The sequence below is a fragment of the Salvelinus fontinalis genome, chromosome 42, assembly GCF_029448725.1.
Source record: "Salvelinus fontinalis isolate EN_2023a chromosome 42, ASM2944872v1, whole genome shotgun sequence".
Classification (NCBI taxonomy): Eukaryota; Metazoa; Chordata; class Actinopteri; order Salmoniformes; family Salmonidae; genus Salvelinus; species Salvelinus fontinalis.
In genome coordinates this window covers 616,598-688,221 of record NC_074706.1, presented here as the reverse complement: position 1 = coordinate 688,221, position 71,624 = coordinate 616,598, and the positions used below count along the sequence as shown (strand labels likewise).

The 71,624-nt window shown below is 44.5% G+C and overlaps 3 protein-coding genes across 4 annotated transcripts in view; 1 reads left to right on the top strand and 2 right to left on the bottom strand.

Moving 5' to 3' along the window:
* Positions 1–7,752, bottom strand: part of LOC129841115 (von Willebrand factor A domain-containing protein 7-like) — a 23,846-nt gene extending 16,094 nt beyond the window's left edge. Inside the window, exons 1-4 of the mRNA XM_055909223.1 lie at positions 7,645–7,752; positions 5,883–6,092; positions 5,471–5,607; positions 3,895–4,039 (exon numbers count right to left, since the gene is read on the bottom strand). Of these exons, the coding sequence (XP_055765198.1) occupies positions 3,895–4,039; positions 5,471–5,607; positions 5,883–6,068 (468 nt within the window). The 5' untranslated portion in view covers positions 6,069–6,092; positions 7,645–7,752. The remainder of the gene's footprint in view (positions 1–3,894; positions 4,040–5,470; positions 5,608–5,882; positions 6,093–7,644) is intronic.
* Positions 7,753–15,786: 8,034 nt separating this feature from the next.
* On the bottom strand, positions 15,787–49,885 carry LOC129841116 (von Willebrand factor A domain-containing protein 7-like). Of its 2 annotated transcripts, XR_008757278.1 has the most exons (19): positions 49,794–49,885; positions 45,955–46,144; positions 45,502–45,638; positions 42,865–43,009; positions 35,358–35,451; positions 31,649–31,780; positions 31,186–31,372; positions 30,592–30,761; positions 30,332–30,444; positions 29,171–29,287; positions 28,771–28,959; positions 26,326–26,458; positions 25,161–25,313; positions 24,073–24,165; positions 19,252–19,520; positions 18,942–19,075; positions 18,574–18,733; positions 16,196–17,639; positions 15,787–16,133 (listed from the first exon to the last, which is right to left on the bottom strand). XR_008757278.1 is itself a non-coding variant. In XM_055909224.1 (18 exons), the coding sequence occupies exons 2-18, from the start codon at positions 46,138–46,140 to the stop codon at positions 17,238–17,240; spliced, it is 2,814 nt and encodes a 937-aa protein (XP_055765199.1). In that variant the 5' UTR covers positions 46,141–46,144; positions 49,794–49,885; the 3' UTR covers positions 15,787–17,237. The 2 variants fall into 2 exon arrangements, 1 of the variants encoding a protein (XP_055765199.1); XM_055909224.1 differs by having other exon boundaries at positions 15,787–17,639.
* A 324-nt stretch (positions 49,886–50,209) lies between these two features.
* Positions 50,210–65,306, top strand: LOC129841506 (prostaglandin D2 receptor 2-like). Its single transcript, XM_055909799.1, has 5 exons — positions 50,210–50,669; positions 60,379–60,605; positions 61,085–61,197; positions 62,889–63,037; positions 63,826–65,306. The coding sequence occupies exons 2-5, from the start codon at positions 60,427–60,429 to the stop codon at positions 64,732–64,734; spliced, it is 1,350 nt and encodes a 449-aa protein (XP_055765774.1). The 5' UTR covers positions 50,210–50,669; positions 60,379–60,426; the 3' UTR covers positions 64,735–65,306.
* Positions 65,307–71,624: the final 6,318 nt, after the last annotated feature.

The window sequence follows — 71,624 nt, the reverse complement described above, 5'->3', positions numbered from 1 at the left end:
AATGTTGTTAACCTTCATTTAACGAGGCAAATCAGTTAATTACAATGATGGCCTACCGGGGAACATTGTTCAGGGGCAGAACGACAGATTTTTACCTCGTTAGCTCAAGGATTTGATCCAGCAACCTTTCGGTTACTGGCCCAGCATTCTAACCGCGAGGATACGTACCGCCCCATACACAAGTTAGGAGCACAACAAAACATTTAGCAGCACTAGAAAAGAGCGGTACTGTGTACAGTCCTCTACCCAGTGTCTCTCTAGCTACCTGTACTGTGTACAGTCCTCTACCCAGTGTCTCTCTAGCTACCTGTACTGTGTACAGTCCTCTACCCAGTGTCTCTCTAGCTACCTGTAATGTGTACAGTCCTCTACCCAGTGTCTCTCTAGCTACCTGTACTATGTACAGTCCTCTACCCAGTGTCTCTCTAGCTACCTGTACTGTGTACAGTCCTCTACCCAGTGTCTCTCTAGCTACCTGTACTGTGTACAGTCCTCTACCCAGTGTCTCTCTAGCTACCTGTACTGTGTACAGTCCTCTACCCAGTGTCTCTCTAGCTACCTGTACTGTGTACAGTCCTCTACCCAGTGTCTCTCTAGCTACCTGTACTGTGTACAGTCCTCTACCCAGTGTCTCTCTAGCTACCTGTACTGTGTACAGTCCTCTACCCAGTGTCTCTCTAGCTACCTGTACTGTGTACAGTCCTCTACCCAGTGTCTCTCTAGCTACCTGTACTGTGTACAGTCCTCTACCCAGTGTCTCTCTAGCTACCTGTACTGTGTACAGTCCTCTACCCAGTGTCTCTCTAGCTACCTGTACTGTGTACAGTCCTCTCCCCAGTGTCTCTCTAGCTAACTGCAGTATGTACAGTCCTCTCCCCAGTGTCTCTCTAGCTACCTGTACTGTGTACAGTACTCTCCCCAGTGTCTCTCTAGCTACCTGTACTGTGTACAGTCCTCTACCCAGTGTCTCTCTAGCTACCTGCAGTGTGTACAGTCCTCTACCCAGTGTCTCTCTAGCTACCTGCAGTGTGTACAGTCCTCTACCCAGTGTCTCTCTAGCTACCTGCAGTGTGTACAGTCCTCTACCCAGTGTCTCTCTAGCTACCTGCAGTGTGTACAGTCCTCTACCCAGTGTCTCTCTAGCTACCTGCAGTGTGTACAGTCCTCTACCCAGTGTCTCTCTAGCTACCTGCAGTGTGTACAGTCCTCTACCCAGTGTCTCTCTAGCTACCTGTACTGTGTACAGTCCTCTACCCAGTGTCTCTCTAGCTACCTGCAGTGTGTACAGTCCTCTACCCAGTGTCTCTCTAGCTACCTGTACTGTGTACAGTCCTCTTCCCAGTGTCTCTCTAGCTACCTGTACTGTTTACAGTCCTCTCCCCAGTGTCTCTCTAGCTACCAGTACTGTGTACAGTCCTCTACCCAGTGTCTCTCTAGCTACCTGTACTGTGTTCAGTCCTCTACCCAGTGTCTCTCTAGCTACCTGTACTGTGTACAGTCCTCTACCCAGTGTCTCTCTAGCTACCTGCAGTGTGTACAGTCCTCTACCCAGTGTCTCTCTAGCTACCTGTACTGTGTACAGTCCTCTACCCAGTGTCTCTCTAGCTACCTGTACTGTGTACAGTCCTCTACCCAGTGTCTCTCTAGCTACCTGTACTGTGTACAGTCCTCTACCCAGTGTCTCTCTAGCTACCTGTACTGTTTACAGTCCTCTACCCAGTGTCTCTCTAGCTACCTGTACTGTGTACAGTCCTCTACCCAGTGTCTCTCTAGCTCCCTGTACTGTGTACAGTCCTCTCCCCAGTGTCTCTCTAGCTACCTGTACTGTGTACAGTCCTCTACCCAGTGTCTCTCTAGCTACCGGTACTGTGTACAGTCCTCTACCCATTGTCTCTCTAGCTACCTGCAGTGTCTACAGTCCTCTACCCAGTGTCTCTCTAGCTACCTGTACTGTGTACAGTCCTCTACCCAGTGTCTCTCTAGCTACCTGTACTGTGTACAGTCCTCTACCCAGTGTCTCTCTAGCTACCTGCAGTGTGTACAGTCCTCTACCCAGTGTCTCTTTAGCTACCTGCAGTGTGTACAGTCCTCTACCCAGTGTCTCTCTAGCTACCTGTACTGTGTACAGTTCTCTACCCAGTGTCTCTCTAGCTACCTGCAGTGTGTACAGTCCTCTCCCCAGTGTCTCTCTAGCTAACTGCAGTATGTACAGTCCTCTACCCAGTGTCTCTCTAGCTACCTGTACTGTGTACAGTACTCTCCCCAGTGTCTCTCTAGCTACCTGTACTGTGTACAGTCCTCTACCCAGTGTCTCTCTAGATACCTGCAGTGTGTACAGTCCTCTCCCCAGTGTCTCTCTAGCTACCTGCAGTATGTACAGTCCTCTACCCAGTGTCTCTCTAGCTACCAGTACTGTGTACAGGTCTCTACCCAGTGTCTCTCTAGCTACCTGTAGTGTGTACAGTCCTCTACCCAGTGTCTCTCTAGTACCTGTACTGTGTACAGTCCTCTACCCAGTGTCTCTCTAGCTACCTGTACTGTGTACAGGTCTCTACCCAGTGTCTCTCTAGCTACCTGTAGTGTGTACAGTCCTCTACCCAGTGTCTCTCTAGCTTCCTGTACTGTGTACAGTCCTCTTCCCAGTGTCTCTCTAGCTACCTGTACTGTTTACAGTCCTCTCCCCAGTGTCTCTCTAGCTACCTGTACTGTGTACAGTCCTCTACCCAGTGTCTCTCTAGCTACCTGTACTGTGTACAGTACTCTACCCAGTGTCTCTCTAGCTACCTGTACTGTTTACAGTCCTCTCCCCAGTGTCTCTCTAGCTACCTGTACTGTGTACAGTACTCTCCCCAGTGTCTCTCTAGCTACGTGTACTGTGTACAGTCCTCTCCCCAGTGTCTCTCTAGCTACCTGTATAGTGTACAGTACTCTCCCCAGTGTCTCTCTAGCTACCTGTACTGTGTACAGTCCTCTACCCAGTGTCTCTCTTGCTACCTGTACTGTGTACAGTCCTCTACCCAGTGTCTCTCTTGCTACCTGTACTGTGTACAGTCCTCTACCCAGTGTCTCTCTAGCTACCTGTACTGTGTACAGTACTCTCCCCATTGTCTCTCTAACTACCTGTACTGTGTATAGTCCTCTACCCAGTGTCTCTCTAGCTACCTGTACTGTGTACAGTCCTCTACCCAGTGTCTCTCTAGCTACCTGTAGTGTGTACAGTCCTCTACCCAGTGTCTCTCTAGCTACCTGTACTGTGTACAGTCCTCTACCCAGTGTCTCTCTAGCTACCTGTAGTGTGTACAGTCCTCTACCCAGTGTCTCTCTAGCTACCTGTACTGTGTATAGTCCTCTACCCAGTGTCTCTCTAGCTACCTGTAGTGTGTACAGTCCTCTACCCAGTGTCTCTCTAGCTACCAGTACTGTGTACAGTCCTCTTCCCAGTGTCTCTCTAGCTACCAGTACTGTGTACAGTCCTCTCCCCAGTGTCTCTCTAGCTACCCGTACTGTTTACAGTCCTCTCCCCAGTGTCTTTCTAGCTACCTGTACTGTTTACAGTCCTCTCCCCAGTGTCTCTCTAGCTACCTGTACTGTGTACAGTACTCTCCCCAGTGTCTCTCTAGCTACCTGTACTGTGTACAGTCCTCTCCCCAGTGTCTCTCTAGCTACCTGTATAGTGTACAGTACTCTCCCCAGTGTCTCTCTAGCTACCTGTACTGTGTACAGTCCTCTCCCCAGTGTCTCTCTAGCTACATGTAGTGTGTACAGTACTCCCCCCAGTGTCTCTCTAGCTACCTGTACTGTGTACAGTCCTCTACCCAGTGTCTCTCTAGCTACCTGTACTGTTTACATATCCCCTCTTTCACCCCCCCCCCCTCCCCTTCTCTCTCCTCTTACCTGTAGTGTGTGTAGTACTCTCCCCAGTGTCTCTCTGGCAGCCTGGAAGTTCTCACTTTGTACGTTGGCCTTGATGCTGGCCACCCCATCAGTTATAAGGCGCCGGCCCTCAGCAAACGCCTCAGAGTTGAAGTGATGGGCTGGGCTGTTAGAATAAATATTATGATCAATTGGTTTTAAAAAGAAAACGACTGTAGGAGGGATATACCAAATGTTCACTTGGACTGGCACAATAATGACAATGATTCATTGTTTATTTAGTTCATACATTAGATCCACTAGAAGAAGGGTGTATGAGTGATGCACATCCTAAACCTTTCCAATAAGGTTCTTAGGAATAAAGGGTTTGAGAGCAGCATATGACATGTGCTGGATAAGAAAACTAAGTTGTCTTTAAAACTAGTTAAATATTAAATTGAATAAAAATCGTATGTTGCTTTCCTGTATGTTGCTTTCCTCCAAGCACTCCAACCTGTTTACATAATAAGTGAACTTCATCCTCTATCAATGGAGCACCAACCTGTTGACATAATAAGGGAACCTCATCCTCTATCAATGGAGCACCAACCTGTTGACATAATAAGGGAACCTCATTCTCTATCAATGGAGCACCAACCTGTTGACATAATAAGGGAACCTCATCCTCTATCAATGTAGCACCAACCTGTTGACATAATAAGGGAACCTCATCCTCTATCAATGGAGCACCAACCTGTTGACATAATAAGGGAACCTCATCCTCTATCAATGGAGCACCAACCTGTTGACATAATAAGGGAACCTCATTCTCTATCAATGGAGCACCAACCTGTTGACATAATAAGGGAACCTCATCCTCTATCAATGGAGCACCAACCTGTTGACATAATAAGTGAACCTCACTCTCTATCAATGTAGCACCAACCTGTTGACATAATAAGTGAACCTCATTCTCTATCAATGTAGCACCAACCTGTTGACATAATAAGGGAACCTCATCCTCTATCAATGGAGCACCAACCTGTTGACATAATAAGGGAACCTCATCCTCTATCAATGGAGCACCAACCTGTTGATATAATAAGGGAACCTCATCCTCTATCAATGGAGCAACAACCTGTTGACATAATAAGGGAACCTCATTCTCTATCAATGGAGCACCAACCTGTTGACATAATAAGGGAACCTCATCCTCTATCAATGGAGCACCAACCTGTTGACATAATAAGGGAACCTCATCCTCTATCAATGGAGCACCAACCTGTTGACATAATAAGGGAACCTCATTCTCTATCAATGGGGCACCAACCTGTTGACATAATAAGGGAACCTCATTCTCTATCAATGGAGCACCAACCTGTTGACATAATAAGGGAACCTCATTCTCTATCAATGGAGCACCAACCTGTTGACATAATAAGGGAACCTCATTCTCTATCAATGGAGCACCAACCTGTTGACATAGTAAGGGATCCTCATCCTCTATCAATGGAGTACCAACCTGTTGACATAATAAGGGAACCTCATCCTCTATCAATGGAGCACCAACCTGTTGACATAATAAGGGAACCTCATCCTCTATCAATGGAGCACCAACCTGTTGACAAAGTCTCTGTCCACCTGTCCGTTCTGTATGTAGATCTCGTTCAGGGCAGATTTGAACTTAGCTGCTGACACTTCACCTGTTGCTTTGGGTCCCAGGCAGGCCTGGACCAGCTCATCAGCAGAGTTACCCTAAAGGGAAAGGTCAGATGTTAAAGGTTAGACATTCTGACACACTACTCTATTTTCTTTCTCTCGCTCTCTCTCTCTCTCTCACACACACACACACACACACACACACACACACACACACACACACACACACACACACACACACACACACACACACACACACACACACACACACACACACACACACACACACACACACACACACACACACACACACACACACACACACACACACACACATACACACACACACACACACACACACACACACTTACCGTGGGAGTGAAGTCTCTTCCCTCTGTCTCGGCGATGGCTCGGCACACGTCCGTGACCTTCTGTAGCACGGCCGTTCCCGTGATGCTGACGTGGGTGGAGGCTCCGCCCCCAATAGGAGCAAAAGCCCAGGCTCCTCCTGATAGGACCAGGGCCAGGAAGGACACACCCAGCACCGGTGACATCATCAGTCTTTGGGGAGTGGGAGGTGGCTGGTGGATGGAGGGGTGAGTGAGTGAGAGAGAGAGAGAGCAAGAGAGAGAGAGAAAGAGCGTGTGAGAGAGAGAGAGGAAATCCCTGACCCAGCCTCTGTGGTTAAACCTCTTGGCCACAACCCAACATGTCCTATAATGAGGGTGTAGTTAGTATGCAGAAGGATCTTTATGATACATCAGTAAAATGTAATTAGACGTTGTCAAAACTGATTAGAGACTAGTACTTGGCCCCTGTCCTGGCACACACTGCATTCCCTATTACCTAGGAACATAGAGAGGGTTATATTCCTAGCCTGTTATCCCCCCACCATACTGCATTCCCTATTACCTAGGAACATAGAGAGGGTTATATTCCTAGCCTGTTATCCCCCCACCATACTGCATTCCCTATTACCTAGGAACATAGAGAGGGTTATATTCCTAGCCTGTTATCCTCCCACCATACTGCATTCCCTATTACCTAGGAACATAGAGAGGTGTATATTCCTAGCCTGTTATCCTCCCACCATACTGCATTCCCTGTTACCTAGGAACATAGAGATCTGTATATTCCTAGCCTGTTATCCTCCCACCATACTGCATTCCCTATTACCTAGGAACATAGAGATCTGTATATTCCTAGCCTGTTATCCCCCCACCATACTGAATTCCCTGTTACCTAGGAACATAGAGAGGTGTATATTCCTAGCCTGTTCTCCCCCCACCATACTGTATTCCCTGTTACCTAGGAACATAGAGAGGTGTATATTCCTAGCCTGTTATCCCCCCACCATACTGCATTCCCTGTTACCTAGGAACATAGAGAGGTGTATATTCCTAGCCTGTTATCCCCCCACCATACTGCATTCCCTGTTACCTAGGAACATAGAGAGGTGTATATTCCTAGCCTGTTATCCCCCCACCATACTGCATTCCCTGTTGCACAAGGTTCTCCTCAGAGATACAAAGGGCGTCCTGTTGAAGTGTTTGGCAATGGCTCAACTCAACCATGGCCGTTTTAACTCCATATCCTTTAGCTGAATACCTTCAGTTCCTCAAGTGTTAAAAGGAGAACATTGCACTGAAAGGCTGGTGGGAAATGGAACAATACTGGTCCGTACTGCTGCTTTCTGTCCTAGATTAAATGTATGTCATATGTACAATCCTATATATACTATATCTCATGGTCATATAAACTATGTACAATCCTCTCAATCTGTATACATTCTTGGTTTAAATATATATATATATATATTCCAAGGGTGTATATAGATTGAGAGGATTGTACATATAATTACCATTATTTGATTGAATAAATGAATTGAATACAGACAATCTTTCCACTGAACTGATAAATGCTGAGAAAATTTATTTTGTCAAAGCACCAATAACCAAGAATATGGTTAAAACAAACAATTAAAAAACGCAATATATTTTAATATAAGAACTAAAACCATTTACCATTTAAATGACACCAATAATGGTAAACAAAATGAAAATAAAGACCTCTGAATTGTTTGTGATATAATAACACCAGTTATGTAAAGAAACCTTCTCAAAGCTTCCATACCTTCTCGGGTTATTTGAGCGTAGTTGGATCTCTTCCTCTTTCCCTGTCTCTGTTGCAGTAATAACCCACACTGTAGAGGAACACCCTGGAAGATACAGTACACCTGTATATATACTGGACTGTACCGTCAGGCAGGGATGGAGAGAGGAGGGTGAGGTCTGTCTGTTACAGTACACACTAATCATTAACTTCTAGGGTTTTCCATGGCCACAACATATCCAATCTTCTTATCAGATGTCAATCAATCAATGTGGACCATAAGGGGCAGGGCTACCCTGAACCTAACCTGGTAACAACGTGTAAATCATTACCTACGCTACAAGTCAAAGTCTGGACACACCTACTCATTCCAGGGTTTTTCTTTATTTTTAAAATTTTCTACATTGTAGAATAATAGTGAAGACATTAAAACTATGAAATAACACATACAACATAACCAAAAAAGGGATAAACAATTCAAAATATATTTTATATTTGAGATTCTTCAAAGTAGCCACCCTTGGCATTCTCTCAACACACACACATAGGTCATGATTTTCAATCTGTACTGATGCTACTGGCCTGAGTAAAGCCAGTGTGTCTATGTATGTGGATGACTCAACACTATTCATGTCTGCTACCACAGAGACTGAAATGACTGCAACACTTAACAAAGAGCCTCATACAGTTTCAGAATGGGTGGCAAGAAATAAGATAGTTCAAAATATTTCACAAACTAAAATCATTGTATTTGGGACAAATCATTCACTAATCCCTAAACTCATCTAAATCTTGTAATGAATAATGTGGAAACTGAGCAAATTAAGGAGGCTAAACTGCTTGGGGTAACCCTGGATTGTAAACTGTCATGGTCAAAAGATATTGATGTAACGGTAGCTAAGATTGGGAGAGGTCTGTCTACAGTGAAGTGCTGCTCTGCTTTCTTGACATCGCTATCAACAAGTCAAGTCCTACAGGCTCTAGTTTTGTCGTCCCTTGACCCCTGCCCAGTCATACTGTCTAGTGCCACAAAGGGGGACATAGACACATTACAATTGACCCAAACAGAGCAGCATGACCGACACTTAGATGTACACTTAGATGTACACGGAGAGCCAGCATTGATACTATGCATGTCAACCTCTCCTGGCTCAGGGTGGAGTAGAGATGAACTGCATCACCACTTGTCTTTTTGAGAGGTATTGACAGGTTGAAATCACGAGCGGACTATTTAAGCGACGAGCGCTCAGCTCAAACACCCATACAAACCCCGCAAAACATGCCACCAGAGTTCTCCAAGTCCAGAACAGACTATGGGAAACACACAGTACTACATAGAGCCATGACTACATGGAACTATATTCCACATCATGGAACTCAGACAAGCAGTAGAATCAGATTATCTTATGGAACAACGTGGACTGTGAAGAGACACTCACACACAGCATTCGCAAACACATGCTAACACACACACTCTCCACACACACACATTTTAATATTGTTATTTTGCTGTATCATTGGTTTTGTATTGTAGATATGTTGTGGTAGAGTAGTGTGTAATAATGTATTGTAGATATGTTGTGGTAGAGTAGTGTGTAATAATGTGTTGTATTGTAGATACGTTGTGGTAGAGTAGTGTGTAATAATGTGTTATATTATGTATTATATTATTGCATTTAATTGTGATTGGACCCCAGGAAGAGTAGATGGTGCCTTGACAACAGCCAATGGGGATCCATAATAAACACAAATACACACACAAAATACTGTATTCAGTTTTTGTGGGAGGGATTATCCAAGCAGAATCATTAAACACCTTTCTTTACTGTAAATCAGTAATGAGGTTTGAAAGAATTCTGAATGGTTTTATGGTACTAGTTTCACAGGCGCTCTGAAGAGATGACTATTGATTTTAGAGAAGGTGATTATTTTGAAAGGAAAATTATGAAAGATATTTTTGAATTTTTTCCTATCAGCCATGAGGGTGGCCAAAATAATTCTGGATGGTAACATGAATGTTCATGGTTCAGGACAGGCAGTGGAGACTGATGACTAGGGAGAGGATGGCACTAACGTTAGGGTGGATTCTTTATGGTATGATAATATTATTTCACAAGGCATGCGGACAGGTACATTTCTGGGATTGGTATTTGGCGTCGCTATGGTAATCAGCGTTTATTACCGTTCGTCACAGATAACTCACTGGCTGAATCAACGTTGTTTCCACGTCATTTCAATTACATTACATTTAACCAACGTGGAACAGACGGTGAATTGACGTCTGTTCCCAGGGGGTTGTCTGGAATGTTCTGAAGAGTTGTTTTGATAACCAGTGCAAGAAGCACCTGACATCAGACTCATTGACCCATCAGCTAACGTAACAGTTTCCATGGCGATATCCTATGTTCACAGGTTACATGTGTGTATATGCTTGTGTTTTAATATGTGTGTGTGTTTTAATATGAGCTATAGTGTATTTACAAGTTCCCAGTCTCATGCTTTCTGCTTAGCTGGGCAGCTCAGCCCAGTTTTATAACAGCAGTTAAAGGGCGAAGCCCCTAATGACGTCCCTAGGAAACCCTGTCCTGTCAGTGCCCTGATCACAGATTACCAACCCATATTCACCTCTTTGACTCTGACCCCAGTCTGCAGACACACACACACACACACACACACACACACAGTACCTGCTCTACCCCTGGGAGTGGAGGGGGCAGGAGACAGAGGGGAGGGGACAGTGACAGTATCAGAGGGTTCTGCCCAGGCCCCCTTGGTGAGGTGTGTATCTGTTATGTTGTCATGGTAACGTTATATGACTCTAAAGGGTTAATAAGGGATTGTGCTGGACAGGTCACAGAGTCGGGGATAGCAGCTGATAATTGATAACAGTCTGTTCAGTTGATACAGTGAAGATCATGATAATCACCACTAGATGGAGTCAGAGAGGGCGTGTTTCTATTTCATGATAATTGACATTTGTTTGGTAAAAACAGCAGGATAAATACACACGTAGGTAGAGTCCAATCTGTGTTTGTGTTTTGCGTTTGAATGTTTTATTATTTCGATATGAAATATCTATAAAATATGTATAACAAAAATGATAATGCATTAAACCGATAATGTCACGATCGTGTGGCGGATTAACGGACCAAAATGCAGCAGTTGGAAAATAAGCCATCTTCTTTTTATTATGAAGAAGGCCAAAAAACGAAACAAAACACTGACACAAACACTTTAACAAAACAACAAAACGACCGTGAAGCTACAAACGTTGTGCACAAACATACAGGCTACTAACGTTCTTACATAGACAATTACCCACAACCAATGAGAGCCTATGGCTACCCTAAATAAGGCTCCCAATCAGAGACAACCGAAATCAGCTGTCTCTAATTGGGAACTCATTCAGGTAACCATAGACTCTCCTAGACAACTAAACATAATTAGACAATACTAGAAACCTGTACTCCACACAAACCCATATACTATACACAACCCCTTTACCATAAACAACACCCAAAACCAACAAAACAAAAACATTCCCCATGTCACACCCTGACCTAACTAAAATAATAAAGAAAACCAATAATACTAAGGCCAGGGCGTGACATAACCCCCCCCTTGAGGCGCGAACTCCGGGCGCACCATACACAGTCTAGGAGAGGGTCTGGGTGGGCTTCCATCCACGGTGGCGGCTCCGGCTCTGGTCGCGGTCCCCACGTCACCACAGTACCTAAACACCTCCTAGGCTTCCTCCAAACGACCCCCCTCCACCTTAACCCCATTGCATTCAGGGGCAGTTCCGGACTAAGGGGCAGTACCAGGGTAAGAGGCAGTACTAGGGTCAGGGGCAGTACCAGGGTCAGGGGCAGTACCAGGGTAAGGGGCAGCACCAGGGTAAGGGGCAGCACCAGGGTAAGGGGCAGCACCAGGGTAAGGGGCAGCACCAGGATAAGGGGCAGCTCCGGACTGAAGAATGGCAGCTCCGGACTGAGGGACTGCAGCTCCGGACTGAGGGACTGCAGCTCCGGACTGAGGGACTGCAGCTCCGGACTGAGGGATGGCCCATGGCTGGCAGACGGATCTGGCTGCTCATGGCTAGCTGACGGATCTGGCTGCTCATGGCTAGCTGACGGATCTGGCTGCTCATGGCTAACTGACGGATCTGGCTGCTCATGGCTAGCTGACGGATCTGGCTGCTCATGGCTAGCTGACGGATCTAGCTGCTCATGGCTAGCTGACGGATCTAGCTGCTCATGGCTGGCTGACGGATCTGGCTGCTCATGGCTGGCTGACGGATCTGGCTGCTCATGGCTAGCTGACGGATCTGGCTGCTCATGGCTGGCTGACGGATCTGGCTGCTCATGGCTGGCTGACTGATCTGGCTGCTCATGGCTGGTTGGCGGCTCTGGCAGATCCTGTCTGGTTGGCGGCTCTGGCAGATCCTGTCTGGTTGGCGGCTCTGGCAGATCCTGTCTGACGGACGGCTCAGTGGGCTCATGGCAGACGGGCGGCTTTGCAGGCTCATGGCAGACGGGCGGCTTTGCAGGCTCATGGCAGACGGATGGCTCAGATGGCGCTGGGGAGACGAGCAGTTCAGTCATCGCTGTGCAGACGGCAGACTCCTGCCGGCTGAGGCGCACTGTAGGCCTGGTGCGTGGTGCCGGGACTGGTGGCACCGGGCTGGGGACACGCATCTCAGGGCTAGTGCGGGGAGCAGGAACAGGGCATACTGGACCCTGGGGACGCACATTAGGCCTAGTGCGTGGGGCCGGAACTGGTGGTACCGGACTGGGGACACGCATCTCAGGGCTAATGCGGGGAGCAGCAACAGGATGCACAGGACTCTGGAGACGCACAAGAGGCTTAGTGCGTGGTGCCGGAATTGGTGATACCGGGCTGGAGACACGCACCATAGGACGAGTGCGTGGAGGAGGAACAGGGCTCTGGAGACACACTGGAAGCCTGTTACGTGGTGTAGGCACTGGTGGCACTGAACTGGGGCGGGGAGGTGGCGCCGGAAATACCGGACCGTGCAGGCGTATTGGCTCCCTTGAGCATTGAGCCTGACCAACCTTACCTGGTTGAATGCTCCCCGTTGCCCGACCAGTGCGGGGAGGTGGAATAACCCGCACCGGGCTATGTAGGCGAACCGGGGACACCATGCATAAGGCTGGTGCCATGTAAACCGGCCCGAGTAGACGCACTGGTGGCCAGATATGTAGGGCCGGCTTCATGACATCCGGCTCAATACTCAATCTAGCCCTGCCAGTGCGGGGAGGTGGAATAACCCGCACCGGGCTATGCACACGTACAGGAGACACCGTGCGCTCTACTGCGTAACACGGTGTCTGCCCATACTCTCGCTCTCCACGGTAATTACAGGGAGTAGGCGCAGGTTTCCTACCTGACTTCGCCACTCTCCCTTTAAGCCCCCCCCAAATAATTTTTTTGGGTTTTCCCACAGGCTTCCTACCGCTTCGTCGTGCTGCCTCCATTCGCCGGTATCCCTCCTCGCACTGCGCCAGAGAATCCCAGGCGGGCTCCGGCACTCTCCCTGGGTTGATCGCCCACCTGTCGATCTCCTCCCACGTAGTGTAGCCCAGATCCTTTGTAGGTTCCTTTTCCTGTCTCCGAGCTAGCTCCTCATATCGCCGCCTCTCTGCTTTCGCTGCCTCCAGCTCAGCTTTGGGGCGGTTATATTCTCCTGGTACCTCCCGGTCTAAAATTTCCTCCCATGTCCATGAATCCTTGTATTTCTCCTGTTGCCGCTGGTCATGCCGCTTGGTCCTATGGTGGGTAATTCTGTCACGATCGTGTGGCGGATTAACGGACCAAAATGCAGCAGTTGGAAAATAAGCCATCTTCTTTTTATTATGAAGAAGGCCAAAAAACGAAACAAAACACTGACACAAACACTTTAACAAAACAACAAAACGACCGTGAAGCTACAAACGTTGTGCACAAACATACAGGCTACTAACGTTCTTACATAGACAATTACCCACAACCAATGAGAGCCTATGGCTACCCTAAATAAGGCTCCCAATCAGAGACAACCGAAATCAGCTGTCTCTAATTGGGAACTCATTCAGGTAACCATAGACTCTCCTAGACAACTAAACATAATTAGACAATACTAGAAACCTGTACTCCACACAAACCCATATACTATTGTAAGAAATTGTATTAGATATTGGTAACTTGTTTTAACAACTTCTCAACATTACCTATAAGTTGACACAACATACACACCCCCTCTTTCTCTTGGACATATGCTGGACACATAGGACATATACACGGCACCCACAATTCCCCTCCCCCATGACAATCACACAGACACACCCAACCCATGGTTGGACCTCAGGACAAAGAACTCTCAGGAACCAATGGAACGTGGACACCAGGCCTGATCAGGAATACCCAAGACCCAGATCGACCAACTGGAAGGCCGGACTCGCAGATCTACCTACTTTGCTTGTTGTCTATATAGTACTGAACATTTCTGGAAACTCCCTCTTTTCCGGACGATTCACTAGGAGTCAGAATGAAAGAGCCTTGCTGCAAGATTTTACTAAGATATCTTTACATGTAATTAAACGGCCTTATTATAAAATATCCACCTCGTCCTATTGTCTCCTCTTGTTCTCCTGTCAACAGTAAACGTTTTATTAACACTATACACAACCCCTTTACCATAAACAACACCCAAAACCAACAAAACAAAAACATTCCCCATGTCACACCCTGACCTAACTAAAATAATAAAGAAAACCAATAATACTAAGGCCAGGGCGTGACAGATAATGCATCCACTTAAACTCTTAATGCATGTATCTTCATGTGTTTTAATGTTCCATCTCCTTGATCCTCATATAATCTGTTCATTATATTAACCATACATGACTTCTGCTTATTTTCCATCCTTATTACAATAACAGTGGATGTATGGACTTCATCACTGTCACCATAATGTCAAAGATGGGAAAATTGAAGAGGGGATTAAAAATAAAGTTTGAAGCTACAGTCTGCGATTGGTACATACATTTTTGGACTTATAAGTGAATGACATATATATATATTGAATCACAGACCCCCCCCGGCTGCCCTCATAAACTGGTTGATAATAGAATACAACCCTATTGTAATGAGAACCATGCTTTTATTAAATAACTATTATGTGATATAATCATACCTGCCATTTAGCAGATGCTTTTATCCAAAGCAACTTATAGTCACGTGTGCAATCATTTCACATATGGGTCCCGGGAATCGAACCCACAGTCCTGGCGTTGCAAACACTATGCTCTACAAACCAAGCTACGGAGGACCACACTACACTATGTACAGGGCTGTATTCCGTCATCTGTCGTTTACTAGGGCCGACAGGCTAGGATAAGTGGTCAGGGTGATGATGTGATGCTGCAGAGTGGGTGGATTTACAGTAGTCAATCAGGAAGTAGAACATGTTTTATGAAGCTAGAATGCTACATTTAGTGAATGTCTATTGGTTAAAAACATTGGTATTTTGGACTCCATGACGTGGCCCTTATCAAGTAGTGGTGTCCCTTCAGTGGAGCCAGGTGGGGAATTGGCCAGAGTGGTGATGTCATGTTGTCCCAGAGTGGTGATGTGATGTCACAGATTTGGTACATCATTGCGCAAGTTAGGCTACACATCATGAAATATGAGACAAACGACAGACAGTAGCGTAGACTACAAGTATCAAAATAGATTGAACGTGAATATATGATTGAAATAGGCCTATAACCTAATGTGTTTATATTTGAATGCAGTCATCTTTGTATTTGTAGTCAACTTTGTTCTGAAGTTATCGGCACTCTCAGAGAAATTGATAAAACGTGTGATTCTATGTTTAGCAGACATCTTCGGTGTATGAAGTGACACAGGGAGCAACAAAACATTTAATGAAGTACTTAGCTGTTCTACGTGTGGTCCGAGGCAGGCCTTAGACTATGAGTGTTTTCAAGTGCAATGTTAATAACAACGGTTTTGGGAAACAGCTCGGATTAAATGTTCCTACAAAAGTTCTGAAGATGAACTTAGCTTTAAGATTATTTTGGGAAACCGGGCCCAGGCGAGTTTCACAAGGCTACTAAACTACCTCCGTATCATAACAAAACAAATATCACGAGTCACAAATGCAGCAGGAAAGCAGAGCTTTTTATTCATGCCAGAGAGGTAAACCGGACACAAAAATTAAAACATCAATATTACAGTGCAAGTGACATGATGAGAAATTGCCCAGAGAGAGAAGCTGCTGGCACTTTTTTACACCAGAAACATTCGTTTTCGTGGTGGCCTTGGGAACATTCCCAGATGAAAACTTTGCAGATTCCTGCCAGATCTAACAACACCTGGATAGGTGTTAATAAATATATTAGCTTTCCTTATCATATCATACAGCAACCTGATGCCCAATTGCGCCATCCCTAGCTATGTTTCCATGAACTTGTCCAGTGATGTTTTGTAGACATTTAGAAAGTTGCCTGCTACGAGGCGTTTCCACTAAACGTGTCCAGTGATGTTTTGTAGACATTTAGAAAGTTACCTGCTACGAGGCGTTTCCACTGAACGTGTCGATAAAAACCGATGGACGTAATGACATCACACCTATAGGGTTGAATAAAAATGTTGTGGTTGAACTGTTTCAATGACCCATTTAGGCAAATTGGCAATTAATACATTGGTGATAGCCTGTATGCCCTCCAACCTACCTGTTTCATGTCTCAGGCAAAAGCCAGCATGCATAGAATGCAAGAATTGACTGATATTTGTCATATTCGAATAATTATCATCATGTGCCAACGTATCGCCACGGTGCCACAGTGAAACTTGCACTCTAGTAGATCTGAAATAATTGGATGTTGAAACTTGTATCCAGCCAATCAGAAAAGCAAGGCGAAGCATTTCAGGGATTCTGGAAAGTCAGGACAAGGATCCTGCAAAGAAACGTTGTGTTTAAAGTTGAGAAATAGCTTTAGCAAGCAGTAGGCATTTAGAATGAAATGTAGAGGGGAGCTTTATAGTTAAGTGATCACATCACGTGCCCCGCGTTCCTTCCACATTGTTCGGCAATCATCATTTATATTTAAAAATATATATTTTCATCATCGTTTGATGAAACAAAGAAAGTTTGAAAAAAGACAAAATCCACTCCTGTTGAATGGATCAAACGTTGTTGATCTTTAGAAAGCTAAAGCAAAGCACTCAATATAGGGTAGGGGAAACGTCTCGAGTGGCGCCAAAGGGAATATAATATTGCGGATAAAGTGCTGAAAGGCACAATTTCATGTGTACAACATCTAAAGACCTGCATCACTATACTGAGAGCGTTGCCGTTTCTAAAAGGACGTATTTGATTGTTTATGGAGCCTTTTTCAGAGCCCCATACGACACAACGAGGATGAGGAAGTGGTTTGATGTTTGGGATAAGTTCTCAAAAACATGTGAAATCACAGAACAGGTATTCTGAACCCTTCTATAACATCCCATTTACATCAAAAATAGAAATATGGTTGAGAAATGTATCTTCTCCTTTAAGTTTAAGAAGTAGTATCAGGTTGGCAGTCAGTCAGTCCATGAGGTTAAGATCAGATAAGTAAGTCTCTGAGGGACGTAGTGAAGAGGGCAGAGACCAGCAGACACACCAACAGTGGGAGGGACAGAGCGAGGGAGGGCGGTCCCGCGTTGCGGACGATGGAAAACCGACAGGTGCCGACATTCATGGCCTTGTCCACCGCCACCAGCTCCACTGTCAGAGAGCAGCACGAAGCGTTGAACGCTGCTGCAACAAACGTCTGCTTCAGGTCCGTGTGGGTGAGGATGCCTATGCCCTGGCGGTGTTTGAGGCTGGTGATGCCCGTGCCATTGACACCGTCGGTCAGGTTGGCAGAGAGCTGCCAGAAGGCAGAGCTGCAGGCTGCTGGGTCAGCTGGGCAGTCGACCGATGAGACGATGACCATCTCACACTGGGGAGGGGTGAAATCTGTCACCTGCAGAAAAGAGAGAGAGAGAGAGAGACAGACACCGTGATTATCATGATGAGGGAGAAGTGGAGACAGCCCACATAGTGGAGACAGCCCATATAGTGGAGACAGCACACATAGTGGAGACAGCCCATATAGTGGAGACAGCCCATATAGTGGAGACGGCCCATATAGGTGAACGGCCCATATAGGTGAGACGGCCCATATAGGTGAGACGGCCCATATAGGTGAGACGGCCCATATAGGTGAGACGGCCCATATAGGTGAGACGACCCACATAGTGGAGACGGCCCATATAGTGGAGACAGCCCATATAGTGGAGACGGCCCATATAGTGGAGACGACCCATATAGGTGAGACGGCCCATATAGGTGAGACGGCCCACATAGTGGAGACGGCCCATATAGTGGAGACAGACCATATAGTGGAGACAGCTCATATAGTGGAGACAGCCCATATAGTGGAGACAGCCCATATAGTGGAGACAGCTCATATAGTGGAGACAGCTCATATAGTGGAGACAGCCCATATAGTGGAGACAGCCCATGTAGTGGAGACAGCCCATATAGTGGAGACAGCTCATTTAGTGGAGACAGCCCATATAGTGGAGACAGCCCATATAGTGGAGACAGCCCATATAGTGGAGACAGCCCATATAGTGGAGACAGCTCATATAGTGGAGACAGCCCATATAGTGGAGACAGCCCATATAGTGGAGACAGCTCATATAGTGGAGACAGCCCATATAGTGGAGACAGCCCATATAGTGGAGACAGCTCATATAGTGGAGACAGGCCATATAGTGGAGACAGCCCATATAGTGGAGACAGCCCATATGGTGGACAAAGCTCATATAGGCCTCTCAGGTCTCTAGTGTATCTTTATCTATACCTCTACTCTCTAGCATATCTACTATATCAGTACATATATTTGAGGTTACCTTGTTGACAACAGAGAGGCGCAGGACGGCGTAGTTGGAGTCGGACGCCCCGGGGGCCACAGCCTCGATGGTTAAGGTGACATCTGTTCCTGAGGGTGTGTTGGCGGGCACCGTGATGGTCAGTTCACCGGTGGCGTTTCCTCCGGTGGTCACAGCGATGCTGTTAAGATAGCATTAATTGTCAATACAAATTATGCCAAGAGAGGACAATATTTATTAAGGTTTTTGCCAGCATAGAGGAGAAGCTGATTTTGAACAGATCTGTTTTGGTCCCTAATCTGTTTATGCTTAAATTGCTCCTATGGCCAATGTGTACAAACAGATCTGGAATCAGCCTTTGGCTTTGATATTCCAGCCCTGATCCCTACCTGCCGGGGACGTTCATTTTGAAGTCTCGGTCGTTTCTGGCACTGATTTTGTAGCTGCCTCCAGTGGCGTCGGTCATGACGGTGAAGGGAAGGGTGAAGGGTTTACCAGGCTCCATGCTTCTGTCCACCACGGCCTGAGAAGACAAGAAGAACAAGAAAGAGGAATTGTTGAGGAGCTGTTGTGAGGTCCACTTTTGAAAATGTCTATGACCATGGTTTTTATCTAACACTATCACAACATGCAATATAGACTCTGTCACGATTTACAAATGAAATCAATGTAAACAGGAAGTGTGTCAGCATCACTTACCTTGATGGTAACCTTGGAGACGGACATCTGAGTGGTGGACTGTCTCTGGAACACGGTGGAGGAGACCACGTCTGTCCCGTTCAACAGCACCACAAACTCCCCCGCAGGGACCTTGGTTACCGTCACTAGGAACTCCCCGTTGCCCATGTCTTCCAGGGCCCCGCCTACGACCTCTGACCCTGACACTGTCACCAAGGCAATGTCAGCCACCTTGACAGAGGCTGGGCCCTTTCTGCCCAACACCGATACCAACAACATGGCAGGCATACCTGGGAGGAGAGGTGGAACGTAGGGAAAGCGAGAGGAGGAAGAGTATAAGGATAGGGAGATAAAAGAGGAAGAGAGAGAGGAGGAAACATGCTCTTGAAGGGTGTTGCTTTGTAACTGTTCTAGGTTCAGATACATTATGACAAATTATCATGAATGACGTTTTGTGACTGATTATAGGGAGTAATGCCGTTTTGTGACTGATTATAGGGAGTAATGATGTTTTGTGACTGATTATAGGGAGTAATGATGTTTTAAGTAAGATTATAGGTAGTAATGACGTTTTGTGACTGATTATAGGGAGTAATGATGTTTTGTGACTGATTATAGGTAGTAATGGCGTTTTGTGACTGATTTTAGGGAGTAATGACGTTTTGTGACTGATTATAGGGAGTAATGACGTTTTGTGACTGATTATAGGGAGTAATGATGTTTTGTGACTGATTGTAGGTAGTAATGATGTTTTGTGACTGATTGTAGGGAGTAATGATGTTTTGTGACTGATTATAGGGAGTAATGATGTTTTGTGACTGATTATAGGGAGTAATGACGTTTTGTGACTGATTATAGGTAGTAATGATGTTTTGTGACTGATTATAGGGAGTAATGATGTTTTGTGACTGATTATAGGGAGTAATGATGTTTTGTGACTGATTGTAGGGAGTAATGATGTTTTGTGACTGATTATAGGGAGTAATGCCGTTTTGTGACTGATTATAGGGAGTAATGACGTTTTAAGGAAGATTATCGGTTGTAAGACTTGTTATGTTTATGAAAGGTAAAGGTTTCTTTTACAAGGGATCCCTGTATGACAACAATTGCACAATCAAGGCAGCATGGGAGCATAGGAAATACACTAACAAATGCTTTTTAAATACAAAACATGAATCATGAAAAACAACCACTTTGCTCAGTAGAGTTCCTCAACCAACAATCTGAGTCGCCCGAAGGGCACCAACGCATCCATCTGTACAGTGTTCTGAAGACTGAAGGAAGGAATTTCAAGAGTTATCAAGAGCAGGTCATACAGTACCTGTGATATGTCTATAGGTAAATGCAGTTTTTGCAAATTGACTTTATAAATGAACAGAATGCAATGTTTTGACCTACAATACATCAAAAAGGACCAGCCTACCTTCCGATAGAGAATGCAGTGAACGCAAAACTTGTCGCCCGTGATAAAACGATGTATAACTGCATCTAACGGCTTCAACACACAAACACAAAAATCCCCCCCCCCCCCTTCTACCCTGACTTTTCCTAAATGTATTTTACACTACACGTTCCTGACCTTATTTCCTTTGTTTAGCCTTGTTTAGTTGGTCAGGACGTGAGCTGGGTGGGCATTCTATGTTATGTGTTTCTATGTTGGGTTCTTTGTATTAGCCTGATATGGTTCTCAATCAGGGGCAGGTGTTTTATGTTTCCTCTGATTGAGAACCATATTAAGGTAGGCTGTTCTCACTGTTTGTTTGTGGGTGATTGTTGCTGTGTCTGTGTTTGTTCACCACACGGTATTGTTTCGTTTCGTTTCGTTTCGTTCGTTCCGTCTGTCCGTTCGTTCGTTCGTTTGTTTGTTCCTGTTCGTGCGTTCATGTTTTATGTTCTCAAGTTCAGGTCTGTTCACGTCGTTTATTGTTTTGTAGTTTGTTTAAGTGTTTTTCCGTCTTCGTTGATAATAATAAATAAGTATGTATTCAAACCAAGCTGCATATTGGTCCGATCCTTGCTCCTCCTCAGACGAGGGGGAAGACGAGCGTTACAACACTGCTAATTTGTCAGAACAGAAAAATATTTTGAGCCTTTCTACCTGTTTTTTCACTCTTATTCCTAACTAAATCCGCCAAAACAACCTATGACATTGGTACCAAGCCAGGCACTAACGCGTCTCTCTCTCCTAACTGAATGAATGACCAATGGGTGATAATTTTTCACCCTACTTCACAATTGAACTTAAATTAGGCCTAGCTGAATAATGAGGGTGAATAAGTTGATTTCATTTAGAAAAACAATAGTTGAATGATGAGTTTGTGTTATGCCTATTTATCAGCAGAAAATAATTTGACCGCTCGCCTTAGGTGTGGATACCATTCTCTTTTAATTTGTAAAAATAAGCTGTTATGGGACTGTTTTCTATTACTAATCAAATGTATTGTAAAGGGAAACGAAGACATGATACATGTTGCGGTAGGCCTTTAGAATAATGCTAAACATATATATCCTTGACTCTATCCAGCGAAGCAATTGATGCCAGCCTACTGAATGAGTGGATGGAACGGGCGGTAACTGTGCACATTACTTCACAATAGATTTTAAATGAGGCCTAACTGACTGGTAAGGAGGAGGTTGGTTTAATTTAATAGTGTAGTGATGAGTTGAATGATGAAAATGAAACAGTACGCGGGACATGTCTATGGGTGAACTCAAAGCATTGATTGCACTCTTGTATGTCCGCGGGGCATATGGCGGAGAGAGCATGGAGGTGGAGTCATTTTGGTCTGATAGCTACGTATGGCGGAGAGAGCATGGAGGTGGAGTCATTTTGGTCTGATAGCTACGTATGGCGGAGAGAGCATTCAGGTGGAGTCATTTTGGTCTGATAGCTACGTATGGCGGAGAGAGCATTCAGGTGGAGTCATTTTGGTCTGATAGGTACGTATGGCGGAGAGAGCATGGAGGTGGAGTCATTTTGGTCTGATAGCTACGTATGGCGGAGAGAGCATGGAGGTGGAGTCATTTTGGTCTGATAGTACGTATGGCGTGGACTTTTTCCCGAGAGACCATGCCACGCAACCGCTTCAGAGAGTCCCGGTGAGCGACTGTCTGAGACTGTGGTTTTGAGACTCGTGTAGTCTTACATGGGCAAAGGTAGAAATGTGACTACGGACAACTTCTTCACATCAATTTCCCTGGCAGAAAGGTTGATCGCAAAGAAGACTAGGCTGCTCGGAACAATGAACAAACAAAGGCAGGAGCTGCCCCCCTCTGCGCAAACACAACATACCAGGAGAGATGTCCTCCGCATCAGTGATGGAGAGTGGTAAAGCAACACTCACGGTGTGCAGGTGGTAAAGCAACACTCACGGTGTACAGGTGGTAAAGCAACACTCACGGTGTGCAGGTGGTAAAGCAACACTCACGGTGTGCAGGTGGTAAAGAAATAAGAGTGTTTGCATCTTCAGCACCATGCATCCCACTGTTGCCATTGGCAGTGACCAGAAGAAGAATACGGAGACATTGACAGATTACAATCGCACAAAGCTATGTATCTCATCCATATACAGATAGCCAAACACCAAATATTATATTACATTCATATTATTGTTATTGTTAGTATTATTATATAATTCTAAAATTGTCTATTCTATTTTATTTAATGCAATAGGTTGGTGTGGATGCACTCGACCATATGGCAAGACTGTACTCTGTAAAAGGACGTACTCGTCGCTGGCCTGTTGAGGTGTTCTACAACGTGCTCAACATGACTGCTATCAACGCGCACGTATTGTACAAACAATGTCTCGACAAGACAGTCAGCAAGACAGATTTCATCATGGATCTGGCGATCTGGCATGTGTGCTTTGTGAGAACCACATGAACGCTAAGTAAGAAGCTACAGTCGCCTAGCAGGCTGCCAAGGCCACAGCGTGTCCTGCTCTCCCTCTTCCCCAAGCACCCCAGCCCCCACTGGGGAAAAGAAGACAGACTGTCAAGTCGGCAGGTGCACACGAAACAAGGCCCGTGAAAACATTGTTCACTGCAACCGATTTGTTTGAAAGCTGTGTGAGGACTGTGGACCTGAAGCATAAAGAGAAGACGATATTGATTCATGCTAAAGGCACGGGTATAAGGGCACAATACTGTGTCTGATACAATTAACAAATTACTGTTTTTTATCTTGTCATTACTATATTTTTCTGAATATTTCTTTATGTAATTCATCCTTTACAATTGTTCATGCGCTTGTGCTTTTGTTTAGGGATACAGAAAATCATTTCACATACTCACTTGGCTGGTTATATTATTATTATTATTTTCATAATCATCAGCTTTTTGGTTTCTACTTTGCCAAAAACAAACTATAACTGGACTTTATAAATTACTATAACTCTATTAATAATTGAATCTACAAATAAAGTGGATCAAATGTATTACACTGTAATGTCTTTATTGTAAGGGAAACGAAAATAGGCTTTAGGCCTACATTTTTTGTAGGACTTTGTAGAATAATACAAAAACATATTCTTGGACTCTATCTAAACAAATAACTATTCAAAAATACATTTTTTCACAAATATTTCTTAACGTAATTAATCCTTTACAATAGTTTAGGCAATATTTATCAAGCATTGGAGCACATGTTTGGACACCTTGCTGGTTGATATGATGCATATGCTAAAATGGACGCCCGGCAACGTTCTCTAGCGGGTATTTATATGCTGAAAGGCCAGGCGGTTCTAGTGTTTTAAGTCGCAGCTGCATTCAAGTAGAATATGTCGCCATGACAACGCCACAGTAATGGTAATGATTTTAAGAAGATGTTGTTGTGTTTACCTGCTTGCGGACGGCCAGAGATGAGGGCATATCCTGGATGAGGTCCATCGAAGGTCTCCACAAAGTCATAAATGAAGGCAATGGTACTCTGACCTGGAGACAAACACACGGACGCTTGAACACACATCGGCCTGGTCTCACAATTTTTGTATTATTCTGTACGTAAATCCGAGACACTCCATTTAGTGTTATATGTTATGTTTCATATGTTATGTATTAGTTTGTGGATGTCCATCATCCATTTCGGATGATATGTTACAAATTGCAATTGGTACAATATGTTACGAATTGTAAATATGTTACGAATTTGGGAAACAAACAATACATTGACAGAAAACATAGGTCTTTACTTTCTCTTGTACATTAAAGGCCCGGGGAAGAGTCACAGGGGAGATGAGAAGAATGTGTCTATTTGAAAGATATATAAAAATGTTGTAGCTTGTGACATTTACATTTTTTGTTTAAGTAGCTCTCATGCTAGAAAAGGTTGGAGACCCCTGGATTAGGGTTAAGGTTAGGAGTTAGGTCAAATAGCTAAGGTTAGGGTTAGGGGAAGAGTTAGTTAAAAGGGTTAAGGTTCAGGTTAGGTTTAGCTAACATGCTAAGTAGTTGCAAAGTTGCTAATTACCTAAAATGCTAAAGTTGTCCATGGTGAGATTTGAACACGTAACCTTTGGGTTGTTAGACAATTTGCATTATACACCCACCCATCCACCCTCTTTTTGTTTTCACCTTAAGAAACCTTCTGTCTTATGTAACCATATCAAACGTAACATATCATACTAACTTGAGTTTCCAAGATTTACTTTTACTATGTTACATCTAGTCTATGAGACCAGGCTGCAGACAGACACAGTGGATGAGGGCTGTATTCTCTCCCTTCTCTATATGGCTCCTCCAGACATGGGTTCAAATTGTTAAATTGTTTTGACATGGTTTTAAATAGTATTTTAAAGTATTCTAAATGATTTCAAACGGATTTTGAATCCAGGTCTGGGCACTGTATGTATCTTGATTGCTTTCTAGTGTTGAGCGTGAGCATAACACACATAATTAAACAGAATATGCGTATCTCTGTGGTAACTCACCCGAGACCTTTAGTGTGTAGGGCTGGTTGGAGTTCATGCTGATTTCCCATAATCCCGTATGTTTGTTGGAGGCCAGACGGACCCGGTAGAGGTTGCCCACTGTCTGGACAGTCCCCAGTTTCCCGTTGGCCTCATTCTGTTTCTGGGTCACACCTGTAGGAGCAAGGAGGGTGAAATGGGATTATTGCAGGAAGCCAGTCAAACATACCTGGCCACACCTGGTGGAACACATTCAAGCATGGTTGTCTCACACACAGGGGTGTAAAGTACTTAAGTCGTTTTTGGTGGTATCTGTGCTTTACTTTACTATTTATAGTTTTGATTACTTTTACTCCACTACATTCCTAAAATAAATAATGTACTTTTTACTCCATACATTTTCCCTGCAGCTCAAAGTACTTGTTACATTTAGAATGCTCAAGCAGGACAGAATTATGGCACCTATCAATATAACACTTTGCCATCCCTACTGCCTCTGATCTGGAGGTGTTTGTAAATGATGTCTTAGTGTTAGAGTGTGCCCCTGTCTGTCCGTCTGCTTTGCTTAATATCAGGAATTTGATGTATAGCATTTACTTTTACTTTGTACTTTTACTCAAGTATGACTATTGATTACTTTTTCTCCTACTGTCCTTAAGTACATTTAAAACCAGATACTTTTAGACTTTTACTCAAGTTTACTGGATAACTTTCACTTTTAATTGAGTCCTTTTCTGGTAAGGTTTCTTTACTTTTACTCAAGTATGACAATTGAGTACTTTTTCCACCACTGCTCACACATCCCCATCGCACGCGTCTGGCTATAGGGCAGCAACCAAGATTCTCCACTTCTGACCTTAGGTCAGTGTCCAGAGGAAACGTCATCCTACTCTGTGAGGTGAACTCTTACCTAAAACCTTACCTTAGATCTGTCTATGTGTTTGAGGTTCTTACCTGCAGGGATCTTCAGGGTGAAGGTGAGGGTCTTTCCAGTGATGTTTGAGGTTCTTACCTGCAGGGTTCTTCAGGGTGAAGGTGAGGATCTTTCCAGTGATGTTTGAGGTTCTTACCTGCAGGGATCTTCAGGGTGAAGGTGAGGGTCTTTCCAGTGATGTTTGAGGTTCTTACCTGCAGGGTTCTTCAGGGTGAAGGTGAGGGACTTTCCAGTGATGTTTGAGGTTCTTACCTGCAGGGTTCTTCAGGGTGAAGGTGAGGGTCTTTCCAGTGATATAGATGGTGATGTTGTTCAGAGACTCGTCCAGCAGGAAGGAGAATGTCTCAGCTCTGCCTGGGTTCCTCGCTCGCTGTAGGACTGTCACCTGAGGAGGAGGAGAAATGAACAGAATGAGAAAGGAGAGAAAGTGGAAGTGACAGAAATAGTTACCTACTGTTTTTATTTAATGTATTTTATTTAACCTTTATTTAACCTTTATTTAACTAGGCAAGTCAGTTAACTTCTTGCCACTATAGGGGGTGCTGTTTTGCATTAGCATAATTTGCTCTACAGATTAAACTGCCTAGTACTCAATTCTTGCTCGTACAATATGCATATTATTGTTATTATTGGATAGAAAACACTCTCTAGTTTCTATAGCCGTTTGAATTATGTCTCTGAGTGGAACAGAACTCATTCTACAGCACTTTTCCTGATAGGGAGTGAGATTTCAGAAATTTTGGCCTCTGGTCCCAGGTCAGTTTTAAAGTCCCTGTAAATCCTATGAGGATACAAACACTGCCCATGCCTTCCTCTAGATGTCAGTAAGTGGTGACAATTTGAATGGAGTCGATTGCGCAATCAGGGCCTGTATAAAACGCCAAAGACCGGATGTACCGTTCTTTTGCTCCCTGCGCCTGACGCACGATGGACGTCGGACCTGCTCTCTTTCCAAGCTGTTGTTTAGCCAGTAATATATTGCCGGTCATGTTTTTACTCGTTATAGGTGTTAAAAACATCATAAGGTAGTTAATTTAAACCGTTTTATAGCAATTTATATCCGTTTAGTGCGATTTTGAGGCATTTCTATGTGATGCACTTTGAAGCGCCGGGCACGTTTTGGGGTCCCGGTCGAACGTTAGTGGGCATTTCGACGGACAAGAAGACATCTTTCGACCAAAAGAAGATTAGACCCAAGAAAGGATACATTGCCCAAGATTCTGATGGAAGATCACCTCATAGTAAGAAATATTTAAGATGATAAATCGTTGTTCTGTCGAAAAATGTTAAACGCATATTCCGCCATTTTGTTTGGTATAGCTTCGCTTGGCGAACCCTGTATTGCACAGTAAGGATAATTTTAGAAATGTAATTCAGCGATTGCATTAAGAACTAATTTGTCTTTCGATAGCTGTCCAACTTATATTTTTTTAGTCAAGTTTATGAATAGTTATCCATGAGACAAGATCACTGTGAAAGATGGCGCCCGACATTTTCAGGCTAGAATTTGCTAGTATTGTCATTGTATAACCACGTTTTTTTGTGGCTAAATATGCACAATTTCGAACAAACTCTATATGTATGTTGTAATATGATGTTACAGGAGTGTCATCGGAAGAATTCTGAGAAGGTTTGTGAAAAAATGAATATATTTTGGCGCTGATAACGATATCGCTCTCTTCGGCTTGAATCAATGCTCGGGTAACGTTTGTATATGTGGTATGCTAATATAACGATTTATTGTGTTTTCGCTGTAAAACACTTAGAAAATCTGAAATATTGTCTGAATTCACAAGATCTGTGTCTTTCCATTGCTGTGAGCTGTGTATTTTTAAGAAATGTTTTATGATTAGTAATTAGGTAATACACGTTGCTCTCTGTATTTATTCTAGTCGAGTTGTGATGGTGGGTGCAATTGTAAACTATGATTTCTACCTGAAATATGCACATTTTTCTAACAAAACCTATCCTATACAATAAATATGTTATCAGACTGTCATCTGATGAGGTTTTTTCTTGGTTAGTGGCTATCAATATCTTTATTTGGCCGAATTGGTGATAGCACCTGATGGAGTACAAAACTGATGGAGTTAGAAAAGTGGTGTCTTTTGCTAACGTGGTTAGCTAATAGATTTACATATTTTGTCTTCCCTGTAAAACATTTGAAAAATCTGAAATGGTGGCTTTATTCACAAGATCTGTATCTTTCATTTGGTGTCTTGGACTTGTGATTTAATGATATTTAGATGCTACTATTTAATTGTGACACTATGCTAGCGATGCTAATCGGTGTGTGGGGGGGGGGGGTGATCCCGGATCCGGGGTTGAGGTTCGGTAAAAGTTAAGAACAAAATCTTATTTACAATGACGGCCTACCAAGAAGCAAAAGCCCTCCTGCGGGACGAGGGTTGGGATTACTGGTTTTGTCATGCTATGTTATTTTATGTTATGCTACAGTATGCTATGCTATGTTATTTTATGTTATGCTACAGTATGCTATGCTATGTTATTTTATGTTATGCTATGTTATGCTACAGTGTTCTATGTTATGCTATGTTATGCTATGATATTATGTTATGTTATTTTGACATGCCTAGGCATTTTTAAAGTTCATTAAGCACATATTTGTTTTTCATTCATCAAGTTTTGAATGATTTTAAATAAAAAACTGATCCAAAACAAACTGTGTTGACACACCAGAGCGGAGGTGGAGGAGTCGATGATGACGTCAGTGGCCTGGGGCAGATTTTCCTTGGTGACCATGATTGCCTGACCACCAGACGCCAGCGCCAGGTCCTTGTAGGTCTCGAATGTAGCTTCGCTGGACTCTACTCCACGCCTCCTCCTTCTAGCACCAGCACCATCACCAGTCATGAAGAAAGACACCTGGAGAGACACAGAGGTGTGTTTGAGAGAGTTTGCCTGGTCGTATTCATTAGGCACCAAACGAAGAAAGAAAGAAAAAAGGCAGTGACTACTTGTCCAATAAGAATTGCGCATTTTGCTGCGTTTTGCTACTGTGCGGCCTAATGAATACAACCCTGAACTGCAGGAAATATTTTCTTCTAAAACAGGAAGTATTTCAGGAAGTGCTCACGGTTGACTTGGTGCTCCTGATCAGGGCCACGATCGTTTCCTTTAATTCAATGTCCTTGGCAACGGCATCTGTGAAAACATAGATGTTGGACGACGCAGGGGCACCGGTCAGCGCCAACTGGAGAGAGAGAGAGTTATCAAAATCCAGAAAAGAGCTGTTTAATTCAACAACCACCTAAAAGGAACGATTCCCAAACCTTCCATAACAAAGCCATCACCTACAGAGAGATGAACCTGGAGAAGAGTCTCCTAAGCAAGCTGGTCCTGGGGCTCTGTTCACAAACACAAACAGACCCCACAGAGCCCCAGGACAGCAACACGATTACAACCAACCAAATCATGAGAAAACAAAAAGATAATTACTTGACACATTGGAAAGAATTAACAGAAAACTAGAATGCCATTTGGCCCTAAACAGAGAGGGCACAGTGGTAGAATAAAAGGACACTGTGACTGACCAAAAATTAAGGAAAGCTTTGACTATGTACAGACTCAGTGAGCATAGCTTTGCTATTGAGAAAGGTTGCCGTAGGCAGACCTGTCTCCCAAGAGAAGGCATGAGATGTAAACACTGCCCACAAAGTGAGGTGGAAACTGAGCTGCACTTCCTAACCTCCTGCCCAATGTATGACCATATTCGAGACACATATTTCCCTCAGATTACACAGATCCACAAAGAATTCGGAAAAAAATCTTATTTTGATCAACTCCTGTATCTACTGGGTGGAATACCACATTGTTCAATCACAGCAGCAAGATTTGTGACATGATGCCACAGGAAAAGGGAAACCAGTGAAGAACAAAAATCATTGTAAATACAACTCATATTTTTTTAGATTTATTTTCCGTTTTGTACTTTAACTATTTGCACATCGTTACAACACATAATATGACGTCTGAATTGTCTTTTTTCTTTTGGAACTTGTGTGTAATATTTACTGTTCACTTTTTATTGTTTGTTTCACTTTTGTTTATCCAACGTAAACACATGTTTCCCATGCCAATAAAGCACCTTGAATTGAAATGAGAGAGAGAGAGAGAGAGAGAGAGAGAGAGAGAGAGAGAGGGTGTATTTCGTGTCTTTATTTATTGTCAGGTGCACTATAGAGAAAGGGATTATATCTGAAACCTGATTGGAAGATAGTCATGTCAATCACTGTACCTGGAGCCCTGATAGGCACATCTCAGGGAGGTCTCCGCCTCCATCAGCCGTGAGGTTAGCGATCTCTGCTTTCATAACATCAGGGTTTGTCGTTTTTATCAGGGGTCCGAACTCTAAACACACACACACACAAACACACAGTGATCACTAACCACTTCCTGACTTCACCACACATCACACAGGCATTTTGGTGAATGCCAGAGTTTGTCAGTGATGTTTTGCTAAGGAGAATGCTTGGTGGAGTGTAAAGCCAGCTTTACCTGGGTCATTGAATGGGACCAGGATGTACTGGGAGGGCTCATCCTGCGTTCCCTTCTTGCTGTCGATGATCTCATAGACGACTCTCTTGGCTTCGAGGATGTCATCACTCATGCTCCCCGTAGTGTCGATCACAAAAACAACCACTGACGAACGCGCTATGCCCATGAGGCTGTGGGAGAGAGAGAGAGAGAGAGAGAGCGAGAGAGAGATAAAGAGAGAGAGAGAGAGAGAGAGAGAGAGAGAGAGAGAGAGAGAGTGAGAGAGTGTGAGTAACTTCAACATGGGTATTTCCCTGTCCTCCCCTTCACCCCCTCTACCCCTCTCCTCCCCTTCAACCCCCTCTACCCCTCTCCCCCCCTCTACCCAACTCCTTCCCTTTACCCGCTGTCTACCCGACTCCTCTGCTTCACCCCCTCTCTACCCCTCTCTTCTTCTTCCCCCCTCTACCTTTCCCCTTCACCCCCCTCTACCCCTCTCCTCACCTTCACCCCCTCTACCCCTCTCCTCTCCTTCACCCCCCTCTACCCCTCTCCTCTCCTTCACCCCCCTCTACCCCTCTCCTCACCTTTTCCCCCCTCTACCCCTCTCCGTACCGTAGGTAGTTGTTGTCACCGGCGGCTCCCCGGATGTCGTCCAGCAGCTGGAGGGTGGCGGTCGTTGCCACGGTGACAGCAGCGGTGTGCAGGGCCACGTTGTCAGAGCGACGCTCGTCCTTGCTGATTCCCCCGCGAGGAGCCTTGGAGCTGGTCAGGTCAGCTGCACCGCCATGACTACACTTACCTGGGAGAAGAGAGGTGATGATGGGTGTTATTTAGAGAGTGTGTGGGTATCTGGGGAAGGTAGTGTGTGTGTGTGTGTGTGTGTGTGTGTGTGTGTGTGTGTGTGTGTGTGTGTGTGTGTGTGTGTGTGTGTGTGTGTGTGTGTGTGTGTGTGTGTGTGTGTGTGTGTGTGTGTGTGTGTGTGTGTGTGTGTGTGTGTGTGTGTGTGTGTGTGTGTGTGTGTGTGTGTGTGTGTGTGTGTGTGTGTGTGTGTGTGTGTGTGTGTGTGTGTGTGTACCTTTAGGCTTAGCTGAGGACAAGATCCCCATGTACCCAGAGGTGAGTTTCTTCTCATTAAGAATGTTAGGCAGGATGGAGTTGGAACAGAACCCCCCATTGGCACAGTCACTGCAGGTCGGTGTTTTAACATCTACAAAACCAAAACACAACTTTCAAGGGTCGTTCTTGAATTACGGTGACATGAAAAAAATAGCAGATTTATTAATATAGGAATGCATTTGGTTACATCTTCCCATTCTAAATGAACCAATATAGCAGCTTAATAACTTTAAATAGTTTTTACCATTATAATAACATTGTACCACCTGTAGGAGTAGTAACATCAATGATGGTAACACCAAGGAGACATTTTAAGTAAATGAGGATTTTCTGAAATGGAGGCCACAAATGCTCAAATCTTTAAAAATGATTTACTAGTGCTATGATTAATGATTTTGCTCACAGTGTTATTTCCCTTCATTTAAATTGACTAACACCAAGTGACACATTGGGTTGAGACACACCAAATGATCCAGAGAATCCTCAAATGTATGACATAGTGATAGGGTGTGATTAGCTAATCATTTTCTTTAACATAAACCCTCCCCAGATAACCCTTGGAAAGGGGGATACCTAGTCAATTGTACAACTGAATGCAGTCAACTGAAATGTATCTTCCGCATTTAACCCAACCCCTCTGAATCAGAGAGATGTGGGGGGCTGCCATAATCGACATCCACGTCTTCGGGGCCCAGGGAACAGTGGGTTAACTGCCTTGCTCAGGGGCAGAATGACAGATTTTTACCTTGTCAGCTCGGGGATTCAATCCAGCAACCTTTTGGTAACTGACCCAATGCTCTAACCACTAGGCTACCTGCTCTAACGACTAGGCTCTAATGCTCAATGTCATTGTATATCTTTTTCATCTGTGATTTTCAAGGGGGTAACACAAATGACTGTTTGTGGTAACACAAACAATAATGTTTTTATTGATCTATACAATATATGAAATACTTTTGTTCACTGTCATTCAAAATATTTGAAAGATATCTCTAAATTCCCCAAATGTGTCACCACACCTCTACACATCACCAGTGAGACAAGCCAATATGTTAGCCCCCAGTAGTTTCTACAACGCATACAAATACACTACATGACCAAAAGTATGTGGACACCTGTTTGTCAAAATCTCATTTCAAAATCATGGGCATTAATATGGAGTTGGTCCCCCCTTTTCTGCTATAACATCCTCCACTCGCACAGGAAGGCTTTCCACTAGATGTTTGAATATTGCTGTGGGGACTTCCATTCAGCCACAAGAGCATTAGTGAGATCGGGCACGGATGTTGGGCGATTAGGCCTGGCTTGCAGTCGGCGTTCCAATTCATCCCAAAGATGTTCGATGGGGTTGAGGTCAGGGCTCTGTGCAGGCCTGTCAAGTTCTTCCACACCGATCTCAACAAACCATTTCTCTATGGACCTCGCTTTGTGGATGGTGTCATTGTCAAGCTGATACAGGAAAGAACCTTCCCCAAACTATTGCCACAAACTCAGAAGGACTGAATCATCTAGAATGGCATTGTGTGCTTTAGCTTTAAGATTTCCCTTCACTGGAACTAAGGGGCCCAAACCATGAAAAACAGCCCCAGACCATTATTCCTCCTCCAGCAAACTTTATAGTTGGCACTATGTGTTGAGGCAGATGGCGATCTCCTGGCATCTGCCAAACCCATATTAGTCCATCGGACAGCCTGATGGTGAAGAGTGATTCATCACTCCAGAGAATGCATTTTCACTGCTCCAGAGTCCCATGGTGGCGAGCTTTACAACACTCTTGGCATTGCACATGGTGATCTTAGGCTTGTGTGAGGTTGCTGGGGCCATGGAACCCCATTTCATGAAGCTCCCTACGAAAAGTTATTGTGCAGTCGTTGCTTCCAGAGGCAGTTTGGAACTCGGTAGTGAGTGTTGCATCCGAGGACATACGATTTTTACGAGCTTCAGCACTCGGCGGTCCCATTCTGTGAGCTTGTGTGGCCTAGCAGTTTGCATTGTTGCTGCTAGAAATGTCCACTTCACAATAACAGCACTGTCAGTTATCCAGGGCAGCTCTAACGGGGCAGACATTTCACAAACTGACTTGTTGGAAATGTGACATCCTATGGCGGTGCTTCTTGACGGTGCTTCTATGACGGTGAAGTCTTCAGTAAGGCCATTTTACTGCCAATGTTTGTCCATGGAGATTGCATGGCGGTGTGCTCAATTTCATACACCTGTCAGCAACGGGTGTGGGTGAAATAGCCAAATCCACTAATTTAAAGGGGTGTCCACATATTTTTGTATATATAGTGTAGATGTGTTGCAGTATAAAGGACTTCCATTTGTTGTATTTTTTTGCATTTACATAAAATAAAATAAATGTAATTGTTGTATTTCTCCCCCTTTTTTCTCCCCAAATTCCTGATATCCAATTGCGTTCTTGTCTCATTGCTGCAACTCCCCAAAGGAGAGGCGGGAGAGGCGGGAGAGGCGAAGGTCGAGTCATGTGTCCTCAGATTTATCTCTTTATCTCGTCTCCTGTTTTTATCTGCTATCGTTATTTTTCTTCACATTCCATACCTCCTTCCTTCCTTCCATCCTTCCCTACCACCCTCCTTCCTTCCCTTCCTTCCCTGCCCTACCACCCTCCCTCTCTCCTTCCTTCCCTGCCCTACCACCCTCCCTCCCTCCTTCCTTCCCTGGCCTACCACCCTCCCTCCCTCCCTCCTTCCTTCCTTCCCTGCCCTACCACCCTCCCTCCCTCCTTCCTTCCCTGCCCTACCACCCTCCCTCCCTCCTTCCTTCCCTGCCCTACCACCCTCCCTCCTTCCTTCCCTGCCCTACCACCCTCCCTCCCTCCTTCCTTCCCTGGCCTACCACCCTCCCTCCCTCCCTCCTTCCTTCCTTCCCTGCCCTACCACCCTCCCTCCCTCCTTCCTTCCCTGCCCTACCACCCTCCCTCCCTCCTTCCTTCCCTGCCCTACCACCCTCCCTCCTTCCTTCCCTGCCCTACCACCCTACCACCCTCCTTCCTTCCCTTAAAACCCTGCCCTACCACCCTCCCTCCCTCCTTCCTTCCCTGCCCTACCACCCACCCTCCCTCCCTCCTTCCTTCCCTGCCCTATCTCCCTCCCTCCCTCCCTGTCCTCCCTCCTTCCTTCCTTCCCTGCCCTACCACCCTCCCTCCCTCCCTCCTTCCTTCCCTGCCCTACCACCCACCCTCCCTCCTTCCCTCCCTCCCTCCCTGTCCTCCCTCCCTCCCTGTCCTCCCTCCCTCCCTCCTTCCTTCCCTGCCCTACCACCCTCCCTCCCTCCTTCCCTGCCCTCCCTCCCTCCCTCCCTCCCTCCCTCCCTGCCCTCCCTCCTTCCTTCCTTCCTTCCTTCCTTCCCTGCCCTACCACCCTCCCTCCCTCCCTGTCCTCCCTCCCTCCCTGTCCTCCCTCCCTCCCTCCTTCCTTCCCTGCCCTACCACCCTCCCTCCCTCCCTCCTTCCCTGCCCTCCCTCCCTCCCTCCCTCCCTGCCCTACCTCCCTCCTTCCTTCCTTCCTTCCTTCCTTCCTTCCTTCCTTCCTTCCTTCCCTGCCCTACCACCCTCCCTCCCTCCTTCCCTGCCCTACCTCCCTCCCTCCCTCCAGTTGGTTCCCACACCTAGCTGTCCTCGTTGTTGCTTTAACACAAGCCCTCCCTACCTGCCAGGTTTTCCAGTGGGAGATCGGGGCGGATCAGGTTGGCGTAGGGTTCAGTGTATCCCAGATCCACCCAGTTACTGTGGCTGTAGAAGTCCTGACAAAACACAAGCATGTATTATATACCAAGTCTGTGTCTGTGGGAAAGATATCTATCTAATTCCCTATTACAGACAACTCAAGACAGAAGTTAACTTGGTTCAGATGAAAATACTTGAGCCAAGGTGAAATATGAAACGAGAGATGAGGTGAGATATACACTGCTCAAAAAAATAAAGGGAACACTTAAATAACACAATGTAACTCCAAGTCAATCACACTTCTGTGAAATCAAACTGTCCAATTAGGAAGCAACACTGATTGACAATAAATTTCACATGCTGTTGTGCAAATGGAATAGACAAAAGGTGGAAATTATAGGCAATTAGCAAGACACCCCCCAAAACAGGAGTGATTCTGCAGGTGGTGACCACAGACCACTTCTCAGTTCCTATGCTTCCTGGCTGATGTTTTGGTCACTTTTGAATGCTGGCGGTGCTCTCAATCTAGTGGTAGCATGAGACGGAGTCTACAACCCACACAAGTGGCTCAGGTAGTGCAGTTCATCCAGGATGGCACATCAATGCGAACTGTGGCAAAAAGGTTTGCTGTGTCTGTCAGCGTAGTGTCCAGAGCATGCAGGCGCTACCAGGAGACAGGCCAGTACATCAGGAGACGTGGAGGAGGCCGTAGGAGGGCAACAACCCAGCAGCAGGACCGCTACCTCCGCCTTTGTGCAAGGAGGTGCACTGCCAGCGCCCTGCAAAATGACCTCCAGCAGGCCACAAATGTGCATGTGTCTGCTCAAACAGTCAGAAACAGACTCCATGAGGGTGGTATGAGGGCCTGACGTCCACAGTTGGGGGTTGTGCTTACAGCCCAACACCGTGCAGGACGTTTGGCATTTGCCAGAGAACACCAAGATTGGCAAATTCGCCACTGGCGCCCTGTGCTCTTCACAGATGAAAGCAGGTTCACACTGAGCACATGTGACAGACGTGACAGAGTCTGGAGACGCCGTGGAGAACGTTCTGCTGCCTGCAACATCCTCCAGCATGACCGGTTTGGCGATGGGTCAGTCATGGTGTAGGGTGGCATTTCTTTGTGGGGCCGCACAGCCCTCCATGTGCTCGCCAGAGGTCGCCTGACTGCCATCAGGTACCGAGATGAGATCCTCAGACCCCTTGTGAGACCATATGCTGACACATGCACATTTGTGGCCTGCTGGAGGTCATTTTGCAGGGCTCTGGCAGTGCACCTCCTTGCACTAAGGCGGAGGTACCGGTCCTGCTGCTGGGTTGTTGCCCTCCTACGGCCTCCTCCACGTCTCCTGATGTACTGGCCTGTTTCCTGGTAGGGCCTCCATGCTCTGGACACTACGCTGACAGACACAGCAAACCTTTTTGCCACAGTTTTGCATTGATGTGCCATCCTGGATGAACTGCACTACCTGAGCCACTTGTGTGGGTTGTAGACTCCGTCTCATGCTACCACTAGAGTGAGAGCACCGCCAGCATTCAAAAGTGACCAAAACATCGGCCAGGAAGCATAGGAACTGAGAAGTGGTCTGTGGTCACCACCTGCAGAATCACTCCTGTTTTGGGGGGTGTCTTGCTAATTGCCTATAATTTCCACCTTTTGTCTATTCCATTTGCAGAACAGCATGTGAAATGTATTGTCAATCAGTGTTGCTTCCTAAGTGGACAGTTTGATTTCACAGAAGTGTGATTGACTTGGAGTTACATTGTGTTGTTTAAGTGTTCCCTTTATGTTTTTGAGCAGTGTATGTTTTCTTTCTCCCTCCCCCTTCTCCCTCTATCCTTTTATTCCTTACCTTTTTTATTAATTTACATTTTATTTAACCTTTATTTTATCAGGGAGTCATACTGAGACCAATGTCACTTTTACAGATCAGCCCTAAATGACAGAAATGACAGAAACTCCACATCAAAAACAGGGGCACAACTTTTACTGGAGATGGGGGGACATGTCCCCCCCACATTCTGAAATTATATTTTGTCCAGTTTTATCACTGGAATGTGATACAAAAACGTGACAAAGGTGTACTTTAGGACCATGCGGACACCGCCGAGCGGTCAGTAGGTTATTTGGAGTGTTTGTCCGACAACAAAATGTAAATAAAATAATAATATGATGTCCCCCCCACTTTCTAAAACCACTTTCTATATGCTGCCCTAAATCAAAAACATGGTCATAAAAAAACACATTCATCAGTAATAAGGTGCTCAATCAGCTTTCTGAATTGACCTAGAGGCACCAAAACATCACATTTATGAACATTTAGAGAAAAACGAAAGGCTGATTAACCTAACTCAGTAGAGACCAAAGGAATTCCCAGAGTATGCCATCCCTGAGACTGGGTGTGGTAACTTGTATGTCTAAAGTTTAGTAATAATGTTTATAAATGAGAACATAGCAATGTATCAACCTCTGTGACATCAAAGAGGTCAAACCAACTTTCTGGTACAGAATGCTGTAATGAATAGTAAAATTGTCGCCTGTAATAAAGCGCAGTGATAAACTGCATCTAATGGCTTTAATGAAGTGGCAGCTACATTTATATAGATGATGTCGCAATAGTCTAGGACCGATAGGAACATCAGTTGAATAATCTGCTTTTGCACAGCTCGCGAGACATAAACATTTTTTTCAATCCAATTGGTAGTTTCTAGTCCCATCGCTGCAAATCCTTTACGGACTCGGGAGAGGCAAAGATCGAGAGCCATGTGTCCCCCGAAACACGACCCAGCCAAGCCGCACAGCTTCTTGACACAATGCCCGCTTAACCCGGAAGCCGGCCGCACCAATGTGTTGGAGGAAACACCGTACACCGTGAACGCACCCGGCCCGCCGCAGGAGTCGCTGGAGCACGATGGGACAAGGAAATCTCAGCCTACCAAACCCTCTCCTAACCCGGACAACGCTGGGCCAATTGTGCTCCGCCTCATGGGTCTCCCAGTCACAGCCAGCTGTGACACAGCCTGGGATTGAACTTGGGTCTGTATTGATCCTCAAGCACTGTGATGCAGTGCCTTAGAATGCTGCGCCATTCGGGAGGCCGACGTAAATTCATTTTAACAAACAATTGGTCCCTCAAAAAATGTGTCCCACCGTTGAATTTCAAAATCCCGATGTGGCCTTCAAGCCAAAAAGTTTGCCCACCCCTGTACTAGAGTCTATTGACGGACCGTTGCATTGATCTAAGTAACATAATAACAAATCCCCATCAAAATCTGTCAGTTTAAGGTAGATATATCTGTTTTTTTGCATTGGCTGCCTCTCAAACCACTGCATCCGCCTGTCTGTGGTCAAAGGTGGTCGTGCTACAGCGATGTTTGTCAGACCAAGAGACATCCCGAAAATCATTCTTCTCAGGAAAATGTCTGTAGCGTCCGAACGGTTTGGCTTACTGACTACAATAACCACTCTATGAAAAGATGAGACTCTCACGAACATAATGGCGTTCAAACAAATGTGTCCCCACGTGTCACGGGACTCGTTACCGGTTAAAATAAATAATGTCAGTATGGAGGTAGTTTTGTGCCTACCCCAAAAAAAGGGGTTTAATATGCATAAAAAAAACATATTTCCTGAACTTTCTTATATCTTCTAGATAGACACTTCAATCGACCCCTACGGGACCCCTTTCCTAATATCCAAGAAACCTGAGCAGGCATACATTAAGTTCAATACGTCAAGTGGTTTTGAAAGCAGTTCCGTGCAGCCTGTTCACGGCCAGTTGAGGAAAGCGTCTGAATGAGCAGTGACTGATCAAAAGGATCAAAAGCCTTTGACAGGTGGATGACAGAGAGCAGCACAGTGTTGCCTTTCATCCATACAGTTAACCACATCATTTAGAACCATGGATGCAGCAGAGATAGCGCTACAACCTGCTCTAAAACCTGACCGATGTACATTTCAAAGATAAGAAAGATCTTAGCTTGAGAATGAATCAAGGATTGTAATATTTCTAGCTAGGCAAGAACGTTTAGGCGATTCATTATTTAGGTCACAAGGGTCATGACTTTTGTGAAAGGGGAGCACATGGGCCACCTTCCAAACCTTGGGGGATAGTATCATATATCATCTTTAACCTTTATTTAACCAGGCAAGTCAGTTAAGAACAAAGTCTTACTTAGAATGACAGCCTAACCCGGCCAAACCCGGACGACGCTGCGCCAATTGTGAGCCGCCCTATGGGACTACCAATCATGGCCGGATTGTGATACAACCTGGAATCAAACCAGGGTCTGTAGTGACACCTGTAGCACTGAGATGCAGTGCCTTAGATCGCTGCGCCACTCGGGAGTCTATCAGTTGAAAATATGGGTTAATGATTCAACAATCAGGGAGGCAGAGAGCTGCAGCAAACATGGATCATATCAGCCCCAGCGGATTATTTTACATGAATCTTAAGCAGGGCATCTAGCACATCACAGTGAACTGTTGCAATGACAACAAAAGATTCTCTAGAAGTTGAATCTGGAAGAGGGAAAAGCAGTCGATTGATTGACCAGTGTAAATTAAACCACAGTTTCTCTCAAAATAAAAAGCCTGCCAAGATAAAATGATGATAAAAAAGCTCCACGTGTCCCAGTGCTCTCCGCTATGACGCCAGAGTCAGACAGAACTTGCTTAGGCAGGAAAGAAGAGGAATTTGTACGCTTCAGTACATTTACTGTTTTCCCCCCAAAAATGTACGATCACCAGCAGAGTCAGAGATAGAGCTGAAAAAGCTTTCTGAACTTAGATAGTACGTCTGTTTCTCAGTCGTCTGAAAGATTGCCAGACAACTACACAGTCACTTTTCCTTGCTTTGGCCCAGGCCTGATTTCTCATCTGAATGAGCTCAGATAGCTCAGAAGAAAACCAAGGGTTAGATTTATCTTTGACTCTGAATTATCTGAAAGGGGACCAGAGTGGCTGCAGGGGACCGGAGTGGCTGCCAATGCTCCATTCTGGATGTGCACAGGAGGCCTGGGTGTGGCTCCTGTTGCAGGGTTGGAGCTGCCATGGGGGGCAGGAATGATACATGGTGTGGACTGCATCATGTGGTGCACTACCCTCAACAGTGTTTTACCAGACCCTAGGGTAGTTGTCGGTGCTGTGTAGAGCTGGGCTGAGTTGAGGTGGGCCTGGTCTGATAGAGCTTTGCTGTGATGGGCCGGGTCTGGCTGACCTTGTCAGAGGCAGGCCTGGTCTGGTCGCATGGGAGGGAGGTTGTAGGGGGATTTGAAGAGGGTACTGGAGAGGGGCCTCTTTGACTGTGTGCTGCTTGGCCAAAGCTCATTGTATCTGCATGCAGTTCCTTAGGGAAAAGTGGTGGAGGGTGGTGGTGGGGGGGGGGGGGGCAGTGTTGCTGGCTGTTCTCCAGTCTCTGTGAGGCGCCATCAGATGCAGGTCTAAAGAAGTGTCTGATTTATCTCAGGGAGTTGGTAGCTGGTCTGCAGCTCCTGATCTTATCTCACTTGATTCTTGCAAGTGTTGGACTTCCCCCTCTTTTCTTTCCATCCTCCTCTCTCTCTCTCTCTCTCTCTCTCTCTCTCTCTCTCTCTCTCTCTCTCTCTCTCTCTCTCTCTCTCTCTCTCTCTCTCTCTCTCTCTCCCTTTCCCTCTCTCTCTCCCGCTCCCTCTCTCATCTTACCTGTAGTCATGGCTTTACATCAGGGGTGTCAAAGTCAATCAGGAAACGGGCCGTATTGAAAAAACAAAAGGAATTTGCGAGCCAGACATACACAGCTTATTTTTTGTTTTTACCAAAAAAGTAAAAACCTGACTAGAACTGCTACCCAAACTGGCCATTGTTTTATTCTGAAAAATATGACACTTTATAATGTCCACTTACATAATAATGTGCCTTTGAGCAATGCTCTTAATCCAAATTCCTCCTGTAGGTCACTCTGGATAAGAGTGTCTGCTAAAGGGCGTAAATCTTAACGTTTATCCTGGACACTGAAATTACGAACATGAACATATATTACATTTGGTATGGTTACATAAGACATAAGTTTACTTAAGGCAACGATGAACAGAGAGTGGTTGGCCGGGCATATAACGCAAACATTTAGCCAAAAGGTTAAACTTTTGCATTTTTGCTAATTAGCAACTTTTGAACTACTTACTACTTTGTTGCTACTTTGCAACTACTTAGCATGTTAGCTAACCCAATAACCCTGACCTTAACCCTTTAGCTAACCCTTCCCTTATCCCTGACCCATACCTTAACCCTTTGACGAACCTCCTAACCTTAACCCTAACCATAACCCTAACCCCTAACCCTAACCTCTAGCGTAGCTAACATTAGCCCACTAGCTAACGTTAGCAATAACAAATTGAAATTCGTGAATTGTAATTTGTAACACATCATACCAAATGGATGAAGGACATCACAAATTCACAAATTCATAAATACCATATGAAACATAATATATTATGCTAAAAGGGGTGTATACAATGTAACCTGCAGATAAACATTTCATAAGAATGACACTTTTATGGCATTTTTATGGTATAGTTTTCTCTTTATTCAACCCGCCTGCCCCCCACCCGCCCTTCATTCACAGAATATTTCATAACCCTTAACACCCCACCTCCCCCTCTCTCTCCTCTTCCCCAGTGTCTCTCTAGCTACCTGTACTGTGTACAGTCCTCTACCCAGTGTCTCTCTAGCTACCTGTAGTGTGTACAGTCCTCTCCCCAGTGTCTCTCTAGCTACCTGTACTGTGTACAGTCCTCTACCCAGTGTCTCTCTAGCTACCTGTAGTGTGTACAGTCCTCTCCCCAGTGTCTCTCTAGCTACCTGTACTGTGTACAGTACTCTCCCCAGTGTCTCTCTAGCTACCTGTACTGTGTACAGTCCTCTCCCCTGTGTCTCTCTAGCTACCTGTACTGTGTACAGTACTCTCCCCAGTGTCTCTCTAGCTACCTGTAGTGTGTACAGTCCTCTCCTCAGTGTCTCTCTAGCTACCTGTACTGTGTACAGTCCTCTACCCAGTGTCTCTCTAGCTACCTGTAGTGTGTACAGTCCTCTCCCCAGTGTCTCTCTAGCTACCTGTACTGTGTACAGTACTCTCCCCAGTGTCTCTCTAGCTACCTGTACTGTGTACAGTCCTCTCCCCTGTGTCTCTCTAGCTACCTGTACTGTGTACAGTACTCTCCCCAGTGTCTCTCTAGCTACCTGTAGTGTGTACAGTCCTCTCCTCAGTGTCTCTCTAGCTACCTGTACTGTGTACAGTCCTCTACCCAGTGTCTCTCTAGCTACCTGTAGTGTGTACAGTCCTCTCCCCAGTGTCTCTCTAGCTACCTGTAGTGTGTACAGTCCTCTCCCCAGTGTCTCTCTAGCTACCTGTACTGTGTACAGTCCTCTCCCCTGTGTCTCTCTAGCTACCTGAAATGTTTGCATATCCCCTCTTTCACCCCCCCCCCCCTCCTCCCCCTCTCTCTCCTCTTACCTGTAGTGTGTGTAGTACTCTCCCCAGTGTTTCTCTGGCAGCCAGGAAGTTCTCCTTTTGTACGTTGGCCTTGATGCTGGCCACCCCATCAGTGATAAGGCGCCGGCCCAGAGCAAACGCCTCAGAGTTGAAGTGATGGGCTGGGCTGTTAGAATAAATATTATGATCAATTGGTTTTATATAGAAAACGACTGAAGGAGTGATATACCAAATGTTCACTTGGGCTGGCACAATAATGACATTTGATTAAATGTTTATATAGTTGAAATATTAGATACGCTAGAAGAAGGGTATAGGAGAGATGCACATCCTAAATGTTTACAATAATGAGCTTAGGAATACTAGTTAAAACTAGTTAAATTAAGATTTTAAAAAACGTAAAAAGAAACGTCAATTTTTCAGGACCCTGTCTTTCAAAGATAATTCGTAAAAATCCAAATAACTTCACAGATCTTCATTGTAAAGGGTTTATACACTGTTCCCATGCTTGTTCAATGAACCATAAACAATGACTGAACATGCACCTGTGGAACGGTCGTTAAGACACTAACAGTTTACAGACGGTAGGCAATTAAGGTCACAGTTATGAGTTTATGCTGCTTTTCCTTTGCTACTTCCAAGCATTTTACATAATAAGGGAACCTCATCCTCTATCAATGGAGCACCAACCTGTTGACATAATAAGGGAACCTCATCCTCTATCAATGGAGCACCAACCTGTTGACATAATAAGGGGACCTCATCCTCTATCAATGGAGCACCAACCTGTTGACATAATAAGGGAACCTCATCCTCTATCAATGGAGCACCAACCTTGTGACATAATAAGGGGACCTCATCCTCTATCAATGGAGCACCAACCTGTTGACATAATAAGGGAACCTCATCCTCTATCAATGGAGCACCAACCTGTTGACATAATAAGGGAACCTCATCCTCTATCAATGGAGCACCAACCTTGTGACATAATAAGGGGACCTCATCCTCTATCAATGGAGCACCAACCTGTTGACATAATAAGGGAACCTCATCCTCTATCAATGGAGCACCAACCTGTTGACATAATAAGGGAACCTCATCCTCTATCAATGGAGCACCAACCTGTTGACATAATAAGGGAACCTCATCCTCTATCAATGGAGCACCAACCTGTTGACATAATAAGGGGACCTCATCCTCTATCAATGGAGCACCAACCTGTTGACATAATAAGGGAACCTCATCCTCTATCAATGGAGCACCAACCTGTTGACATAATAAGGGAACCTCATCCTCTATCAATGGAGCACCAACCTGTTGACATAATAAGGGAACCTCATCCTCTATCAATGGAGCACCAACCTGTTGACATTATAAGGGAACCTCATCCTCTATCAATGGAGCACCAACCTGTTGACATAATAAGGGAACCTCATCCTCTATCAATGGAGCACCAACCTGTTGACATAATAAGGGAACCTCATCCTCTATCAATGAAGCACCAACCTGTTGACATTATAAGGGAACCTCATCCTCTATCAATGGAGCACCAACCTGTTGACATAATAAGGGAACCTCATCCTCTATCAATGGAGCACCAACCTGTTGACATAATAAGGGAACCTCATCCTCTATCAATGTAGCACCAACCTGTTGACATAATAAGGGAACCTCATCCTCTATCAATGGAGCACCAACCTGTTGACATAATAACTGAACCTCATCCTCTATCAATGGGGCACCAACCTGTTGACATAATAAGGGAACCTCATCCTCTATCAATGGAGCACCAACCTGTTGACATAATAAGGGAACCTTATCCTCTATCAATGGAGCACCAACCTGTTGACATAATAAGGGGACCTCATCCTCTATCAATGGAGCACCAACCTGTTGACATAATAAGGGAACCTCATCCTCTATCAATGGAGCACCAACCTGTTGACATAATAAGGGAACCTCATCCTCTATCAATGGAGCACCAACCTGTTGACATAATAAGGAAACCTCATCCTCTATCAATGTAGCACCAACCTGTTGACATTATAAGGGAACCTCATCCTCTATCAATGGAGCACCAACCTGTTGACATAATAAGGGAACCTCATCCTCTATCAATGGAGCACCAACCTGTTGACATAATAAGGGAACCTCATCCTCTATCAATGGAGCACCAACCTGTTGACATAATAAGTGAACCTCATCCTCTATCAATGGAGCACCAACCTGTTGACATAATAAGGGAACCTCATCCTCTATCAATGGAGCACCAACCTGTTGACATAATAAGGGAACCTCATCCTCTATCAATGTAGCACCAACCTGTTGACATTATAAGGGAACCTCATCCTCTATCAATGGAGCACCAACCTGTTGACATAATAAGGGAACCTCATCCTCTATCAATGGAGCACCAACCTGTTGACATAATAAGGGAACCTCATCCTCTATCAATGGAGCACCAACCTGTTGACATAATAAGGGGACCTCATCCTCTATCAATGGAGCACCAACCTGTTGACATAATAAGGGAACCTCATCCTCTATCAATGGAGCACCAACCTGTTGACATAATAAGTGAACCTCATCCTCTATCAATGGGGCACCAACCTGTTGACATTATAAGGAAACCTCATCCTCTATCAATGGGGCACCAACCTGTTGACAAAGTCTCTGTCCACCTGTCCGTTCTGTATGTAGATCTCGTTCAGGGCAGATTTGAACTTAGCTGCTGACACTTCACCTGTTGCTTTGGGTCCCAGGCAGGCCTGGACCAGCTCCTCTGCAGAATTGCCCTACATCGAAAGGTCAGAGGTCAAAGAGTAGAGGTTAGAAATCAGCCAATCAGAATTGAGGGAAAGGTAGATAAAGACAATCACTTTTAGATAAAAGAAATTCTTAACACTCATTCTGAAACACAACTCTTCTCTCTCTCTCTCTCTCTCTCTCTCTCTCTCTCTCTCTCTCTCTCTCTCTCTCTCTCTCTCTCTCTCTCTCTCTCTCTCTCTCTCTCTCTCTCTCTCTCTCTCTCTCTCTCTCTCTCTCTCTCTCACACACACACACACACGCACACTCACACGCACACGCACACGCACGCGCACACACACTTACCGTGGGGGTGAAGTCTCGTCGCTCTGACTCTGCGATGGCTCGGCACACGTCCGTGACCTTCTGTAGCACGGCTTTTTCTGTGATGCTGACGTGGGTGGAGGCTCCGTCCCCAATGGGAGAAAACGCCCAGGCTCCTCCTGATAGGACCAGGGCCAAGAAGGACATGCCTAGCACTGGTGACATCATCAGTCTGTGGGAGTGGGTGGTGGGTGGGGGGCGTGAGTGAGAGTGAGAGAGAAAGAGACAGAGAAAAAGAGAGAAAGTGAGACTGCCATCATCATCATCATCATCATCATCATCATCATCATCATCATCATCATCATCACAAAGTGGGATTTCATTATCAACAACTGTAAGGAAATCCCTGACCCAGCCCCTGTTGTTAAATCTCTTGGCCACATCCCAACATGCCCTATAATAAAGTTAGTAGACAGAAGCATCTTCACGAAACATGATTAAAATATAACAAGACATTGGCATACCTAATTAGAGACCGTTTTTTAGCCCCTGTCCTGGCACATAATACATTCCCTGTTACCACACTTCAATCAGTGTAGATGAAGGGGAGGAGACAGGTTAAAGAAGCCTTGAGACAATTAAGACATGGATTGTGTATGTGTGCCATTCAGAGGGTGAATGGGCAAGACAAAAAAAGTGCCTTTGAACAGGGTATGGTAGTAGATGCCAGGTGCGCCATCTTGTTTCAAGAACTGCAACGCTGCTGGATTTTTCACGCTCAACAGTTTCCGGTGTGTATCAAGAATGGTCCAACACCCAAAGGACATACCTTGACTTCTTAAGGCTGCTCTGAGGTCATCTCAGTATTAGTGTTCCTAATGTTTGGTTTTCTCTGTGAATATCCTTTAGCTGAATAGCTATTTATTGAACACCTTTAGTTCCTCAAGGACTTGAACCTGATCGAACATCTCTGGAGAGACCTGAAAACTGCTGTGCAGCGACGCTCCCCATCCAACCTGACAGAGCTTGAGAGGATCTGCAGAGAAGAATGGGAGAAACTCCCCAAATACAGGTTTGCCCAGCTTGTAGTGTCATACCCAGGAAGACTCGAGGCTGGAATCGCTGCCAAAGGTGCTTAAACAAAGTACTGAGTAAAGTGTCTGAATACTTATGTAAATGTAATACTTAAGTTTTTGATTTTTAATAAAAACAGTTTTTGCTTTGCCATTATGGGATATTGTGTATGGATTGATTGGGGGGGGGGGGGGGACTATTTAATTCATTTTAGAATAAGGCTGTAACGTAACATAATGTGGAAAAAGTCAAGAGGACTGAATACTTTTCGAATGCACCGTATGTATATATATATAGATACAGTACCAGTCAAAAGTTTGGAAACAGCTACTCATTTATTATTTATTATTTATTTTTACTGTTTTCTACATTGTAGAATAATGGTGAAGACATCAAAACTATGAAATAACACATATGGAATCATTTATTAACCAAAAAAGTGTTGAACAAATCATTTAATTTGTGAGATTCTTCAAAGTAACCACCCTTTGCCTTGATGACAGCTCTGCACACTGTTACTCAACTGTAAATCCATAGCAAGGTACATTTATGGGTTTAGTTTCACAGGAGGTCTGATGAGATTACTATTGATTTTAGAGAAACGTGATTACATTGATTATGAAGGGTATTTTTTGTTGTTGTCACGATGGTGACCAAACTAACTCTGGATGGTAACATCATTCTTCAACCAGGAAGTGGAGACCGATGACTAGGGATTGGATGGTTCCAACTTTATGGTGTAATATGGTTTCCTTTACTTCACAAGGCAGACGGTGACAGTATCAGAGGGTTCTGCCGCCTGAGTGAGGTGTATCTGTTATGTTGTCATGGTAACATAGTAGGACTCAAAGGGGATTTTATAAGGGATGGTGTTGGACAGGTCCCAGGGTCAGATGTTACAGGGTCAGGGATAGCAGTTGATAACTGATAACAGTATATTCAGTTGATATAGTGAAGCTACTGATAACCACCACTAGATGGAGGCAGAGGACATTTTTCAATTCAGTTGATACAGTGAAGCTACTGATAACCACCACTAGATGGAGCCAGAGAGGACATTTTTCCATTAGTTTCAGTGAAGCTACTGATAACCACCACTAGATGGAGTCAGAGAGGAATTTTTTCCATTCTTTTCAGTGAAGCTACTGATACCAAATCAAATCAAATTTTATTTGTCACATACACAGCAGATGTTAATGCGAGTGTAGCGAAATGCTTGTGCTTCTAGTTCCGACAATGCAGTAATAACCAACAAGTAATCTAACCTAACAATTCCACAACTACTACCTTATACACACAAGTGTAAAGGGATAAAGAATATGTACATAAAGATATATGAATGAGTGATGGTACAGAACGGCAGAGGCAAGATGCAGTAGATGGTATACAGTACAGTATATACATATGAGATGAGTAATGTAGGGTATGTAAACATAAAGTGGCATAGTTTAAAGTGGCTAGTGATACATGTATTACATAAAGATGGCAAGATGCAGTAGATGATATAGAGTACAGTATATACATATACATATGAGATGAGTAATGTAGGGTATGTAAACATTATATTAAGTGGCATTGTTTAAAGTGGCTAGTGGTACATTTTTACATAATTTCCATCAATTCCCATTATTAAAGTGGCTGGAGTTGAGTCAGTATGTTGGCAGCGGCCGCTAAATGTTAGTGGTGGCTGTTTAACAGTCTGATGGCCTTGAGATAGAAGCTGTTTTTCAGTCTCTCAGTCCCTGCTTTGATGCACCTGTACTGACCTCGCCTTCTGGATGATAGCGGGGTGAACAGGCAGTGGCTTACATAAAAAAACAAAATACTGCATATTGGTCGGCGCCGGAAGTAAATACCCACTACTAGATGGAGTCAGAGAGGACCTTTTTCTACTGTTGATAGAGTGAAGCTGCTGATAACCACCACTAGATGGAGTCAGAGAGGACATTTATCTGTATCATTATAATGGGCGTGGTGGTGCATGTTTTTGGTTGTTTTTGGGGGGGAATTTTCTGCTTCTTTCTAAACGACACTTATATAAATAATATGTTTAATTCATAACACATCCTTTTAATTTTAAACTCTTAAACTGTTGATGAACGTATTTCTTCCTGTGTATTGATTTTCAAATCTCCTGACCCTCATATTATCTGGTCTTGCATCAAATATACATTTGTTCTGCTTATTTTCCTTATTTTCCATGCCTAGTACAACAACAGTGTGTGTACACATTACTGTTCCCATAATGTAAAGATGAGAACATTGAAAAGGGGACAACATTTATGTTTAAAGCTAAATTCTGCGATTGGTACATCATCATGAGAATTACTTTAAATACGTTTTTTTTTGTTTTTACAATGGCAGACTGCCCCTTTAATCTCATGAAACTGTCCCAGTATTTTGTTTCTGTACTGTAATGTGTCCTATAGCAACAGGACTCAAGCCATATGACTGCAGTGCACTTTGGCATTCATATACAACATTGATTTTGACATTTGCAAAAACGCATGACGAGCATCAGATTTAGATGCACTGTTTGTAAAGTGGCTGTTCCACTGGATGTCATAAGGTGAATGCACCAATTTGTAAGTCGCTCTGGATAAGAGCGTCTGCTAAATGACTTAAATGTAAAATGTAAATCATCTAACACAATTAAAATGAAATTATTCACACGGTCCTTATTTCTCCCTTTAAAAGACACGTGAAACCTGAAAACCCTCCTTCACACATGTACACATTACACACCATCTGTCAGAATTAAAACATGTTCATTTTCCATCTTAAAATGCACAAACATTCCTCCTTACCTTGTTTTTCACGCTTTTACTTCCTCTAAACCCCTTCAATCTCTACCCATCCCCACACACACAGACCACTCCCTCTCTTTTACACATACCACAGCCCCTCTTTCACACACACACCCACCCCTCACCCCTTTTTCACACACCCACCCCCTCATTCTCTCATTGGTCTCTCTCCCTCCTTTCCTCTCTCCCCCTCCTTCCCTCTCTCGCTCCACCCCTTATGGTGACGAGCCTTGAGATAATGAGTGTGTGTCTGTGTGAAACGGGGTAAGAGAAAGAGACAGAGGTGTAGAAAGAGACAGAGGAGTAGAAAAAGACAGAATAGAAAGAGACAGAATAGAAAGAGACAGAATAGAAAGAGACAGAATAGAAAGAGACAGAATAGAAAGAGACAGAATAGAAAGAGACAGAATAGAAAGAGACAGAATAGAAAGAGACAGAATAGAAAGAGACAGAATAGAAAGAGACAGAATAGAAAGAGACAGAATAGAAAGACACAGAATAGAAAGAGACAGAATAGAAAGACACAGAATAGAAAGACAGAATAGAAAGAGACAGAGGAGTAGAAAGAGACAGAGGAGTAGAAAGAGACAGAGGAGTAGAAAGAGACAGAGGAGTAGAAAGAGACAGAGGTGTAGAAAGAGACAGGAGTAGAAAGAGACAGAGGAGTAGAAAGAGACAGAGGTGTAGAAAGAGACAGAGGAGTAGAAAGAGACAGAGGTGTAGAAAGAGACAGAGCAGGAACCATAGATGTCTGTGACAGAGCGAGCAGGATCATCATGCACTGAGGAGGGGGACGACTTTAATCAAACCACCTGAATACTGGAATGACTGAAAGAACACAACACTCCTACAACTGAGAATACTACAGTTTGCTTGGTGAGTGTAACCAGAGCTAACTCATCATCAGTAGCTACAGGTACAGAGAGATAGTCTCAGTTTCAACAGTAGTTAGTATGACTACACTAGTTATTATTCCAGGTCTCAGTATCAACAGTAGTTAGTATGACTACACTAGTTATTATTCCAGGTCTCAGTAGGAACAGTAGTTAGTATGACTACACTAGTTATTATTCCAGGTCTCAGTATCAACAGTAGTTAGTATGACTACACTAGTTATTATTCCAGGTCTCAGTAGGAACAGTAGTTAGTATGACTACACTAGTTATTATTCCAGGTCTCAGTAGTAACAGTAGTTACTATGACTACACTAGTTATTATTCCAGGTCTCAGTATCAACAGTAGTTAGTATGACTACACTAGTTATTATTTCAGGTCTCAGTATCAACAGTAGTTAGTATGACTACACTAGTTATTATTCCAGGTCTCAGTATCAACAGTAGTTAGTATGACTACACTAGTCATTGTTCCAGGTCTCAGTTTCAACAGTAGTTAGTATGACTACACTAGTTATTATTCCAGGTCTCAGTATCAACAGTAGTTAGTATGACTACACTAGTTATTATTCCAGGTCTCAGTAGGTACAGTAGTTAGTATGACTACACTAGTTATTATTCCAGGTCTCAGTATCAACAGTAGTTAGTTGCCAGACAGCAGTATTATGCCTAGCAGTGTTAAGGTGTTGTTTATAAGCAACTTTTAATCCGAACACTTTCATTCTACCTATTTAAAACAACATATAAACAAAGTGTAGATATAGAAAACACAAAAAATGTAATATAAATCTGGTAGCATTTCCACCCTGGCCCGTTAGACACCCTGCTTCTCTTCTATAAACTGGTTGATAAACTACTGATGACGGAATATAACCCTACTGTAACGAGAACCATGATGTTATGTAATAACTATTACATGATGCAATAATATCTGCCACTTAGCAGACGCTTTTATCCAAGGCGTACGTGTGGGTGGCCATGGGAATCCTGCCACAATCCTGCCACTACTGTAACGGTCCTGACCAGTTTTATGTTGTTTTTGTATGTGTAATGGTCAGGGCGTTAGTTTTGGGTGGGCAGTCTATGTTATCTGTTTCTATGTTGGTTTTGGTTGCCTGGTATGGCTCTTAATTAGAGGCAGGTGTTTTGCATTCTCCTCTAATTAAGAGTCATATTTAGGTAGGGTGTTCTCACTGTTTGTTTGTGGGTGATTGTCTCCTGTTTCTGTGTCAATGTTACACCATACGGGATTGTTTCGGTTTGTTCGTGCGTTTATGTAGTCTGTTCCTGTGTCGGCGTGCTTCGTGTATTTGTAAGTTCGTTTGTTCAGGTCTGTCTACATCGTTTTGTTATTTTGTTAGTTATATCAAGTATAGTTCGTTTTCGTCTTAGTTTGGTCTGTTTTGTTTATTTAATAAATAATCATGTATTCACAACCCGCTGCGCCTTGGCTCGATCACTACACCTCCTCTTCTTATGAAGAGAGAGAGGAATGCTGTTACAACTACACCATGTGCAGTGCTGTATTCCGTCATCTGAAGTTCATTAGGGATGCCAGGCAGTGTACATTTTGCAGTAGCTTGGTGGTAGTTAAAATAGTCAATTAAAATCTAGTTAGTGTTTTCAGTAGTTAATTGCTTTATGGGTGAAGTAGAAAATAATTTCCTTTCAGACCTGGCAAATTCTCACTCGAATCATTGTTTTCAAGTTAAACAGGCTAAATTACACGTTCTTTTAACAGATGACCTCAAAGGGTTCTGTTCTTGCAATTTGAATAGTATGACATTTCAGACTTACATATGATAATCTTTCACTGAGTATTTTGGATGTAGTGAACTTCCTTTTCAGTGTAACTTCAGTTAAGGAAACTATACTGATCAAAAATGTAAACGCAACATGTAAAGTGTTGGTCCCATGTTTCAAGAGCTGAATAAAAGATACCAGACATTTTCCAAACGAACAAATAAGCTTACGTCCCTGTTAGTGAGCATATCTCTTTTATCAAGATCCTCCATCCACCTGACAGATGTAGCATATCAAGAAGCTGATTCAACAGCATGATTGTTACACAGGTGCTACTTTGGAGCATTAGTAGCCAGCAGCATCCCACCCTGCATCCCACTGCTGGCTTTCCTCTGAAGCTAAGCGGGGTTGGTCCTGGTCAGTCCCTGGATGGGAGACCAGATGCTGCTGGAAGTGGTGTTGGTGGGCTGGTAGGCGCCACCCCTTTCCTCTATTCTAAAATTAATATTCCAATGCCCTGGGACATTGCAGGGTGCTGTCTTTTGAATGGGATTTTAAACAGGTGTCCTGACTCTCTGTGGTCACTAAAGATACCATGGCACTTATTGTAAGAGTTGGAGTGTTAACCCTGGTGTCCTGGCTAAATTCCCAATGTGGCCCTCACACTGTCACCTTATCAACCCCAGCTTATGACTGGCTCATTCATCCCTCTCCCCGGTAACTATTCCCCAGGTTGTTGCTGTAAAGGAGAATGTATTCTCAGTCAACTTACCTGGTAAAAAAAATAAAAAATAAAATAATTATAATAATAAAATAAACACATGTTCCAGAGTTGTGATGGGATGTTGTTCCAGAGTGGTGATGGGATGTTGTTCCAGAGTTGTGATGGGATGTTGTTCCAGAGTGGTGATGGGATGTTGTTCCAGAGTTGTGATGGGATGTTGTTCCAGAGTTGTGATGGGATGTTGTTCCAGAGTGGTGATGTGATGTTGTTCCAGAGTGGTGATGGGATGTTGTTCCAGAGTAGTGATGTGATGTTGTTCCAGAGTGGTGATGGGATGTTGTTCCAGAGTGGTGATGGGATGTTGTTCCAGAGTGGTGATGGGATGTTGTTCCAGAGTGGTGATGGGATGTTGTTCCAGAGTGGTGATGGGATGTTGTTCCAGAGTTGTGATGGGATGTTGTTCCAGAGTGGTGATGGGATGTTGTTCCAGAGTTGTGATGGGATGTTGTTCCAGAGTGGTGATGGGATGTTGTTCCAGAGTTGTGATGGGATGTTGTTCCAGAGTTGTGATGGGATGTTGTTCCAGAGTGGTGATGGGATGTTGTTCCAGAGTGGTGATGGGATGTTGTTCCAGAGTGGTGATGGGATGTTGTTCCAGAGTGGTGATGGGATGTTGTTCCAGAGTGGTGATGGGATGTTGTTCCAGAGTTGTGATGGGATGTTGTTCCAGAGTGGTGATGGGATGTTGTTCCAGAGTTGTGATGGGATGTTGTTCCAGAGTGGTGATGGGATGTTGTTCCAGAGTTGTGATGGGATGTTGTTCCAGAGTGGTGATGGGATGTTGTTCCAGAGTAGTGATGTGATGTTGATCTAGAGTGGTGATGGGATGTTGTTCCAGAGTGGTGATGTGATGTTGTTCCAGAGTGGTGATGGGATGTTGTTCCAGAGTGGTGATGGGATGTTGTTCCAGAGTAGTGATGTCATGGTGTTCCAGAGTGGTTATGTCATGGTGTTCCAGAGTGGTGAAGTCATGGTGTTCCAGAGTGGTTATGTCATGGTGTTCCAGAGTGGTGATGTGATGTTGTTCCACAGTGGTGATGTCATGTCATTCCAGAGTGGTGATGGGATATTGTTCCAGAGTGGTTATGTCATGTTGTTCCAGAGTGGTGATGTCATGTTGTTCCAAAGTGGTTATGTCATGTTGTTCCAGAGTTGTTATGTCATGTCGTTCCAGATTAGTGATGTGATGTTGTTCCACAGTGGTGATGTCATGTTGTTCCAGAGTGACATGTTGTTCCAGAGTGGTGATGGGATGTTGTTCCAGAGTGGTGATGGGATGTTGTTCCAGAGTGGTGATGTCATGTTGTTCCAGAGTGGTGATGTGATGTTGTTCCAGAGTGGTGATGTCATGTTGTTCCAGAGTGGTGATGTCATGTTGTTCCAGAGTGGTTATGTCATGTTGTTCCAGAGTGGTGATGTCATGTTGTTCCAGAGTGGTGATGTGATGTTGTTCCAAAGTGGTGATGTGATGTTGATCTAGAGTGGTGATGGGATGTTGTTCCAGAGTGGTGATGTCATGTTGTTCCAGAGTGGTTATGTCATGTTGTTCCAGAGTGGTTATGTCATGTTGTTCCAGAGTGGTTATGTCATGTTGTTCCAGAGTGGTGATGTCATGGTGTTTTGTTCCAGAGTGGGTGGATTTATTTAAGTCAACTAACCAGGATGTCTAGCTGTTCATGTACAGGCATGGCATACTAACATGTATTTAGTCTGGGTACTTTACTCTGCAATTTGACAGGATTGTGGGGGAGGTGTGTGAGAGAGATGAAAGACTTGTGTGACAGAATGAATGTTTATATGTTGTAATCTAAGTGAGAATTTTTTTAATATATACGCTGCCTTCAATGCTGATTGGCTGACATCTAACCTCTAACCTCGTGCGCACCCCCCCATCCCATCCCCACCTCACCCCAAATGAACTTGCCATGACACAGTTCTACTGTTGTTATGTTGATATCATAGTCTGATTAAATCATTAAATGGTATCTTTAAACCACTGGCTTTCACCCGCCTGACTTTGGCTTTGGCATGCCTGTGTGTTTTCAACAGGCCCTGTCTGTCGGAATTGCACAAGTGCTCAGTCATACCAAGACCTGGTCTGGTATGCAGCTAGGGGATATACTACAGCAACAAGTTCTGACATGTTGTTGCCACAGGAGGGAAAACCAAATGTTTTGACAGAGATCAGATCATCCACTGATACTCTACTCCTCATGAAGCGCTAGAGAAAACATGAGGAGGATATAGAGACAGGAAGTGGTGCTTCAACAGTAGTAAGAGGCTATATATAGTAGAGGGGTGGGATTCATATTCACACACTCCTCATGTTTTCTCTACTTCTACATCATCAGAGTTAACAGAGACCTAACAGCTGGGGAGAGTTAACAGCACATGTTTCATTTGCAGTGGGCATTACTACCAGTCCTCAAAGATGAAATGACCCTACTGTTTGAGAATGTTTGACATTTTCATCACGTTTTCTCATCAACGTAGATAAAAACACCCACAGTCAGGATGATCTGATCTCTGTCAAAACAAAAAAGATTTGAAAAGATTTGGTTTTCCCCACTGTGACAACATGTCAAAACATGTAACACACTCCTTCCCTGCTTCCTCGGTACCCAACAGTAAGACGTTGGCTACCGAGGAATACAGAGTAATACAAATACTTGAATCACCTTTTACTGTCAAACTGATGTTCATTTCTTTGTCTGAGTAGATATTTTTCAAGTTTGCATATTTCATGTTTCAGATTATTATATGATTTACATATTCAGGTTACTTGGTACAGTTGCAGACAGTTAGATGGGTCATGATTTACATATTCAGGTTACTTGGTACAGTTGCAGACAGTTAGATGGGTCATGATTTACATATTCAGGTTACTTGGTACAGTTGCAGACAGTTAGATGGGTCATGATTTACATATTCAGGTTACTTGGTACAGTTGCAGACAGTTAGATGGGTCATGATTTACATATTCAGGTTACTTGGTACAGTTGCAGACAGTTAGATGGGTCATGGACACTCAAGGTCATGGGACATTTTTACATTGTACAAAGGCAGTGTTTCTCAATCCTGGTCCCGGGGACCAAAAGGGGTGCGCGCACTTCTGCCTCCGTCCCACAACACACCCAACCTCAATGAAAGGCTTTAGGATTAGTAGAATAGAGAGTGTGAGATGTGTAAATATAATCAATTCATCTCAAATTTTATGAGACAAAATCAAATGTTTTCAAAGACAGAAAAAAAACAAAGGTTTTGACAGAGATCAGATTATCCACTGACTGGGGGTTTGTTTTTACTTTGATGAGAAAACATGATGAACATTTCAACCATTCTCAAACAGTAGTCATTTCATCTTGAGGACCTACAGTAATGCCCACAGCAAATGAAACATGTGTTGTTAACTCTCCCCAGCTGTTAGGTCTCTGTTAACTCTCCCCAGCTGTTAGGTCTCTGATAACTCTCCCCAGCTGTTAGGTCTCTGTTAACTCTCCCCAGCTGTTAGGTCTCTGATAACTCTCCCCAGCTGTTAGGTCTCTGTTAACTCTCCCCAGCTGTTAGGTCTCTGTTAACTCTCCCCAGCTGTAAGGTCTCTGTTAACTCTCCCCAGCTGTTAGGTCTCTGTTAACTCTCCCCAGCTGTTAGGTCTCTGTTAACTCTCCCCAGCTGTTAGGTCTCTGTTAACTCTCCCCAGCTGTTAGGTCTCTGTTAACTCTCCCCAGCTGTTAGGTCTCTGTTAACTCTCCCCAGCTGTTAGGTCTCTGTTTACTCTCCCCAGCTGTTAGGTCTCTGTTTACTCTCCCCAGCTGTTAGGTCTCTGTTAACTCTCCCCAGCTGTTAGGTCTCTGTTAACTCTCCCCAGCTGTTAGGTTTCTGTTAACTCTCCCCAGCTGTTAGGTCTCTGTTTACTCTCCCCAGCTGTTAGGTCTCTGTAAACTCTCCCCAGCTGTTAGGTCTCTGTTAACTCTCCCCAGCTGTTAGGTCTCTGTTAACTCTCCCCAGCTGTTAGGTCTCTGTTAACTCTCCAAGCTGTTAGGTCTCTGTTAACTCTCCCCAGCTGTTAGGTCTCTGTTAACTCTCCAGCTGTTTGGTCTCTGTTAACTCTCCCCAGCTGTTAGGTCTCTGTTAACTCTCCCCAGCTGTTTGGTCTGTTTACTCTCCCTAGCTGTTAGGTCTCTGTTTACTCTCCCCAGCTGTTAGGTCTCTGTTAACTCTCCCCAGCTGTTTGGTCTGTTTACTCTCCAGCTGTTAGGTCTCTGTTAACTCTCCCCAGCTGTTTGCTCTGTTTACTCTCCAGCTGTTAGGTCTCTGTTAACTCCCCCCAGCTGTTAGGTCTCTGTTAACTCTTCCAAGCTGTTAGGTCTCTGTTAACTCTCCCCAGCTGTTAGGTCTCTGTTAACTCTCCCAAGCTGTTAGGTCTCTGTTAACTCTCCCCAGCTGTTAGGTCTCTGTTAACTCTCCCCAGCTGTTAGGTCTCTGTTAACTCTCCCCAGGTGTAAGGTCTCTGTTAACTCTCCCCAGCTGTTAGGTCTCTGTTAACTCTCCCTAGCTGTTATGTCTCTGTTAACTCTCCCCAGCTGTTAGGTCTCTGTTATCTCTCCCCAGCTGTTAGGTCTCTGTTAACTCTCCCTAGCTGTTAGGTCTCTGTTTACTCTCCCTAGCTGTTATGTCTCTGTTAACTCTCCCCAGCTGTTAGGTCTCTGTTAACTCTCCCCAGCTGTTAGGTCTCTGTTAAGTCTCCCCAGCTGTTAGGTCTCTGTTAACTCTCCCCAGATGTAAGGTCTCTGTTTACTCTCCCCAGCTGTTAGGTCTCTGTTAACTCTCCCCAGCTGTTTGCTCTGTTTACTCTCCAGCTGTTAGGTCTCTGTTAACTCTCCCCAGCTGTTAGGTCTCTGATAACTCTCCCAAGCTGTTAGGTCTCTGTTAACTCTCCCCAGCTGTTAGGTCTCTGTTAACTCTCCCTAGCTGTTATGTCTCTGTTAACTCTCCCCAGCTGTTAGGTCTCTGTTAACTCTCCCCAGCTGTTAGGTCTCTGTTAACTCTCCCTAGCTGTTAGGTCTCTGTTTACTCTCCCTAGCTGTTATGTCTCTGTTAACTCTCCCTAGCTGCTAGGTCTCTGTTTACTCTCCCTAGCTGTTATGTCTCTGTTAACTCTCCCCAGCTGTTAGGTCTCTGTTAACTCTCCCCAGCTGTTAGGTCTCTGTTAACTCTCCCCAGCTGTTAGGTCTCTGTTAACTCTCCCTAGCTGTTAGGTCTCTGTTTACTCTCCCCAGCTGTTAGGTCTCTGTTAACTCTCCCTAGCTGTTATGTCTCTGTTAACTCTCCCCAGCTGTTAGGTCTCTGTTAACTCTCCCCAGCTGTTAGGTCTCTGTTTACTCTCCCCAGCTGTTAGGTCTCTGTTAACTCTCCCCAGCTGTTAGGTCTCTGTTTACTCTCCCCAGCTGTTAGGTCTCTGTTAACTCTCCCCAGCTGTTAGGTCTCTGTTCACTCTGTCTTCTTCTCTGACTATCGGTCTGTCTCTGAGCGTGCGGACGTGCAGATGTGCATGACTGTGTCTGTCTCACTGACTCACTAAATTAAATCAACTCACTGGTGCAATTATGCAACAATGTCTGTCTTCCAATGAATTAAAATGTTATATTCAATTCTGTTCAAAATCCACCAAGACAGAAAGTCCAATGATTCCAACAGCAAATAATTTGTAAAAGTATGGATGTCACCAGTTCTGGTCAGTCAGTACACAGTTGTCCAAAATAAATAATCCACATGATGAAACCCCAAATATATTCCAGTAGGACTAAATGCGTCCACATACACATGTTCTGTTTGCTCCTAACAGAACTTGGCGAAGCGAAGTGACTGTCTCATGCTCCCTAAAGACCTTCGCATGTAAAATTTGAAAAAAGCAGCAATATTACTGTTGTTTGTTCCTCTTGAGCCACCGTAGCAACAGCATAGACAGAAACAGCCAGAAACAGCAAAGCCAGAAACACTTCCTCAAAATTAATCTAGGCTAAAACAAGAAATCTGTCATTAATTTTGACGTTTTCGCTAAAGGTCTAAAGGTCTTAGTTGCGCAATTTTACATCGAGGTAACACTTCATGTTCCCCAACTTCTACTAGGAGTAGTAGTGCTGACCAATCACCAATGACTTCGGTTACCTAACCCTAATCCTAACGAAAAAAATGTAAGTGCACGAACAGACGAAGACCAAAACTAACAAAAACATCATAAAATGTTATCATAATACATGCCCAAACTGTTTCAAATGTAAAGCAGACGGTAAGCTTAAGAAACAGCCATCCAAACTTGCAGTAACAGTAACAGGTGTGAGCAATCAGTTGGCACAGTCATTCCCATGAAGGACTACAATACTTGCCATTGTTTACGAGTACAGTATTTTTCCCAGTAAGGTTTTGCAAGCAGGAGAATAAGGGTTCCAAGGTTTCCAAAACACATGAACAGGAAAAGACTTGGTCCACCCCACATCAATGATGAGGATCTTAAAGTTGTTAATACTGTAGTTGAATGTTATCACAGTTAATGTCGTGAGTCATGAGTACCCTATTTACAAGTGGATTATTTTATGTAATTGAAAAAAATATAGGCCCAGTAGTGGCTTTCTGCCCACTAGAGTACCTGTATGGTACCTGTCTGTCTGTCTGTCTGTCTGTCTGTCTGTCTGTCTGTCTGTCTGTCTGTCTGTCTGTCTGTCTGTCTGTCTGTCTGTCTGTCTGTACATGGAAAAGAGTCATGGGTAATGTCACCAGATGCCACAATGACATTACATGTCACTCATCTAATTCTCCCTCCCACCTCTTTCTGTCACTCTCTCTCTCTCACTATTTCTCTCTTTCTGTCACCCTTTATCCTTATCTGTGTCTCTCTGTCTCCCCCCCCCCCCTCTCTCTCTCTCTCTCTCTCTCTCTCTCTCTCTCTCTCTCTCTCTCTCTCTCTCTCTCTCTCTCTCTCTCTCTCTCTCTCTCTCTCTCTCTCTCTCTCTCTCTCTCTCTCTCTCTCTCTCTCTCTCTCTCTCTCTCTCTCTCTCTCTCTCTCTCTCTCTCTCTCTCTCCAGAGCCCTACTGTCTAGCTCCTCCTCCTCTCTGGTCTGCCCTTTCTACAACAGCATATATACCACCCATTCATCTTTCCCTCCAGAGCCAAGACTTCAAACTCTCCTCCACCTCCTCATCACTCTCCTCCAGGATGTTCAACTCCTCCTCCTCTGCGGTCTGTCCTCTCCTCCAGACCATGCTGAACCACTCTCTGAACAACAACACAGGGGTCAACCTGGTGGTGGTGTGTGTCCACGGCCTGGTCTCCTGTCTGGGTATCCTGGAGAACGCTCTGGTCCTCTGGGTGGTCGGCTTCCGCCTGCGCCGCCGGTAGGTTGGCTGGTGGTGTGTGGTTGCTGTGTGTGTGTGGCGGGGGGTTTCTTTGTGTGTGTGGGGGGCTTGCTGTGTGTGTGTGGTGGGGGGTTTCTTTGTGTGTGGGGGGCTTGCTGTGTGTGTGTGGGGGGCTTGCTGTGTGTGTGTGCATGTGTGTTCACAGCAGGGTTTGGCTCAATTCTAAAGGAAGGCAGTCAGTTCAGGAAGTGATTTGAATAAACAATGCAGAAATGTAAAAACCTTTGAAAGAAATAGCTTCTACTTTTCAGTTTTTTGCGAAGGTACTGAAAATAAATGTCATTATTTTATACTATTGAATTGTAATTTTAGTTGACTTCCTGAATTGTCTGCTGCTTTCTACCCTGGTTCACAGGTAGTCTCAGTGTAGTGTTTTCTGCTTAGACAGTGTGTGTGGCGTCCGGAGGGACCAGAATAATGTTGTCAATAACGTGAATCCCCTTATTTTCTCTTCACAGGACCGTGGCCTCTGTGTGGGTTCTCAACCTGGCCCTGTCAGACTTCCTGGCTACTCTGACTCTCCCTCTCTTTACACACTACCTGCACTCCTCTCACAGCTGGGAGCTGGGAGGTAGGCCCATATATCAGTCACCATTAGCGGAGTTGCCAACAACCAGTTGGGAAATAACAGTTCAGGGATATAACCTAGCTTCCTTTTCTGCTCAAATCCAGAGGTGGGAACTCTGCTCAGGCATTTTATTCTATAACCGCTGCGTTGGGTAGATGTGAATTCTACTTCTATGTGACGTCCTAATAATAGCGGGTCCCAGATAAAATGGCTGACAAATTCTGCCATTCTGATGACATGGGGCTTTATGACATCAGCCTCTCCATTGTTGTGTCTATAGGTACGCCTACGTTGAAATATATGAACAGCAATACGTAGGAGCTAAACTAGTAAGCCACTGACAGTGTGCATTAAATATATATGTATACTGTATGTACAAGATATGTATGGCATAGGTATTGGTAATGGGACACTACATACACAAAAGTATGTGGACACCCTTTCAAATTAGTGGATTTGGCTATTTCAGCCACACAGGTTTATAAAATCAAGAACACAGCCATGCAATCTCCATAGACATTTGCATTACAACGACCTTACTTAAGAGCTCAACGTAGCAACGTCATAGGATGCCACCTTTCCAACAAGTCAGTGTCACATTTCTGCCCTGCTAGAGCTGCCCCGATCCACTGTAAGTGCAGTTATTGTGAAGTGGAAACGTCTAGGAGCAACAACGGCTCAGTCACAAAGTGGTAGGCCACACAAACTCACATAACGAGACTGCTGAGGCGCGAAGCGCATAAAAATTGCCTCTGGAAGCCACTTCAGCACAAGAACAGTTAGTTGGGAGCTTCATGAAATTCGTTTCCATGGCAAAGAAGCCGTACACAAGCCTAAGATCACCATGCGCAATGCCAAGCATCGGTTGGAGTGGTGTAATGCTCGCTGCCATTGAACTCTGAAGCAGTGGAAACGCTTTCTCTGGCCTTATGCATCACGATTCAACATCTGGCAGTCTGATGGACGAATCTGTGTTTGGCAGATGCAAGGAGAACACTACCTGCCCCAATGCATTGTGCAAACTGTACAGTTTGGTGGAGGAGGAATAATGGTCTGGGGCTGTTTTTCATGGTTCAGGCTAGGTCCCTTAGTTCCAGTGAAGGGAAATCTTAACGCTACAGCGTAAAATGACATTCTAGACAATTCTGTGCTTCCAACTTTGTGGCAAAAGTTTGTGGAAGGCCCTTTGCTGTATCAGCATGACAATGCCCCCGTGCGAGCGGAGGATGTTATAGCAGCAAATAGGGAACCAACTCCATATTGATGCCCATGATTTTGGAATGAGATGCTTGATGAGCAGGTGTCCACATACTTTTGGTCATGTAGTGTATAGATAGACATGCTAAATAATAGTGTATGTGTCACATTTTTTATTTAACCTGTATTTAACTAGGCAAGTCAGTTAAGAACAAATTCTTATTTACAATGACGGCCTACACCGACCAAACCCTCCCCTAACCCGGACGACGCAGGACCAATTGTGCGGCGCCCGATGGGACTCCTGATCACGGCCGGTTGTGAAACATCCCGTGATCGAACCCGGGTCTGTAGTGACGCCTCTAGCACTGCGATGCAGTGCCTTAGACCGCTTCGCCACTCGGCCCCACATGAGATACGCCATTGTTGTTTACTATACAGCAGTATAGCAGTACTGTTTTCCCTTCAGGAACAATAAAGTTGATCCTATCCTCTAGGTCCGCTGTGCACCGCCCAGTCCTCAGTCTTCTTCCTCAACATGTTTGTGTCAGCCTTCCTCCTGGCGGCCATTTCTCTGGACCGCTGTCTCCTGGTGGCGCGGCCCGTCTGGAGCCAGAACCACCGCTCCATTAACGCCGCCTGGAAGGTTTTACTTTCTGTTTTGTTACGTCATTAGTTCTGTTACGTCATTAGTTGTGTTACGTCATTAGTTCTGTTACGACATTAGTTTTGTTCCGTCATTAGTTCTGTTACGTCATTAGTTCTGTTACGTCATTAGTTCTGTTACGTCATTAGTTCTGTTACGTCATTAGTTCTGTTACGTCATTAGTTCTGTTACGTCATTAGTTTTTTTACGTCATTAGTTCTGTTACGTCATTAGTTTTGTTACGTCATTAGTTCTGTTACGTCATTAGTTCTGTTACGTCATAAGTTCTGTTACGTCATTAGTTTTGTTACGTCATTAGTTCTGTTACGTCATTAGTTCTGTTACGTCATTAGTTTTGTTACGTCATTAGTTTTGTTACATCATTAGTTCTGTTACGTCATTAGTTTTGTTACATCATTCGTTTTGTTACGTCATTAGTTTTGTTACATCATTAGTTCTGTTACGTCATTAGTTTTGTTACGTCATTAGTTTTGTTACATCATTAGTTCTGTTACGTCATTAGTTCTGTTACATCATTCGTTTTGTTACGTCATTAGTTCTGTTTTCGTACGTTGATGATGTAATTATATAATGTATTATGATGACCTGTGAGCGTTTCCAGTGTCTCTGTGTTTAATCATCAATAGGGTGTTGCCCGTTGTTGTAATATTGTGGACACTTTAATAATAGCTATGTCTAAGGGGCATTAAGCAGAAGACATGTTTCTGTTAGACATCCATGCACTGGACAATAAAGTCATCTTCTAATCTTCTTTCTCTTCTTCCAAGGTGTGTGCTTTGGGCTGGTTGTGGGCGGCGGCCAACACCTTCCCTTACTTCCTGTTCCGGGCGGTGACGGAGAAGACGGATGGAAGGAAGCTCTGCTACCACCATTTTGGATTGTACTCGTCACCAGGGACGCTAGAGAGGGACTGTAGGGTACGGCAGGCGGCAACCGCCGTGTCCAAGACATTCCTGGCGTTCCTACTCCCCCTAGTGGTGATTGCAGGGAGCTACGCTCTCTTTGGCATCAGTCTGAGCCAGAGGAGGAAGAGGAGGAGGAAGTACAGCAGTAGTAGACTCACCGGGGCTTTGATTGTTACCAATGTGGAACGCAGAGAGTCAAAACCCAACACAAACACAAACACCAAATGCTCCACCCCCAACCCAAAAGGCTCCACCCCTACCTCCACTTCCGAGCCCGGCCTATCCCGTGGCTTCACCAAAATGGTGACATCAGTCATCGCGACGTTCGCCCTCTGCTGGGCGCCCTATCACGTGTTCTGCCTCATCGAGGTTGCCGCCCAGTACTGGCCGACCAAGGTCGTGTTGGTGGAGGTGGGGTTGCCAATGGCGACGACCTTTGCCTTCCTGAACCCGGTGTTAAACCCGGTGCTGTACGCGTTCAGCTGTCCCAACTTCTGCATCCGGATCAGACAGAGTCTGGGGGCGCTGATGGAAGGACTGGTGGAGGAGGGAGGGATGGGTGGAGCAGGAGGAGGGGGGCTGAGTATCAGGAAGGGGTGGAGGAAGGGAAGGGGGAGCCTGGGGGGGAACTCATCATCGTCACCAAGCTGTCTGGGGACTCCAGGTTCTCCGTGTCTCCAGGTAGACCATCTGCCCTCCTCTGCCTCCATCAACCACAACTCCAAAGCCAGTTGTGGACATCTGGAGCAAGGAGAGGACACTCTGAACTGACTATATACTGAGAATGAGACAACGTTGTTGACATCAACTGAGACAATAAGAATCACCTCTGTTGTTCTGCTGGCCTCCAGGAGTCCTTCCTGTGCTGTATGTTACTACATCCTGTCCTAATGTTTAACTGGTCCAGTCCTTCCTGTGCTGTATGTTACTACATCCTGTCCTAATGTTTAACTGGTCCAGTCCTTCCTGTGCTGTATGTTACTACATCCTGTCCTAATGTTTAACTGGTCCAGTCCTTCCTGTGCTGTATGTTACTACATCCTGTCCTAATGTTTAACTGGTCCAGTCCTTCCTGTGCTGTATGTTACTACATCCTGTCCTAATGTTTAACTGGTCCTCAACAACTGTCAGTGTTTAACTAGTTGTTTCTGTTTAACTTGAATTTGATTTTTTTTGTGACCGTTTATAGAATATTAATATGATAACTAAATGATCTGGCACTTCACAAAGAGTTCATTCTCTGAAATAATTTTGGTGGATATTGTGTGTGTGTGTTCTTGAAAGCAGTTGTCTATCAATAAAGGAATCAATCAGAATGTGATTATCAATCCCTTTTAACATCAGCAGTTTCACTCTCCAAAGCAGTCTGATTTCTGTATCTATATTGTATATGATGCTGTTGACCATGTTGACTGCGTGTCTGTATTCTGTCTGTGCATTGTCTGTTGCTGGCAGCACCTGGCCACTAAGTCACATTCTGGGTTTGCGTTAATGTTCTTGGCAAATAAAGTGATTGTGATTGTATCACACCAAGAGAGCAGTAGCTACATACAAGTAGGACCTGTCACATCCCAGACCTGTAGGCTAACAACACTCACTGATTGTGACTGTATCACACCCAGAGAGCAGTAGATACATACAAGCAGGACCTGTCACATCCCAGACCTGTAGGCTAACAGCACTCTCAGTTCAAACAGCTGACCCTTTCATCACATTTCAGCACCGTTGGTTTGGATCAATTAAATATATGATCCTCTTTAGCTTCTACCTGTTTCATCCTGCAATTGCTTTCTGCTTCACCTCTAGGTAATGTAAAATCATGTAAAACATGTTTTGATAAGGTATTGAATTTGGCGTTTACTACTAAAGCCTATAGACACATTAAATAATCCATTCATCATGTCAAAGCAGAAGGTTTTAATGTGTCTGTCCTATATCTAGGAGATGTAAGAAAGCTCAGGGAATACAGTACCAGCCAAATGTTTGGACACACCTACTCATTCCAGGGTTTTTCTTTATTTTTACTATTTTCTACATTGTAGAATAATAGTGAAGACATCAAAACTATGAAATAACACATATGGAATCATGTAGTAACCAAAAAAGTGTTGAACAAATCAAAACATATTTTATATTTGAGATTCTTCAAAGTAGCCACCCTTTGCCTTGATGACAACTTTAGACACTTGGCAAAGAGTCTGGTTCTGGGGATGTCTTCTAGTCTGATTAACAGCGCTGTAGCTCTGCTATTTTCCACCTCAGATGTGAAAGGCCGGTACAGGATTGAGACGTATTCCAAACCCCTGATATGTCTAGTTTAAACTGACAGATTTTGATGGGGATTTTTGCATTATGTTCAATAGATTCTTCATCAACCCTATCGCTTCTCTCTCTGCCTCTCTCTCTCCGCCTCTCTCTCTCTGCTTCTCTCTCTCCGCCTCTCTGTCTCTCTCTGCTTCTCTCTCTCCGCCTCTCTGTCTCTCTCTGCTTCTCTGTCTCTCTGCTTCTCTCTCTCTCTCCGCCTCTCTCTCTCTGCCTCTCTCTCCGCCTCTCTCTCTCTGCTTCTCTGACTCTCTTTGCCTCTGTCTCTCTTTGCCTCTCTCTCTTTGCTTCTCTCTCTCCGCCTCTGTCTCTCTCTGCCTCTCTCTCTCCGCCTCTCTCTCTCTGTCTCTCTCTGCTTCTCTGTCTCTCTTTGCCTCTCTCTCTCTGCCTCTCTCTCTCTGTCTCTCTCTGCCTCTCTCTCCGCCTCTGTCTCTCTCTGCTTCTCTGTCTCTCTCTGCCTCTCTCTCTCCGGCCTCTCTCTCTCTGTCTCTCTCTGCCTCTCTCTCCGCCTCTGTCTCTCTCTGCTTCTCTGTCTCTCTTTGCCTCTCTCTCTCTGCCTCTCTCTCTCTGTCTCTCTCTGCCTCTCTCTCCGCCTCTGTCTCTCTCTGCTTCTCTGTCTCTCTCTGCTTCTCTCTCTCCGCCTCTCTGTCTCTCTCTGCTTCTCTGTCTCTCTTTGCCTCTCTCTCTCCGCCTCTCTGTCTCTCTTTGCCTCTCTCTCCCCACCTCTCTCTCCCCGCCTCTCTCTCTCCGCCTCTCTCTCTCCGCCTCTCTCTCTCCGCCTCTCTCTCTCTGCCTCTCTGTCTCTCTCTGCCTCTCTCTCTCCGCCTCTCTCTCTCCGCCTCTCTGTCTCTCTCTGCCTCTCTCTCTCCTCCTCTCTCTCTCTCTGCCTCTCTCTTGCGCCCCTCTCGTGCTCTCTTCCTTTCTCTTTCTCTCTACAAGTAGTGCACCATTGAAGGAATAGGGCCATTTAGGACACAGGCAGACAGAGAGTGGAATCTCTAATCCCTGTGGAGGCAAGCCAGGTCAACACAACACAGAACCATGTTCACTCAACTCTGCTTTCACCCAGCATGGACAGATTATCCTCTCTCTCTCAATTCAATTCAATTTCAATTCTCTCTCTCTCTCTCTCTCTCTCTCTCTCTCTCTCTCTCTCTCTCTCTCTCTCTCTCTCTCTCTCTCTCTCTCTCTCGCTCACATGCCCTCTCTCTCCCTCTTTCCTTCCCTATCCTCCCTCTCCCTCTTTCTTTCTCTCCCTCCCCATCACCCCTTCTTTCTCTCTATTATCCACCACATGCACACAATGATCACTCGTTCAAGGAAAGAAGTAATTTCTAGTCGATGTGATATTTCTGGGTTCCAGGAAAGAGCTAGTGATGACAGAGGAGTATGTTGTTATGAAGCCAGTCTCTCGTGACAGAGGGGAACATGCAGAGATCATTAAAACAACGGCAGGTAAACTCTTCCAGACCCTGGGGGTTGTCTGTTCTAGGGGTGTGAGGTTGAGGGCAAGAGGTTACAAGAGGTCTGTTACGAAACCACTTAGCCAGCCGACTGATGAACCCAGCCTTACTATGTCTAGATCTTAGTATTGGACATAAAATAAACACTTTCAATGGAGAATCTGCGTTGAACATGCTTTTTAGTCTAGGATCAGGTTTAAATCTGGGAGACCCTAGGTATCCTAGCCCATTTTACATCGACAACCGCCAAAACATCTATTCTTTAACAACAGTGCTGAATGTTACTCTGAACTATCCATTCTAACCATGGCAGAGACAGAGAGAGGGTGGACAAACTCTCCAACAGAAACTAACTTTCCAACAGAGATCAGGATGACAAAATGAGCGTAAATATATATATTGATTGCAATTATTCCCGAATGAGTGAGCGTTCATGTGCAAAGGATTAGCATTTCAATTATTATAATTATCAACTTTGTAGTGTCTTATCTCAGTCGACCCCCACTTCCCTTTTGTACACCAAGCCGCGATGCCGGTTTATCCCACTAGGGCACATTCGCTATCATTTCCTTTTAACCATATCTACTGTTTGATTGTGCATTCCTGTGATTATTTAGTTAGTAAATAAATTATTTAAGACAATGGACTCATGGTGAAGACTGGGTTCGTGCAGATAACCAACAATTTACGACGTTTGGAATGAGACTAACGTGAGGTAAAGAATAATTCATTAATGAGAAGACTAATTGATCAGATATTAAAATATCTGAAGATTATAACTTTGTAATCTGAATATTTTCCTTGGTGCCCCAACTTCCTAGTTAATTACATCTACCTGATTAGTTAATCACGTAATGATAATTACAGAGAATTGATTTGATAAACTACAAATAAGTATTCAGTTTAATGATGCCAAAGACACGACAGAAGTTAACTAGTTATGAGCTCTAGTTAGTTAACTAGTTATGAGTTCTAGTTAGTTAACTCGTTATGAGCTCTAGTTAGTTAACTCGTTATGAGTTCTAGTTAGTTAACTAGCTATGAGTTCTAGTTAGTTAACTAGCTATGAGCGCTAGTTATTTAACTAGCTATGAGTTCTAGTTAGTTAACTAGTTATGATCTCTAGTTAGTTAACTAGTTATGAGTTCTAGTTAGTTAACTAGTTATGAGCTCTTGTTAGTTAACTCGTTATGAGCTCTTGTTAGTTAACTAGTTATGAGCTCTTGTTAGTTAACTAGTTATAAGGTCTAGTTAGTTAACTAGCTATGAGTTCTAGTTAGTTAACGAGTTATGAGCTCTTGTTAGTTAACTAGTTATGAGCTCTAGTTATTTAACTAGCTATGAGTTCTAGTTAGTTAACTAGTTATGAGCTCTAGTTTGTTAACTAGTTATGAGCTCTTGTTAGTTAACTAGTTATGAGCTCTAGTTATTTAACTAGTTATGAGTTCTAGTTAGTTAACTAGTTATGAACTATAGTTATTCATAGGCTACAACTAGGAGCCAAATCTTTTTTTGAACAAGTGACATGTAAAAACTCCTGGGCTGGTGTTTAGTTTGTTTGCTTTCACTGTATTATTGACTTGACTCTATTTGTTAACCAGCTAGGTGTGGTCACTGACGTGAAGCTAAGGTGTGGTCACTGACGTGAAGCTAAGGTGTGGTCACTGACGTGAAGCTAAGGTGTGGTCACTGACGTGAAGCTAAGGTGTGGTCACTGACGTGGAGCTAAGGTGTGGTCACTGACGTGGAGCTAAGGTGTGGTCACTGACGTGAAGCTAAGGTGTGGTCACTGACGTGGAGCTAAGGTGTGGTCACTGACGTGAAGCTATGGTGTGGTCACTGACGTGAAGCTAAGGTGTGGTCACTGACGTGGAGCTTAGGTGTGGTCACTGACGTGAAGGTAAGGTGTGGTCACTGACGTGAAGCTAAGGTGTGGTCACTAACGTGAAGCTAAGGTGTGGTCACTGATGTGGAGCTAAGGTGTGGTCACTGACGTGAAGCTAAGGTGTGGTCACTGACGTGAAGCTAAGGTGTGGTCACTGATGTGAAGCTAAGGTGTGGTCACTGACGTGGAGCTAAGGTGTGGTCACTGACGTGAAGCTTAGGTGTGGTCACTGACGTGAAGCTAAGGTGTGGTCACTGACGTGAAGCTAAGGTGTGGTCACTGACGTGAAGCTAAGGTGTGGTCACTAACGTGAAGCTAAGGTGTGGTCACTGACGTGGAGCTAAGGTGTGGTCACTGACGTGAAGCTAAGGTGTGGTCACTGACATGAAGCTAAGGTGTGGTCACTGACGTGAAGCTAAGGTGTGGTCACTGACGTGGAGCTAAGGTGTGGTCACTGACGTGAAGCTTAGGTGTGGTCACTGACGTGAAGCTAAGGTGTGGTCACTGACGTGAAGCTAAGGTGTGGTCACTGACGTGGAGCTAAGGTGTGGTCACTGACGTGAAGCTAAGGTGTGGTCACTGACGTGAAGCTAAGGTGTGGTCACTGACGTGGAGCTAAGGTGTGGTCACTGACGTGGAGCTAAGGTGTGGTCACTGACGTGAAGCTAAGGTGTGGTCACTGACGTGGAGCTAAGGTGTGGTCACTGACGTGGAGCTAAGGTGTGGTCACTGACGTGGAGCTAAGGTGTGGTCACTGACGTGGAGCTAAGGTGTGGTCACTGACGTGGAGCTAAGGTGTGGTCACTGACGTGGAGCTAAGGTGGATTGAGACAGAAAACCGCATGGCGAAAGAAATGGAGTGGGGGCAATCAGATATATATATAGAGAGAAATATATATACACAGAGAGAGGTAAAGGGAGACAGAGAGAGAAAAAATGGAGTGAGAGAGAGACCTGGACCTGCTAGAGGAGTACTGGCAGACCTGGGCCCTGGCAGTAAACCCCAAAAATACTAAAATAAAGATTTTCCAGAGAAGATCTAGATCTCAGGGAATTAGACCAAAGTTCTCAAATGGTACAAAATATATAGAGTACTGCACACACTACAATTACTTAGGTTTCAAAATAAGCTCAACTGGACAGTGAGAGAGAAAGCATGCAGGGCGTTCCACGCCATTAAAAAACAAATTCAAATTGAAATACCTATTACAATTTGGCTAAAACTAATTGAATGTGTCATTGAACCAATTGCACTTTATAGCAGCGAGGTGTGGGGTCCACTTGCAAAACAAGACTTCACCACATGGGACAAACACCCCATTAAAACCATGCATGCAGTTCTGTCACGATCGTCAATAGGAGAGAGAGATGACCAAGGCGCAGCGTGTGAGAAATACATCTTCCTTTTAATATAGATGAAGACGTAACACGGAAAGAAACACTCTTACAAAAAAACTAACAAAACAAACAAACGACCGTGAAGCTATGAACGTAGTGCACACACAGGCTACAAACGTATAACATAGACAATTACCCACAAACAGCTAAAGCCTATGGCTACCTTAAATATGGCTCCCAATCAGAGACAACAGAAACCAGCTGTCTCTAATTGGGAACCCATTCAGGCAACCATAGACTTTCCTAGACAACTACACACAACATTAAACCATCTATACACCTTAACCCTCTAAACCATACAACACCCTAGACAATACAAAAACACACAAACTTCCCCATGTCACACCCTGACCTAACTAAAATAATAATGAAAACAAAGATATTAAGGCCAGGGCGTGACAAGTTCTGTAAGATTATCCTACATGTCCAGAGGAAAACTACAAACAATGCATGCAGAGGAGAATTAGGCCAATATCCACTAATAATAAAAACTCAGAAAGAGCAATTCCGTTCTGGAAACGTCTAAAATACAGTGACCCCCTCTCATGTCTTTACCAAGCCCTGCAATGCCAAGAGCTGAGCAAAGAAAAGAG

What these genes read in the sequence shown, in the direction of transcription:
- LOC129841116 (XM_055909224.1), bottom strand. Translation starts at nt 46,140, where the DNA reads ATGATGTCACCAGTGCTAGGCATGTCCTTCTTGGCCCTGGTCCTATCA. An exon ending in TGTGCCTATCAGGGCTCCAG is followed by an intron (nt 29,288 to 30,331) that starts GTACAGTGATTG and finishes CTCTCTCTCCAG; the next exon opens with TTGGCGCTGACCGGTGCCCC. An exon ending in TCTCCAAGGTTACCATCAAG is followed by an intron (nt 19,076 to 19,251) that starts GTAAGTGATGCT and finishes TTGTCTTCTCAG; the next exon opens with GCCGTGGTGGACAGAAGCAT.
- LOC129841506 (XM_055909799.1), top strand. Translation starts at nt 60,427, where the DNA reads ATGTTCAACTCCTCCTCCTCTGCGGTCTGTCCTCTCCTCCAGACCATG. An exon ending in GGCTTCCGCCTGCGCCGCCG is followed by an intron (nt 60,606 to 61,084) that starts GTAGGTTGGCTG and finishes TTCTCTTCACAG; the next exon opens with GACCGTGGCCTCTGTGTGGG. An exon ending in TCACAGCTGGGAGCTGGGAG is followed by an intron (nt 61,198 to 62,888) that starts GTAGGCCCATAT and finishes CCTATCCTCTAG; the next exon opens with GTCCGCTGTGCACCGCCCAG.